Below are 72,089 nucleotides of genomic sequence, written 5' to 3' on the forward strand. Positions count from 1 at the left end.
TCCTCGAGGCAGGGACTCCTCTTCCTTAATGTTACTTTTATGTCTGAAGCACTTATTCCCATGACCTGTTATTTATATTATCTGTTAATTATTTGATTACCACATGTATTACTACTGTGAAGCGCTATGTACATTAATGGCGCTATAAAATAAAGACATACAATACAATACAAAAAAAACTAAATAGAAGATAATTAGAATGTTTATTCTAACCTGTTTATTCCTACCCACAGACACTGAACTGAAACTGGTTCTGTAGATATATAATTAGTGGGTAAATGATTTTTCTTGACTTTGTTTAAACTAGTTTGGGAAAATCATTTTTCAAGATACAGTAAGATTAAAAAGAAAATCAGTGTAAGTTATTTGTTTGCATTATGCATGAAGCTTGATTTTAGGAATTTAAAGTAATGTTATTTCATATTTTAACATCTTGCTGTGTGCTTGATATGTTCTTAAGATTACTTTTTTCTATTAATTTCTCTTTATGTATGTCCCTGCGTGTTTCATATTTCAATGACTTTTTCCATCAGTTTCTAAGTAGAAAAATAATAATAATTAACACCACAGATCTTTATCAGCTGGCCCTAGTCTCTGCTTCATTAGTAAAATGATTTCCTGTCAGCCTCTGACATTCTGAACCACGTGCTGTAAATAAAAAGTATTTCACTATTGTATAATTTCCCACAATATATGGGCATAACATCTGCCATTTTGTTGAGTGAGTAATTAACTTCTCTCCAATTAATTTCAAGTCCCCTAGCAGTGAAAACGTCCAGCTTAATTGAAGATAAATATTGTAGGTCTGGTGGAATTTCATTTGTGTATGTGTCTTCTAATGCTGAATACAGTGCAATAGGATACGTCCAGAAGCTCCTTAATAGTGAATAAGTACGGCAAAGTCTAGCTCTTTGGGAAGAATAACGCCTAATGGAGTCTGGGATAATGTAATTTAAAGAGCATAATACTTGAAGACAAGGTAAAAAAAAATGGTGAGGAACTTACTTACAAGATGCCCACAATTCGTCCTTGTAATACACTGGAGGTGCTGATGTGTGCAAAATCTGCTGTGCTGAAAGCATAAGGAGAAGAAAGACTGGAGTGCTAATAAGCATAAGAAGACTTTAGCTCCCTTTTAATTAAATCTGATTTCTCCTTACCTGAAATCGACTTTGACTACATAGGTCCCTAACCTTTATTAACGGTGTCTATTTTCCAAGGCTATAATACAAGTAAACAACACGGGAATACATCCTACTCCAGCTCTGATAGCTTCAAGACTATATTGTTAGATCTAGCTACTGAATGGCCTACCTACCAACTAACTCCAGGTCAACAGTGTGCTAATGAGTATGGCTCATGCTAATTTTTCTTCACATCTTACCCTAATATACCAATGTTGTTAACCGACCAGCAAATAGGACTACACAGCTAGGACTAGGCAAGTTTCAGAATAGTAAGCTGACAGATTCGCACTAGAGTGTCGGATGTACCACTGACATGTTTGGCAGTACTGTGTAAATGATTGCATCCTGGGGTTTGTCTGGAATGTTATTTCCGCTTCAACTGTACCTTTAATTAAGTTTTGTTTTGTTTGTTTTACTTTTCATATGGATGTGCAATAAAACGGGAAGATGTGGAATCAAAATATAGTTACAAGCCTATATTAAGGAAGCCGTTGTATAATTGTGAATTTCTACTTCCTAAATTAGGACTTTTAGTATTCATAGATAGCGATGATACCATTTAGTATTTTTATGTTGACTTTTTTAATGAAGATTTATCAGGCTGGCCAATTAAAAGGTAGACATCTATATTACGCTCTTATTCTCACAAGTAATTAGTCTCCTTTGCAGCTAGACTTTTTAAAAATGTTCCCAGTTAGGTTTTCAATTTTCTTTGTTATTTTTTTCCGGGTGGACCCAATGGAATAAAGAATGAAACTGACTATATCTTAGCTAACAAGAAACACATGATTGAAAACTGCACAGCCCTTAACTGTTGTGACACAAAGAGTCATCACTGATTGGTTCACTGCAAATTATATCTAAATGTATTGTTATCATTTATTTATAATGCACGAATATATTATGTAGGGCAGTACCATAGGGTTGGAGGACAAAAGCAATACCATATAAAACCTCAACACACATTGTTACAGTAGGGAAGGAGAGCCCCAACCTAAGAGCTTACAATCTATAAGGAAGGGTAAGTGGAAACATAAGGTACAGGTGGATATGAAGGTTGGTGTGTTTTGGAGAGAGGCTTGTTAATTGAAGGAGTTGGGGTTGGGAAGAAGTAAGTGGTATTGCGCAGAGGTAGAGCTGTGAGAGCAGGGTAAAGTATGTAGATGGAAATGCTTTAATATACATGTATATATATGCCATTTTTTACCGAAGACCAATAACAGAGCAGCTATAACATCAGCGAATGGCAGCACATGGCTGACACCCTTCGGCTGCCGCCTTTGCTGTGATTTGGGTGTTGTTTCTTAGAGGGTCTCGGGTTAAGTGAAAACAGTTGAGTAGCAAATAGACACCCACAGCAGAGATGCAGGGGGAAGTGCTGACGATATGCAGGTCTTTAAAGTTGTGTCTTTTCCTCATGATGATGACGACAGGTATCAAACTCTGTATCTCCGTGTTTCACATTTTATTTTACCTTCTAGTTGCATAAAAAATTCACCAGGTATAGCAGCGGTGCGCAAACTCCCCGTGCCTGCGCCCCCGTACCTGCTCCCTCCTCGGTCGCGCCCCCACTCGCGTCTAATGATGCGTCAAATGATGCTGCAGGGTCATGTGATGTCACGTCATGCGACCCGTGGTGTCATTTGATGTCACGTCTCCATGGCAATGGGTGTCATTTGACGCTGCTTTGTCATAGAGAAGCGTGGCCAGAGCCTGGTAAGTTTACAGAGGCCTCACACTCTCAGCGCGGGGCCTTTGTAAACGCCGCGCCCCCCCCCCCCAGAAAAGTCTCGGGGCCCCCCCTGGGGATGTGCCTCCCAGTTTGCACACGCTGAGGTATAGTATAAGCTGTCGTGTAAGAAACACTTTGTTACATTTGACACAAAAGCACACCTAAAGTAATGAACTTAGGACCAGACCTGGGATCAATGTCTGACTCAATTTAGTTTGATAGGGCTTCTCTCTTCTTTCTAAACTACTGTAATAACCTTATGTAGCCCCCTTGCCTTATGACAAAGGGAACTACGTGTGCTGATATACCTGTTCACTCACAGGAGGCCTAAGCCTCCACCACTGGGAGCCTGGGTGAACTCTTTCTCCTCTCGGTACAGCGCCTCCACCTATGAGTGATCCCAGCATGGCGGGATAACCCCTCACAGGAACCAATAACAGTAATAAGTGTCCCTATGTAGGGCCTTCCCTGCAGCACTCAACTGTGTGTAGGGATCAGGGCCTAACTGAGGCCTTGGGGGTGAGTCCTAACCTAGTCCAGGGAAGCACTACTGGATGCTCGAACCCTATTAGCTCAACTGCCCCAAATGGTCCCTTCCTCCCTAAGGATCCTGGGACTTGTAGTCCCGCAATATGCTGTGTGGAGCCACCTAAGATGGCCACCACATCTACTCTACGCATGTGCACATTGGCTGCCACTGCGCATGCGCGATCCCTAAAATGGCAGCGTCCGCACTCTGGTCCGCCGCGGGGCTCTGGTGGCTCCGATCGCCATGACAACCTCCCTCCCTGCACCCGAGGTAAGAGGGAGCTCGGCTACACTTACATGTGAAGGTTGGAAGGGAAGAAGACAAGGAAGTGAGGAAGGTTAGGTTCCTGATTTATTTTTTCAGAAGGAAAGGTACATCCAAACGAGAGGGGATAACGCAAAATTATGTTGTTAGCCCGAAAAGTAAAAAGAAGTGTCACCTATGTTATTAATATCTGATTTAAAAGAAAATCCTATTAACGTAACTGCAGTGGTCTTGCTCGTGTGTGATGAGGCTCCATATTTAGATGCATCTTCTGGCTGAATAGAAGCTAGATTTCATATACACATTGCTATGGTACGTTCACATTTTCTCATACAACTGTTACATGGGACATAATTCCATGTATCAATATAGCTGGGAATACTCTGATTGATGCAGTAAAGAAAATAACCATCACTTTGACATGCTCATTTAGTGGGGCAGTGTCCCATATTTGACTTTGTGACTTTATGCGTAGAGATGTGCAAAACGTTGTCAGGAGTTTGCAAAGCGCAAAAGAATTTGCCCACTTTTAATGTCAAAACATTTTGTGGCCTAGTTAGAGTTCATAATTGATTCGCTAAACATAAAAGCGGCAGCCTGCGCTGATTGATATGTTTTTTAACTTTAAAAGACAACATCTTGCCTTATCAAATGCTGCTTTTTATTTTTTTAATCTGATACTTGTGTAACCTTTTTATCACCCCCCCCACATAAGTGAGATTTGGGGGTACGCTCCTTTCTGGTTACTCTCAGGTGATTGTGCTGTAACCTGCTAGTAACAGGAGGGCTGAGGGCTCTGCGGTGGTGTGGGGAGAGCCAGGACAGGGAACAGGAGCGACAGACTACCTTGGTGTCTTCCTCTGCTACAGCGCCTCCAGCCAGCGCGGATCTCCTGTAGATCTTCAGTGGATGGACCCCCACTGACACTCCTTCATCTAGAGACAGGAACAAACACACAGCAATGTATTTTCTGTTGTTTTATTCACAGGCAGCTCCAATACAGAGAAACAGGATTCACATGTGTCTCATTCCTCCTCTGCCTACTTCTCTCCAAATTCTCTCTCTCTCAGCTCTGCCTAAACAGCCTGATATCCCTTCCCACCCAGCAATGGGGGGAAGGGAGAGATGTTTTTCTCTGCTCTCTTCTCTCTAACTCTCCATCAACTCAACTGAACTAACTATCTAACTCATAATTTAGGCGGATGTCCCAATTTGAATATCCTTGGGGAGTGTCTCTAACTCTGACTCATAGCAAGCCAGAGCCGGATACAGATTGGCCCACACACATCAGGGGGCGTTCCAACCAATATCCACCCCTTAGATTGACATCCTCAGAGTTGCTAGGCCTGCCCTTGAATACAGATACATTATTCAAGGCTGGACTACACACACACAGGCCTATGAAAGGAATTAACCTTTCCACTGCCTGCACTAACAGGACTGACAGAGGAAAGGCCCAGAAAAAAAGTAACTGCCGGAAGGCCACGTTACACCAGGTGAGAAAGAGAGTCCTACTTTACTAGCATCCCGAGTGCTTTCTACCCCAAACACATCTTTAGACAACACATGTAGAGATACCTGTGCACAAAATGGAGCACACCTGAGATACCTGTCAGATATGGTCATTTAGATATGCAACGTATATTTAAAATACTTAAAATAACATATCTCCCGGTATCCCACGTGTGCCCCTTTTGGTTCACAGGGATCTCTTCACGTGCTGTCTAGAACTTGGGGCTCTCTTTTTCTCTGTCTCTTTCTCAGCTCGCAAAATCTAAGACTAATTTTGCGACATTTTTAGACTTTTATGGTTTGGCCAAAAATCGCTAAAAATGTTACGGCTGCAATTTGGAGAGTTTCTCACATCTTTAATTGTGAGGACAAAGTTTATCTTATTCATTTATTTAAATGTTTTACCAGGAAGGAATACATTCAGAGTTACCCTTTGCTTTGAAGTATGTCCTGCGCATAGAGTCGATGACAAATACAGGGGTATACATTATTTATGTAGCTACAGGTACCCCATGGCTATTAAACTTCTCTGCCTAACACATAAGTCCTGGTACCAGCGCAGGCAGTATTAGGGTTAATCCTTACGGCAATAAACAGCTCCCTGGTAGTGACGGGTGGGGGGGGGGGGGGCAAGGCCTAGGCACTACCCATAACCAGGGCTAAAACCTGGAACCCTCCCAGAGTAACAAAAAGGGGTTGCAGCCTAAATGTAGTGTTCTCTCTGGGCTCTCCCCTTAGGGGGAAGAGTGTGTGTTCTATCCTCTCCCCTCAGGGGAGGAGATGTGTTCTAGTTTTGTACTGAGCCAGGGACCTGGTTTCAGGCCTTCCCTCCTGCAGAGGAGTGGAAGCACCTACCCCTTACTCCACCGGGGAGTAGGGGAGTTAAGGAGAGACTGCTGGGGCCTCAAGGTCCATGGGTTGGCTCCAGCAACCAGATTATGTATGCAGTATACAATAAAGAACATCAGTTATTTTACTCATGCCTGAGGATGCAGTCATTCAGAGGGAGGGAAGAGAGGTTTCCTGCAGGGACTGCACCTATCTATGATAGGCCCTTTTGGATGGAGGCGCTGCACCCAAGAGAAAGCAGATCCGAAAACCTGTCCTTTTTATCCCCACTACCAACGGCGGAAGCTCATAATCCTGTAAGCCTAACAGGTGAGCAGCACTACACCCGGCAACCAGAACCAAATCTCCCTTAGGGTGGGGGGGGGGGGGAGGGGGTGGAAGTGGTTACATATACACAGCAGCAATAAAATTAAATTTCAAGTGGTGCTTTCAACCTCTTCTGCATCAGCCAAAATACTACTGTACATAACACTGACTTCATAATATCCCTCCTGTTTACGCTGCTCTAATTAGCTGTTAAAATTGCTCATATAAATAATGTGAGTCACCAGCATGTCCTTTCCATGCCTTCCTATGATACCATTAGACTGTTAATCTCCCCTTCCTTCCCAGATTGATTAGATTTGTCATTCTGCTCCTCCATTCTGAAGAGCAATTTGGCCTTTCACCATCCATTCCCCTGTGGTCTGATTGCACCTGTCCCCCTCCCTATCCTACTGGTTCTAATGTCCCTCTCCACCCTTGTGCTTGGTAACTGATCGATGATCTGTCCTTTTTGCCTGTGCAGAAGATTTGCAGTGGGATGAACTTTGTGATCTGCAGTTCACCTTCTCTAGTGACTATAGATGAAATATGGGGCAAAAAAATAAATAATAGAAATACAATAAATGTAATTTGAGTAGACTGGAAAATAAATCAGAGAAACTGGCTGATGAAGAAAAACACGTATACTTTACAAAAAAAAAAAAAGATTTTATTCTCAGAATAAATGTAGAATAAAATCTGTTTTTGTTGTATTGTATGTATGTCTTTATTTATATAGCGCCATTAATGTACATAGCGCTTCACAGTAGTAATACATGTGGTAATCGAATAAATAACAGATAATATAAATTAAAGATCATGGGAATAAGTGCTTCAGACATAAAAGTAACATTAAGGAAGAGGAGTCCCTGCCCCGAGGAGCATACAGTCTAATTGGTAGGTAGGGAGAACGTACAGAGACAGTAGGAGGGAGTTCTGGTACTGTAAGTGCGTCTGCAGGGGGCCAAGCTTTATGTAACATGTGACCAGTAATACCCACAGTGCTATTCATGTGCTTATTTAAGCAAGTGTGTCTTAAGGTGGGTCTTAAAGGTGGGTCGAGAGGGTGCTGGTCGGATTCTGAGGGGAAGGGCATTCCAGTGGTGTGGAGCAGTCAGTGAAAAAGGTTTAAGGCGGGAGAGGGCTTTAGATACAAAGGGGGTAGAAAGAAGACATCCTTGAGCAGAACGCAAGAGTCGGGATGGTGCATAGCGAGAAATTAGGGCTGAGATGTAAGGAGGGGCAGAAGAATGTAAAGCTTTAAAAGTGAGGAGAAGAATGGAGTGTGAGATGCGGGATTTGATTGGAAGCCAAGAGAGGGATTTTAGGAGGGGAGTTGCTGAGACAGATCTAGGAAAGAATAGAGTGATTCTGGCAGCAGCATTTAGGATAGATTGTAGGGGAGACAAGTGAGAGGCAGGAAGGCCGGACAGCAGGAGGTTACAGTAATCAAGACGGGAGAGAATGAGGGCGTGAATGATCGTAGTACCAACAGTAATGTGGAAGGAGGTAGTAGGGCCAGGTTTGGGAGGAAGTATGAGGAGCTCTGTTTTAGCCATGTTGAGTTTAAGGCGATGGAGGGCCATCCAGGATGATATAGCAGGTGTAAGGTCGGGTGTTGAAAAGTATATTTGTGTGTCGTCAGCATAGAGGTGATATTTAAACCCAAAAGATGTTATTAGTTCACCTTGAGAGAGTGTGTACAGAGAAAAGAGAAGAGGACCCAGGACAGAGCCCTGGGGTACCCCCACAGAGAGATCAATAGAGGAGGAGGAGGTGTTAGCAGAAGAGACACTGAAAGTACGATGGGAGAGGTAGGATGAGATCCAGGATAGAGCTTTGTTCTGAATACCAAGAGTATGGAGAATGGGAAGGAGAAGAGGGTGATCCACAGTATCAAATGCTGCAGAGAGGTCGAGTAATATGAGCAGAGTGTAATGACCTCTGTCTTTGGCAGCATGGAGGTCGTCAGTTATTTTAGTGAGGGCTGATTCGGTGGAGTGAGCAGTGCGGAAGCCATATTGTAGAGGGTCTAGGAGAGAATAGGTGTTGAGAAAATGGAGCAAGCGAGAGAATACAAGACGTTCAAGGAGTTTAGAGGCAAAAGGCAGGAGGGAGACAGGTCGATAGTTAGAAAGACAGGTAGGGTCAAGCTTGCTGTTTTTGAGTAATGGTTTGAACGTTGCATGTTTGAAGGAGGATGGAAAGGTTCCAGAGCAGAGGGAGGAGTTAAAAATGTGTGTGAGCGTAGGGATTATAGTAGGAGCAAGAGGTTTTAGGAGATGGGAGGGAATGGGGTCAAGAGGGCAAGTGGTAGAGGGAGAAGAGGCGATCAACAGCGACACATCCTCCTCTGAGACAGTGGAAAAAGAGTCAAGGAAGGCAGGAGGAGAGTTAGGAAGAGGTGTAGGATGGGAAGAAGAAACAGAGCGGATGTTCTGACGTATGGATTCCACCTTTTCCTTAAAATAGTCAGCAAAGTCCTGAGCGGAGATGGAGGAAGGAGAGGCAGCTGAGGGTGGTTTGAGTACAGTATCAAAGACAGAGAACAGTCGGCATGGGTTAGACTTGTGCATGTTGATTAGTGCAGAAAAGTAGGCTTGTTTAGCTTGCGAGAGGGCAGAGTTGAAACAGGATACCATAAATTTGTAGTGAAGGAAGTCTGCGAGAGTGTGAGACTTCCTCCACAGGCGTTCAGAGGAACGAGTGGAGGAACGCAGCATGCGTGTGTGGGAATTTAGCCAGGGTCTAGGGTTAGAAGGGCGAGTGCGGCAGAGAGAAAGTGGGGCATGTAGATCAAGAGAGGAGGACAAGACAGAGTTGTAGTTCCTGACCAGGTTGTCGGGGTCTGTAGCAGAGCTGAGAGTGGAGAGGGAGGAGCGTAAAGTGGACTCAAAGTCAGGTAAGTGAATAGAGCACAGGTTTCTGCAGAACCGGGATGTAGATGGATGTGGAAAAGAGGAGAAGCGAGATAGAGAGAATGAGATGAGATGATGGTCAGAGAGAGGAAAAGGGGAAATGGAGAAATCGGAGAGAGAGAAGTTCTTAGTGAAAACCAAGTCTAAGTAGTGGCCATCCTTGTGGGTGCTGGCTGCAGTCCACTGTTGAAGGCCAAAAGAAGAGGTTAGAGAAAGAAAGCGGGAAGCCCAAGGGAGAGAGGGGTCATCAATGTGGCAATTGAAGTCCCCAAGGAGAAGAACAGGGGAGTCTGAGGAGAGTAAGAAAGAGAGCCAGGATTCAAAGTGAGAGAGAAAGGCAGAATGGGGATGAGTAGAGGTAGGTGGGCGATAGATGACCGCCACATGAACAGGGAGAGGAGAGAAAATCTGGACAGTGTGAGCCTCAAAGGAGGGAAAAGCAAGAGAGGGAGGAATAGGAAGGGTACGGTAACGACAGAGAGAGGAGAGCAGGAGCCCCACGCCTCCACCCCTGCCATCAGTGCGCGGAGTGTGGGAGTAGTAAAGGCCACCATAGGAGAGGGCAGCTTCCAGAGCAGAGTCAGACTTGTTGTAAAGTCTGATGTGCCTCCTCTCTTGTGAAGTGTATAGACGAGGGGTGGACAACTCCAGTCCTCAAGAGCTATCAACAGGTCAGATTTTCAGGATATCCCTGTTTCAGCACAGGAGGCTCAGTTGGTGATTGAGCCACCTGTGCTGAAGCAGGGATATCCTGAAAACCTGACCTGTTGGTCGCTCTCATAGAATGGAGTTGGCCACCCCTGGTATAGATATTGGCAGCTGCAGTTTCTGCCGGGACTGAGCGCCCCGCTTATTTTTCTATGTTTAGGTGTGCACCTCCTCAACGCTTCATTACTGTAAAAAGCAATACGTAGCAAGGCAACATAACAAGTGCTTGAAGGCATTAAAATGTCGCAGGAGGGAAGTAAGCCAGCATAATAATGATTGTGACGCAAAAGAGAGCCAGGACACACACACACACTATGAAAGAGCATACAGTGCTGAAAATGTGGATTTGTGTTTATTTAAATGCACAGCATTTTTATAGTCATTAGTCAAGTTTTAGTGCTCTTGACTGATGAGGCCTATTTCAGTTACCCACAGGGTTACATAGAGTCTTGGTAAAAGGAACCAGCAGGGGTTTTGCTATTAAGATAACATTATCAGCTTTAAAACATTTAAAGCAGTTGTTACATAGAAACGTTTGATCAATGGCCCCAAAAGTCACTAAAATGTATTGCTTCTGCAGAGAGTAGTTAATGTAATTTGTCACTTGTGTGTGTGTGGTTTTTTTTTAATGTTTTTTTAAAGAAATACTAATTAAGGTACTTGCAATCTAACTTATTTGGAAATGGTTATGGATTGTATTACTTTTTGTTTATGTATTGTGCAAAACACAAAAGGGAGTAATAACTTGCAAAATATGCGACTGACAATTTCTATAAAAGCAACAAAAAACCCCACAAACTAAATGTAACACTCCCGGCCCGGCTAAGGCTACGGCCCCAGGGGTCACGGCTGCACACGCTGGAGCATCTGGCGGCACTAGGGACCTAGCCTTATAACGAGATTACATCGTTGTACAGTGTTGGCTACTCAGCATGGGTTATCTTCAGTCAGGGTGCTGGATTCAGGAGGCTGGGCGATGATGTAGCAAGAATGGAAATTATGGGCGCCAGGAACTTTTATAGTACAAGATCAGTCTTTTATTCATGTCCCCAGGCACGGGGCCTTTCCACACTCATGCAACACCATTGTACCATTTTCTAGTAAGAGGAAGAAGTCCTTTTGGTACATGCTCTCCTAAGGAAGGGAAAAGACAGGGAGGCCCCCAATAACATGCACTCATACAGCAACAAAAAAAACCCAATGATATTAATCTGATCAATAATAGGTAGGCTAGATGGCAGGCACTACCTAGGGAATAATATCATGACTCCTGTGGTCGTACAACCTGGTGTACTGACTAGGTGGGCGGATGGTCAAGAAACTTCAGTAAAATAAAACATTGATCAGAAACCTACATAACACTGGATAAAGCTGTACTATACAGAGGAGAACATTTGAGAGCCAAAATTAACTAATTGTGAGGTCGCGTTTAGACTTTAATTTGATTTTATTAAGGATCTAGAAATCACATGACTGTGAAGATAATATATGTTAAATAAAGGTTGCATTTTATTATAAAAGAAAAAGGAGGCCCTCTTCAGAGCGCACATATAAGTGTCTTTTCTGTAATTTTTGCGTTGACATATTCCCTTTTATGGGTTGCGTTTTCTAGTATGCTCCCCATAGCAGCATTCTATTTCTATAATTCAAGCACTTGAATATCCCCACTCTAGGTCTGGCGCCCGCTGCTTCATGCAGTGGCCCAACTCTGTGAGCCCTTTCAATTTCAATGGTGGGCGCATCTCGATCTAGGCCCAACATGAGAGGGAGCTCTTTGGATATGAATTGGAAGGGTTTCTCTACTTTAATATCTTCAGGGACTCCAACCAGTCTCAAGTCGCTCCTTCTGGAGCAGGTTTCTTAATCGTCCTGCTTGTTAAGAGCTATTTGCTGTTTGTTTTTTTTATAGCTACCTCTGCTGCTTCAGTTGCATACTGGTGCCGGAGGAATTCAGGAATCTGTTCATTACCAGACCTCCTTCCCTTCAGGTAAGTAGTTCTTTCCATATATTTTTTTCTGCAGTAGACCACTGTTTGCCACTTTATTTGTAGGGGGTTCCACAGAGCTCACATGCAGTCTGTGTGCTATACCGGAAGGCTCATGTTTGTTATTAATACATTTATGATCATTTTATTTTAGGAATTGTCTGTCCCTTTCTGCATTCTAAGCCTATTTTGTATACATTTTTATAGATTGGGACCCAAAATTGCTTTTTCATATAGATTATTAGATAATTAATTAGATAATTATATTTAAAATATATATTTTTTTCATCTCAGACAGTACAACTACTTTTCTAAGTAACTTCGACAGCTTCTATCAAGATACATGACAAAACTAATTAGATAGTAAGCTCCTCGAAGCAGGGACTCCTCTTCCGAAATGTTACTTTTATGTCTGAAGAACTTATTCCCATGATCTGTTATTTGTATTATTTGGTATTTATATGATTGTCACGTGTAGTACTAATGTGAAGCGCTATGTACACTAATGGCGCTATATAAATAAAGACATACATACAGTACATACAAAACCCATGCAGCATTTAACATATGATAACTTTTTTCTGCTTGCACATTGACATGCAAATAGGTATGGGTTGATCATAACTTTCCTTAAAAACCCCAATTTTCATATACTGTACTTGTAATGTTCAATAAATCAGGTTAAGATCTGGAACCCGTAAAGTTTTTGCTTAGTGTCAACCTTTTCTTGCCAGGATTTGGGAAATTGCTCTGGTTTTTGAAGATTAAATGCATGAAATAAAAGCATGTTATAAATAAATGATAATAACACTCAAGGTATAGTGTAGGAGAAGTTTCAGGTGTGACTTTTTGCAGAAACTTAAAGCCTGGCTTGTGGGGAGTTTTTGCACATGTTGACGTTTTTATGCAACATGGAATTCTTTATTCACGCTTGGATTTGTCGTCCATTGAAACTGGAGTTATATGGGCCAGGGTGGTTTCTTCATATACAAATAATAAACACACAGATACCCAACAAGCTCTGAGAAACCCTACCATTACCGCATAATATATATATGTATATAAGTGTCAAAAGGAGTGCTAGTGGGCGTGGCTAAATGTATACAACAAAAAACAGACAAAGGTGCCCAAAGCTACTTTTAATGTGACAAAAATACACAGTGAAATACCTATATATTCTCTTTAAAAAAGGGTAATTTAGTTTAACCCTTTGGCCAAAGCGTCTTAAGCCTGCTGCCACATTCAAGGCATGATCATAGCAGGTCCGAACAATCCCTGGGTTAAAATTCTTATTAACCTGTATAATTACAGGAAGAATGATCACATTTGATCTGGTTTGGTTTTATATACAAATCAATACTGTAAAGGAATCAAATAATCATGGAGGGACATTACACGTTGACAAATCAAAGTCATTTTGAATGGTTTATTGCGTAAAAAAACCATTAGAATGCAATTTTTTTACTTAATTAATTTAGCGTAAAATACACACAAAAGAACGTGATTGAGCTAATATAAAAAATGTAGTCTTTCTATCAATGATGAAATATTGATCTGGTAGCATTCTTGCTCCTGCAACAAATTCCAGTTGTCTGCTGGTTAATGTTTGCTGTTGAGACTCATTAAAAAGCCGAGGGAATAACGGTGGTGTTATATTGTAGATGTGTTTATCTGTAATGTTGCATTCTTTAAATTGTCACAAAATAATTGACAGAAGTCTTTAATAAATGATTTTTGGTAATGCGATAAATACAATGGAAATCTTGCACCTCCACAAATTAGAATGATTGAATTTGACTGAATCTTTCCCCAACTGCGACAGAACTAAACGACAGCTCTGTCATTTTTAAATTATGTACAAGAAAATTGTTGTAAGCATTTACCTCCCCGGGGGGCTAATTTAGGAATTCATTCCTCTTCAATTTTATTCTGTAACTGATCTGGAATGTGTATCAGTTTTATTTAATCTTGCTATGTACTTCTGCTTTTTGAAATAAGGCTTTTGCTGAAGAGGAGAGAGAAAGGAAAGGGACATGAGAGAAACACCAATTTTAGGAGAGGGCCCATTGACTTGTCGATCTAAAAGTGCATGGAAGTGAGATGTTATACCATGTGATTTTTAGAATTAATAATGAATATAGATGAAGCTTCATTATTCTTGTCTGCCTGACAAGTAAATTTAATGATATATAATTATATTATATATTGTGTATAATAATATGTGTAGACATTTATGGAGTTGTGTTATTTTTTGTTATCTGGTGTGTATGTGGTTTTCTGGGTAATGTGTAAATGCAGTATAGCAATTTGATGTCAAGTTACTGAATAAAGTTTTGTATGTTTGGAACTTTTGGAAAAAAATACAGTGCTAAAGCTTCTAAACTAATTAGTGCTTATCAAAATAGTGACAAGTGAATAATACTTATATAAGCTAGGCTGCCTAGTAACCTACTGCCTAGTACAGACAGAAACAGAACATAAAACAAATAAACCAGGCGCCAAAAAGCAAACTGTGATCTTCTGACCATCAATAAATGTCCAATTGGAAAATCCTGTGATCCTTGATGAGACTGCACACACGGTCTTTCAAACCATGAAACAAAATACAAAGACAAGAAAACAGATCATAGCATAACACTGCTGGGTAAAGGCAATCTCACTATAACATAACAACATATAACTAGACTACATATAACACTACAATACCCAGTGCTAAACTAGAACAAGATGTATTAAAATATAAAGTGAATTATATCAAATAAAATTAGAACTGTGCGGACACCAAACACAGACAGCTGGTCTTCCGATGATTTAAATTAGAATCCTACTTACAGGAAGCAGGATTACAGTAAGCAGTCAGACACTACAGTCCTGGGTCTGAGAAGCAACGAGTGGGCACTGCGCCACGATCCTCACTTCGGCGTCGTTGATGTTAACATCCGAGTCTCACTCCTACTCCTGCCGCTCACGTAACCTTGAGAAAGGGCTGGAGAGCCTGAAACATGTAGGAGATTTTGTTTTTTATGTTAGTTTGTTTTTTGTTTTTAACAATGTAATTCAATAAACCTTTTTTATTTTTTGCTACCTCTGGTGAGTTGATCGGTGCTTTCTCTGGGTTCCTGCTGTTCCACCAATTTTTTCAACTCTACTGCCCCACGATTGGAGTGACGCACTTCCGAAGCGCAGGTTCCGGCAATTCGCTATGCCTCATGGGAGAACGCCGAGAGGAGACGGGCACCTCCATGTGAGTAGCTTGAAGTTTTTCCCGGACGGTCTGAGGCTTCGGTATCACCATAGCTTCAGCACGTGGGATCCTACAAGGCTTTATCATAAGGACACAGGTATTTACCTCAATATCTTTGGACATTAAGGGATGCAGAAGCTAGGACCGAGATATTTATGCTAATGAGTTACTAAGGGTTCGGTTCAAGGCTGGCTCTAGTTTCTCTAGCTACTCTCTTATTGGGTCCATCTTTCCCTGTTAGTTCAGTCCTTCATTGTACACAATAGGCGATGTTATTTGCCCAAGAACTTATAACCTGATTTGCTGCGGATTTAGAACCATCTTTTGGACTTCATATATGTCATATAGTTAGGGGTTTAAGACCTGCACATCCGGTGTTAAACCCCTGAGGAAGTAAAGTTCTTTTACGAAACGCGTAGGGTGGGGGCATTGAGTCACCAATGCTGGACTGTGTGGTATAGCATTACATAGAACAGGCACGACGAGCTATCAGCCCTGGAGGAGAGGAGTTCCTGTCGCTCCGTAAATGTAACGCGTGCAGGCGCGAGTCTGACATTCGAGAGGAAGAGGCCTGTTCACTAAGGGGGATCCGCGGTAAGCAACATGTCAGCGTGAGTCCCCCAGCTCATCAGCCTCTCTGACTACGATAGGTTACATGAGCGGCAGGAGTAGGAGTGAGACCCGGATGTTAACATCAACGACGCCGAAGTTAGGATCGTGGCAGAGTGCCCCCTCGTTGCTGCTCAGACCCAGGACTATAGTTTCTGACTGCTTACTGTAATCCTGCTTCCTGTAACTAGGATTCTAATTTTACATCATCGGAAGACCAGCTGTCTGTGTTTGGTGTCCGCACAGTTCTAATTTTATTTGATATAATTCATTAAATATTTTAATACATCTTGTTCTAGTTTACCACTGGGTATTGTAGTGTTATATGTAGTCTAGTTATATGTTGTTATGTTATAGTGAGATTGCCTTTACCCAGCAGTATTATGCTATGATCTGTTTTCTTGTCTTTGTATTTTGTTTCATGGTTTGAAAGATCGTGTGTGCAGCCTCATCAGGGATCACAGGATTTTCCAATTGGACATTTATTGATGGTCAGAAGATCACAGTTTGCTTTTTGACTTTTGGGCAATTGGTTTTGATGAATTACGCATACGTTTGTAAATTCCCTGCTTATATACTGTAACAAAAAACAAATTGTATTGTATTGTATGTCTTTATTTATATAGCGCCATTAATGTACATAGCGCTTCACAGTAGTAATACATGTGGTAATCGAATAAATAACAGATTATATAAATAACAGTGCAATGTAGGTTGGTGCAACGCACAGCAAAAAAGGTGATGGCAGGTCTGGCAAAAATATTTCTTTATTGTGAGGACATAAAAACAGAAGGCTGCAACCTTCTACGCGTTTCGTGCAGACAAATTGCACTTTATCAAGAAGTGACTTCTTGATAAAGTGCAATTTGTCTGCACGAAACGCGTAGAAGGTTGCAGCCTTCTGTTTTTATGTCCCCACAATAAAGAAATATTTTTGCCAGACCTGCCATCACCTTTTTTGCTGTGCGTTGCACCAACCTACATTGCATTGGATTTCTCCCTATTGGCAACAGCACGCAGACTGAGAGGACCACTGGTGACACATTCGTTAGTACTTACCTGGGGCCAGCCCAATGAGGTTAGGGGGGGTGTTTTTTGGCATCTACCCCTGCCTTCAGGGCAACTGGAGCCCCTTTCTAGGTTTGAATAGTATCATGTCCCAGAAGTGTTCCTCTCACATTATAACCTGATGGGTTTTCATGCTTGAGCACCACATCACCTTTTCTGTATATATAAATAACAGGTCATGGGGATAAGTGCTTTAGACATAAAAGTAACATTAAGGAAGAGGAGTCCCTGCCCCGAGGAGCTTACAATCTAATTGGTAGGTAGGGAGAATGTACAGAGACAGGACCAACACCTCAACGTAGTTTCTGGCAGGTGGAGCCCTAGTATTGCCACTAAACAATGGAGCTCCTGCCTAGATCTCCTCTAATCTTTAACCATCATGCTGCAAAACGTCTGATTAGGAGTTACATCAGTAACAGTGATGGGAGCCTGGGCTTGACACACCTAGCAGGTCAACTATTTTTTACATCTGACCTGCTCCCTGGAAGTCAGAGGTACCAGAAATGTTGTAAGGCCTAACCATGCATGGTGCTGCAACTGTGGTCATTTTACTGAGGCCTCAGTGCATGGAGGCAAATAGATCTCCAATTTAAGTTTAATCATACTTGTAAATATTTATATGTCTGGTGAATTTCTGACAGAAAAGAAAACAAATTGCGGAGACCACATGTCGAAATCAGTGGACTGCTTCGGAGTGCCTAGTGGAGGCTGCCGGGAAGCGGAATGTAAAGAGAGATCGGACTCACCTCCAAGCCAAGTCAGGTGACACCACGAGATTGACAATGAGATAAGGCTGGAGCGAAGGGAGATAGATGGACGAACAGTGCTCCTCTGCTTCTCAGTTGGGGTATGTACACCGGGCCGGTGTAGTGCAGATAATGAATTAAAGGGCCAGTATGCCAAAAAAAGAGGCCAGATCTCACTGCAGACCACTCAATAATTGGATGACTCAAAGATCGTATGTCCCTAGAAGCAGGATTAGGCCTCGTTCAGGGTGCTGGCTTTGGAGGGGTGGCGTGCTTACATGCGAGCGGCCGTCCAAAACAATGTATTGAAAGTGAATTGTGGTTGTAAGGGTAGCAGCTGCCCTGTCTCAGAAGTACGGAGTTGACGCTGGCTACAGTTTCAATAACAACCCAAGTTGTTTTTTGAAGCTGCAGCAGCGTCACTGCAGCCAATGAAATCATTCTTGAGAATGATTTCAAGACAGCAACTCCGATCCCTAAGCTGAGGTCTGTAGCCCCGCCTCCTCAACTCTTGAAAAAGTCTACTGGGGATGATGCGCACACATCGCCCAGCAGACTGCCGCTCGCACACGTGAACGCCCGCCCTCCAACTCCTGCCTCTGGCACCCTGAACGAGGCCTTAAATATACTACATGCATGAGGTAGAGGGTTTCTTACTCCCTGCATTACTCTTCCCAATGATAAAGACTGATTACCCAAGCCTAGATTTGCCAGGTGTCCCATATATACTGGATTGTCCCCTTTTTAGACCCCCTGTCCTATTTTCCTGGGAACTCATGACGGGACTGCTAAATGTCCCATTTAAGGAGTCTGAGGCTGCATGCACAAAATGGCGTGTGGCGGCGCCTGCACACAGGAACATAGGATTGCGGGATTGGAGGATGTCTGGATCGATGGACAATGGGAGCAGAGGACATGGATGGGGGGGGGGGAGAGACATGGATTGGGGTGGGGTGAGACATGGATTGGGGGGTGATAGACATGGTTGGGGGGCTGAGAGATACATAAGGGGAGTCTGGAGGGGTTGAGATTGGGGAGGCTGGAAGATGGAAGGGGGCATGGAGATAGATTGTGGTTGGGAGTTGGTGAGAGATGAATTGAGGGGTGGGAGAGGGTGAGAGATGATTGGAGTAGGGGTGTGAGAGATGAAGTGGGGGGGTTGTTACATGAATGGGGGGCTTGTGGAGCTGAGAGATGGATAAGGGGAGTGTGGGGGAGGGTTTGAGAGATGGATTGGGGAGGCTGGGAGATAGATTGGGGGTTGAGAGATGGTTTTGGAAGGAGGTATGAGACATGGAGGGAGAAGAGTGGATGATAAATAAATGAAGGGGTGAGAGAGGAAAGGGTAGAGGGGGGAGTTTGTATGGTACATGAGGGAGAGCGGGGATTTGCATCCCTCTAACCTATACTATGCCAACTATGGTAACGCTGGGGTGCGACGAAGCTCACAAGGCAAAGAGAGAGATTGTTGCTGGTCAGAGCGGTGTCACAAGTGACCCGGGGGTGGGGGGAGTAGCCGTGCCAATGGGAGCCGTTATCGCTGGGTCCGGGGAAGGTCTATTTATGTGTAGCCCTTGTACCCCCCTAAGTGAGATTGGGATCATCTGATTCTCTGGCTACTCCATTTAGGTGTTGTGCGGTACCTGTGTGGCAACAGAAGGGCCGAGTGCTCTGCGGTGTTGTGGGGAGAACAGGATAGGTTTACAGGTTACCTTAGTCGTGGGTGCAGCGCCTCCAGTCATCATGGGTCCTTTGGATGGAAGGAGAGTCCATACTGACACCTTGTTCTTGATTCTCAGACAGTGATCCCACTGGTGATGGTACAACTGTGTTTATTGGCAGGTACATATCTTACAGCATGGCATTGCTTTCTTTTTTGCATGGGGCTCCTCCTGAGGCCTCCTAGTGAGACCCAGGGTAGCTGGTACTCACTCCACAGGGGGAGGAAAGAGACACCCCTAGTTTTGTGAGTGTGCCAGTATTTATACCCTATGGGTGTGATTGTAACTCTGTCTCATAACAAAACAGATCTGGATGCTGATAGGCCATCACATCCAGTATGTGACCCAATCAGTACCCACCCCTCAGACTGACACTCTCTGGCTGCTGCTAGGCCCGCCCTTGGATACATCTAATGTATGTGGAGAATGTGGAGGGTGGTCCACTGTGTCAAATTCTGCAGAGAGGTCGAGTAATATGAGCAGAGTGTAATAACCTCTGTTTTTGGCAGCATGGAGATCATTAGTTATTTTATTGAGGGCTGTTTCATTCGAGTGAGCAGTGCAGAAGCCAGATTGAAGAGGGTCAAGGAGAGAATGGGTGTCGAGAAAGTGGAGCAGGTGAGAAAATACACGACGTTCACACCTAATGTGAAACGCGTAGGAGGGTCCACACTTTTTTTTTAATGCTGGTCAGAGCAGGAGTCTAACAGAAGGAGAGACACTCTGGGAAGGAGTGTGGAGATGACCATCTGACAGACACTGGGAAGGAGTGTGGAGTTGGATTGTGACCAGCTGGAGATACATGTCAGAGTGGCTGCTGTGTGTTCAGCACTCTAATATCCTGAAGCAGAGAAGCGGACAGGGGAAACCCATTTGAAGTGGGTCCCTGCACCTAGGAAAGGTAGATCTCATTCCCTAGGCACCCATACAGTGTGTGTATAATTTTGTATTTTGTATTCTTGTGTGTTTCTGAGGATTTATCCAAAATAAACCTCATTTTATTTCACTGCCTTGTTTTGCCCTGTGATTGATCCCTTAAATATAAATGGTGTTAAAAGACCTGGTATACCATGACAGCTCGTTTATCCAAATGCATTAAATATTGACTATATCATTGCAAATCTTCCACTGTAAACTGAAATGACTAGACCTCTCTCACTATCTTAGGCTAAGGCCCCGGTAACTCAGCTGCAACGCACGCCCGCGAGATTGACGGCGCGTGCAGCCGATTACCTGGTCTGCAGGGAGCTGCAGGAAGAGAGACCGGGGGGGGCGTGGCGGGGGAGTGACGGGGGCGCGGCCATGACATCACCCGGCACCTCATTGGCTGAACCGCCGGGGGGCGTGTCGTATCGCTCGACGCGAGTCCTGCTCTCAATTCTATTGAGAGCAGGAGCAGCTCTCGCCTCAGCGCTGCGGCCCCCCCTCACAGCGGGCCCGGCGCCATTGAGGGGAGGGCTCTCGTCCGTGCAGCGTCCACCACAGCGGTCAAGCCCTTACTGTGTGTCCTACGCTGAGGATTGACCTCCCTTCCACCATTCAATACACAAAACCCTTTGGTAAGAGATGTAGTTAGGGGTAGGAAAAGATTAAGATGTACATTTACACTAAGACAATCGCCACCCAGACGCTCCTTATCTTTGGAAATCCTGAGTTTCACTTGGGAGATATATTTAATCCTTTTTGATATTTCGCGTAATGATAATGACAATTTTTCTTAATCACAATTTGCAAATTATTCTCAATTTTGGGATTTTAAAATCAAACTTGAGCTCCCAAATAGTCAATTTTTTAAGTATCTACATCATTACATTAACTCTGTCATAAAGGGAAGATTATTCTGTGGATTTAACACTTAGAATGTTTGTATTGGGCGGTACTGCACACACACGGGTAGTACAAATGACACAGGGTCATAGCTTAAGGTTGGAGGAAAGGAAATTTCACCAGCAACAAAGGAAACAGTTATTTACAGTAAGGGCAGTTAAAATGTGTAATTCATTACCTATGGAGACTGTGATGGCAGATACAATAGATATCTTAAAAAAAAAAAATAGAATAGACATCTTTATAGAAAGGAATGGTATACAGGGATATACCAAATAAGTAAACATGGGAAGGATGTTGATTCAGGGAGTAATCTGATTGCAAATATTTCGAGTCATGAAGGAATTCATTTTCCACCTTATGAGATATCATTAGATGATACTTCACTGGGGTTTTTGTTTACCTTCCTCTGGATCAATATACAGGTAGTCCTCGCTATCCAACGTTTCACTTTACAATGAATGGCGTATCCAATGCTTTACAATTCAACCCCATGGGCCGTTTTTTGACACCGGAATGCGTTATCCGACGCCTGAATGCGTTATCCAACACTCACCACCGCTGATTAACATGGGACTCACTTTACAACAGTTTCACTATCCAACGCTACTTCCAGAACGGATTCCGTTGGATAATCGAGGACCGCCTGTACTGTAAATACAAATCTAGAATAAAATATATGTCGTCTAAATTTAGCACAGGTTGAACTTGATGTATGTATGGTTTTTTTTCAACCTCATCTACTATGTAACTATGTAACTATGTAAACTGATCACTGATCCTCTTATGGAATTGAATGTCAGAAAAAGTCAAAATAGTATTCTACAAAAGTGGTTGGTGGATTTTGAAGACATAACAGACATAAAGTTTAACCTCAAAGGATATAATCGTACTAAAATGTTCTGTCGACTGATCTTAGAGAACTTCAATTTAAAATACTGCACAGATCTTATATATCCCTGTACCTACTTTCTTAATACAAACAAACAAAATCATACTCCTTGATAAAGGACCCGTTGGTCCGAAACGCGTAGGAGGTCCCTGTCTGTGTCCCCCAAGGGGGTGAATTTGTCTCCTACTATACTGCAATAAAGGAAAAGTTTTTTTATTCCACACCTGACTCCCTGGCTGTGCGCCATTCGTTTTTTCTTCTGGATATATCTGGATTCTGGATCCTTCTTGGCTTGCACGCCGGCAGAAAAACCCTGGAGATGACGTGAGTGGGGCTTATTGGTTTAGACTGTTATAGTTAAGTCTGACTGTTGTCACTGTGATACTTACAAGTCTTCATTTACCTACCCACTCCCACTGGTATCTCCAGGGGCTACATTATTTATATCATTGTATGTAGTTGCTGCGGGTTTGAGCACCCTAACTCTGTATCTATCTAACTCTGATACTCAACTTTGTACATTTACAGTAGGCATAGTTCGTTGGTTTTTATAATGAATACTTGTGGCCAAAAAGTACCAAATAAAGTCCCCCCATGTGTCTTGAAGTGAATAAAAGGCGACACTGCTGAAAAGTTTTTTCCTTGACAGGATTAATGTACTTCTATCAGTTGTCACTTAGCTATTTTTATGGAGTTTGAAATGTTAAACTATTTTAACGGGAGGACTTTTCTAACATCTACCCCAGGGGAATCCGGTTATAATACATTTAGAAATCAGCAGATGCATTAAAATTGTCTTCCCTTGTATTAAAATGTGATTGCAATTATATTGAGAAATCAGAGAATGCAACTATACTATGCAAAATACTAAATACACTAAAATACTGCCTTTCAACCATTTTCTTAACTCCAGGGTTCTGATTGGGAAAGAAGTGCTTACGACATGCATTGTTATAACAAGTGAGCAAAGAAATGTCTGTCATTGGAGATTTGTTTCTTTCTTTTTAGAAATGCTAGTATGTTCTCCATTATCCGAATCCAACAAGTAGAAAAACGGAGAATAAACTATAACCTAGTGTAACAAAGTTCCCCCCCTCCCAATCGCAGATAGGGACCATGTGTGGGACTCTACATGTGTTACCGTGTCTGGTGCAAAACCTGTTAGGCTCACAGGAGGCCTGAGCCTCCACTGATGGGAACCTGGGGTGTATCCTGGAACGATGCTCGTAGCGCCTCCACCTGTGCAGGATTCTAGTGTGTAGAATAACCCCTGACACAGGACCCACATACAGTAACCAATCCACAAGGTTATAGGTAAAAACAGTTTACTATATGTATCACAATCATCAGTAGCGTCACCCGGTAACACTAGGTCTCACAGGGCCATAACCCCACACCATACACCCCAACACAGTGTACCAAGAGTCCCACACCCACCCAAGTGTGAGACAGCGATGCCCACTAATTTGAGTTGTTGGTTGGTGCACATGTTATGAGGAAGGTACCTGCCGGGTGTGTCCACACCCGGGCGCGCAGGGGCTGTACTTGGGGATCCACGGATCCAGAAGGGTGATCCATGATGCCTCTGCCTCTATGGTTGGTGGCTCCCTCGTGGAGCGATCCACCTTTAGAACCTCTTACTTCTGATGCTGGGTGATCAAGTCTGACGTGCGGGCAGGTTGAGCGCGCTCGAAAGTTAATTTTTTTGGTTTACTCAAGCCCCAAGCGTGGGTGAGCGTGCGTGCTTGCGCACGAGCGCGTGTGCGCCACTTGAGTGGGGACTTACATATATAGATATATGTAAGTAAAAGCGTCAAGCTCCGCCCGCTCAGCACTAGCGCGGACGCAGCCTAAGGTGTGTCTGTCCTGAAAATGAAGAGTGTCCTTAAAGGCAGGAGAATTGCTTTGGTATTGTACATTATACGGTAGGTAAAGAGCAGGGCAAGTTATAATTGGAATTTACCAAGTTGTTTATGCCGCATGTAAAAGGACAAGATATACAATTGCTGGTTTCTGCGACTGTATTGTATATCTTTTGTCATTGGATTTTTTTTATATCATTATATTAGATAGAAATAGGTCCAGGGCTCTATGTCCAATTAGTTTTACTGCAAAACGTTATTTCAGCCAAGAGCTGTCAATGCATACTGCCTCCAGGGTTATATTCTGCCTAGCTAAATTGGATTAGGTTAGACATGTGTGGCGAGGCCTTTTAACATGCATCTGTTTACTGTCATTGTGAACGTGTATTATATTTTGGTACATTAATACTACTTAAACGCAACTCGTGTCAGTCTCTCAATATCCAATTCACTGTAAATGACACCTCTGTTATCTCATAGTAAATGTTGGAAAACATTTGAAAATCTATGGCATATAAACACAAACAACTAGAGTTTACTTCTAATTGCGCATAACTTTACTGCAAATATTGCTGATAATGTAAGTGTTAGGGGACAAAAGGGATTGTATTGATTCTGAGAGGAAATTATTAGATCAGTAATTTTCAACCGTGGTCCCATGGGTACCCCCCAAAGCCGGGATAACGTGGGTACCTTTCAAGGCTGGGGTCCCAAGGGCACCACTCAAGGGTTCTGTGGCTGCCCAGGGATTGAGCTGGGACAACTGTCCCAACTGTACAATGCTCGGCAGCAAAGGCTCCCCAGCAGCAGTGGTGGCGGTTACCTGGCGTGAACACTGCAATCATTCGCCTTCCTCCTCCGGTCGGCGATGAATGTAGAGTCCAAATTCCGCTCGACCAGAAGGGGCGAGCTGTGGACCAGCCTCACTCTCTCCGGCTGTTTCTTCACTGTCTCTCTTCTGCGCTCTGTAAGGCTGAGGACCGCTGTCTGTCTGTCCCCGCTGCCTCCTTCCGACGAGGCTCACTACGCGCTGTGACACGTCAGCCACCAGGGGTTGCAAGAGGATTGCGATCCCGAGCAGTGACGCGTCACGTGGTGCGCTGGTGAGCCTATCAGTGCCGGGGGCAGGAGTGTCAGAGCTTCCCCCACCTCCAAAAGGTAGGGGGGAAGTGTGTATATGTGTTGTGTGTTGTGTGTGTTGTATATGTGTGGGGGGGACGGACGGACCGGGGGGGGCAGGGGGGGAGTCGGACGGACTGACCGGGGGGACAGATGGATGGATGGACAGACCGGGGGGGGGGGCGAATGGACCGACGGGGGTGGGGGAGCAGCACAGAGAGCGAGCAGCAGAGGGCATGTGTGGGGGCTCGCTGCACCCTCTTGCAGCCCGCGATACCCCCACTGCAGCCCTCCGCTCAAACCACGCCCCCCCCCCTCAAACCACGCCCCTCTCCAACTCCCGCTCCCTACGGACCGCAGGTAGCAGTCAATTGCCTCTCAACGCGCTGCCTGCATGCAGTGTGGGCGCGCTGACTGAGGCAGCGGGGCCTCGGCCTAATGCCGCCTGGGCTCCTGTCCAGTATCTCCCATATTCCAGATGTCTATCTCCAATAAGACTGCCTCGGTCTTTCAAGGTTCCTAGGTCTGACAGATATGTGTGTGTATATTGTTCGAAAGAGGGGGAGGGGAGTGTAAGAGAGTGGGGGAGGATGTGTGTGTGAGAGAGAGGGGAAGGGGAGTGTAAGAGAGAGGGGGAGGGTGTGTGTGAGAGAGAGGAAGGGGTGTGTGAGAGAGAAGTGCAAGGCTGCGTTTATAGTGCATGTGACGGCGCAAACAACAAACTGCCCCTTATCAGGTCGACATAGTGCGCGTGACAGTATGAGCGAGGAATAGCGACCGCGCGCCAGAATTTTGAACCAACAAATTATTTTGGTTTTTTTTCACGCGACGGCCGCACTACGTGAGTGGTTTAGCCAATGAGAGTGAACCAGCCTGGTGACGTCGCGGCCATGCCTCCCAATCGTCTCCCCATCGCCTCCCATCTATATACACGGATCGCTCGGGCGACAGGCGCGCGCGACTCCCTGCGCACTGTCGCGAGCCTGCACTTTATACGCACACCAAGAGAGTGAGAGAGGGATGGGGAGTGTGAGAGAGAGGGCGGAGTGTAAGAGAGAGGGGGAGGGGAGTGTAAGAGAGTGAGAGAGGGATGGGGAGTGTGAGAGAGAGGGCGGGGTGTAAGAGGGAGGGGAGTGTAAGAGAGAGGGGAAGGGGTGTATGAGTGTGTGAGATAGAGGGAGAAGTGAAAGAGGGATGGGAGTATAAGGGAGTATAAGAGAGAGGGAGTGTAGGAGGGGAAGACAGACAGGGGAGAGTGTAAGAGGGGAAGACGGATGGGGGAGAGCATAAGAGAGGAAGATGGATGGAGGGGAAGAGAGAGACAGATGGGGGGGGGTGGGGGGGGGGGTGGCGGGGCAGGGGGGGGGGCAGAGAAAAGGATGGAGGGGAGGGAGGGTTAGGGTTCTCCAGAAGTTCACAATATAATTCTAGGGTTCCTTAACAAAAAAAAGTTGAAAACTACTGTATTAGATGAACAATTGTAGGCAGATTCTGGCATATCATAGTTTTCGCCCAAGATTTACTAAGCATTCCAAACTGTATGGCGCATTTGCTTCATTAAGCACTGCTAAGTTTTCCTTCATTAAGCACTGCTTAGTTTTCATTCATTAAGCACTGCTTAGTTTTCATTCATTTAGCACTGCTTAGTAAATATGACTCTTACTCACTCTGGGGATTAATCTACAAAGTGTGATAGTGACACCTCTGTAAAGTTAGTGTATAAATCTCCCTCCAGGCTAAACAAAATTGCTGCTAAATCTTAGGCACGTTCTATAGTGCCGGGCACGTGCTACGCCGTGCGCGCGTATCTTTAGTTGGCTGACGTCAGTCAGCCTTTGAATAGAAGGGCGCGCGCACGGCAGGGAGAGGGGAGCCAACAGACAGCGGCGAAGATGAGGAACTTCATCTTTTCGCGCCACTGCCTGCGCTCAAATGTATGTATATGTGTGTATGTATGTATGCATGTATGCGTGGATGTGTGTGTTTGTATGGATGTGTGTTTGTATGGATGTGTGTTTGTATGGATGTGTGTTTGTATGGATGTGTGTTTGTATGGATGTGTGTTTGTATGGATGTGTGTTTGTATGAATGTGTGTTTGTATGGATGTGTGTTTGTATGAATGTGTGTTTGTATGGATGTGTGTTTGTATGGATGTGTGTTTGTATGGATGTGTGTTTGTATGGATGTGTGTTTGTATGGATGTGTGTTTGTATGGATGTGTGTTTGTATGGATGTGTGTTTGTATGGATGTGTGTTTGTATGGATGTGTGTTTGTATGGATGTGTGTGTGTCAATAATTGCAGAAGTAAAATAAAAAAATATTTATTAAAGTTTTTTTTTCTTTAAAAAAATCTTATCTAGTGCTTCCTTTCACTCACACAACCCATGCACACACATATACTCACACATGCACACACATATACTCACACATGCACACACATACACGCATATATACATTACATGCAGCTCCCGGCACTATATACAGGAAAATCATGCGGCACGTGCACGCGCGTTCGCATAGGCACGCGCGGCCGCATGCTGTATATAACAGCCCTTAGGCAAACCGGAAGCTGCAGCATCACCAGTTGTGGCGTCCTGTTGGGTGGCCATTTAAATCCTCTTTAAAACCAGTAGGTAATGCATCTTATCAACTGAAGTGTCCCTGCGGATCGGCTCCGAAGACCCCACATTCCCATCCTATAAAATAAAATAAAAAGTGGGCTTAGTATGGGGTGATAGCTGCATTATATACAGTGCATGTTAGAAGCAGAAAGAAGTACAATAGTTTACCAAGTCTTTGAAAGGGGTCAGTATGTTCTACTACAGGGGTGGGCAATTCATTCGTCATTGACCGAGCCACTGATTAAGCCACCTGTGCTGAAGCAGGGATATGCTGAAAACCTAGCCTGTTGATGACCCTTGAGACTGGAGTTGGCCACCCCTGTTCTACTACATATTTGTGGGGGGGAAAAAACGTATGTTGGACCAATAAAAACAGGGTAATCTTACAAAAACGATAATGCCCTATTCAAGTGAGCACCAATAAGCCTTCCTTTGTAATAATGAGTCATTTAGAAGAGAAAGCTATTGTTCACATAGCCTCTATTCATTAATGTCTGTTCTTTCTCCCTTTGGATGGCAGTCTTATTAATGCATTCAGAATTATTAGTACACAATTATACAACATGATTAAAGAACAGATTTAACATAATTAAATAAACGGAATCCATTATTAAAGCAATTCTTTGGTATCGAAGAAGAACTCTATAGTTCCTTTCATCCGAAAACAAGATAAAAAGATTTGAAATATAATGCATACCACGCAAACGTGTGTCTTTTTTGATCTTTTAATGACCCTGAATGCAACAGTTCATGTTTAGAGAGTGCTGGAGAAATTAAGTACAGTATATAACTCCCCTTTAATATCACTTTCATCTACAGCATTTACATTTTGAGTAACAGAGGAAGGAAATAGTGAATCACTGCTTCAAGCAGAGTTTATTTAATTATATTCTATATTTTATTATTTTACTGCATATTTTATTAAATTCAATATAAATATTATAGTCCAAAATAAATATGTATGGTGTTGTTTTCAGTATTAGATTGTAAGCTCTTAGGGGCAGGAACTCCTTTTCCTCTAAGTGTCACTTTTATGTCTGAAGCACTTCTTCCCATTATGTGTTATTTGTATTATTTGTTATTTATATGATTGTCACGTGTATTACTGCTGTGAAGCGCTATATACATTAATGGCACTATATATATATGAAGATATACATACATACGTAAAAGTAAATGTCAGATTTAGATCATTCTTATTGAGGCTTTAGCAAAAGAAATAAGTACACTTTCATCCTCTTCCCAAAATTAAAAAATATCTTCCATGTACTGCATCTCTTCCATGTGATAATCTGTGGAGGCAGAACCCCAGCCCACCAAATATAAAATTCCCCTCACCAACCCATGTATACTGCAGGTTGGCAAAAGAAGGGGCAATTTGTGTGTCCATGTAATTAAAAAGTAAATTCAAAAGGAAAATAGTTGTGTTGTAAAATAAATAAAATGCTATCTAAAATAAAAGTATTTTGAATACGGATACATTGTCCATATTCCCAAAAATATTGGATAGCTTTTAAACCACTATTATAAGGGATTCTCGTATTTAAGGACTGAACATAAAATGTTTTATTATGTGCTAACTTACTCAAATTTACTTTGCCTGTGTTTAGCTTGAAACATTCATAAAAGTTTGAAAAGTCACAAAAAAATGTGAAATTCAGAACTAAATTGTCAAAAGTTGCCAGCGGCAAAGGCATGAAACTCTATATTTCAGTTTCTTACACATGTGTAGAGATGGGCGAACTTTTCGCAATAAGTTCAACTCCGCAACAAAATCACGTTTGCAAGTTTTAATCTTCACGGACGAGTCTGAGTCCCAAAAAACCTTGCCACCCTTTTATTGTTGTACGTGCAAATTTTTGTTCTGTGAACTTTAACAAGTTTAACATTTGCAGACAAATGCGAAAAGCCCTGGTGCAATTTTATTTGTACATTTACTTTGTGGGAACTACAGTATCAAAACAAAAACATTTTTTTTTTATTCGCAGAAGGATTTGAAAAGGTTAATTTTAATCTCTTGAGCAAAAACGGTTAATACCACTTGGTTCTTTATCTTCAGATTTTACATTTAGTATAAAATGGGTACTCACCAATTGAAGATTAAATCTTTCACAACTTTTACTAGGTACAATCAGCAGATATCTTTCAAACTTGTTTGATTGTGTACACACTGGTAGCAGAGCACGCCCTCCACATTCTAACATGGCTTCTCAATCATACAATTATGGAAGCTGAGCTAGCTCAATAATAACGTTAACACCAACTACGGAAGCTGAAGTAACTCAAAATTGTTAATGTGATGTGAACCAGGATTCTTGTTTAGATAAGTAATTAAAAAAAAATATTCTCCTGTGGTATTTCAAGATTATTTTTCAAGTAATTAAAGCATTAACTTCCTGGAAGAGGTGTCCACGAGTAACTTCAGGCACATTCCTGTCACCCTTGTATGTATATATGTGTATATATCTTTAGTTATATAGCGCCATCCATGTATATAGCACTTTATAGCAGTAACATTGTGTTACGTAATATAAATAAATGCTTTATACATAAACGTAACATAAGGAAAAGGAGTTCCTGTCCTGAAGAGCTTACAATCTAAGTGGTAAGTAAGGATAATCTACAGAGAAAGTAGGAGGGTGTTATGGTAAGTGTGTCTGCAGGAAGTCATGGGGAATGCATATGTGATGCATATGAGATCAGCCAACGGAGCTACCAAATGCTTAATTAACGAGATGTGTTTCAAGATGGGCCTTAAAGGTGGAGAGAGATGGTACTAGAGAGATATTGAGGGGAAGGGCATTGTAGAGGTGTAGGTCAGTATGTGAGAGAAGTTTCAGTGAGAGAAAGCTTTAGATAGGAAAGGGGTAGCTAGAAGACATCCTTGAGCAGAACAAAGAGTTGGGATGTGTATAGCGAGAAATTAGGGTTGAGATGTAAGGAGGGGCAGGGAGTGTATTGCCTTAAAAGAGAGGAGATGTTGAAAGTAATATTTCAGCAGGAGAGACGATGAGACAGATTTAAGAGAGTAAAGTGATTCTAGCAGCAGCATTTAGTATTGATTGTAGGGGAGATAGGTGAGATGCAGGAAGGCCGGACAGTTAAAGGTTGTAATACTTGAGATGGGAGAGAATGAGGGCCTGTGTTAGAGTTCTATCAGTCGAGCAACAGACGAAAGGAGGTATCTCTGCAATGTTACAGAGGGAAAATAGACATGTTTAAGCTATATTGTGAATGTGAGAGGAGAATGTGATGAAGGAGTCAAATGCAACACATAGGCAGCATGCTAGGTGTATGATAGATCTGCCAACAGTAATAAAGGTGCCAAATATGGTGAATATAGAAAGTGCTAACACCCTAAACAGTGCTTCCTAATGAAATAATGAAATTGTGACTTAGGGGTCTATGCACTAAGCAGCGAAAAAAAGCATTCGCCAGTTTTTGGCGTGTTAAATTCGTTGTATGCTGTAAGGGCCGAATCCCTGGCGAATGAATGCGCCACCACCATTTGATAAAATGGCGAGTAACCGGTGGCGAGACGGCTGCCTGGCGAGAAGCTGCCGAGAAGCCGTTCCCTGCTGAGATATGTCTGCAGCAGAGAGAGATCCGCAGCTCCCTCTGCGCAAACATTGGCACATTAAAAATTATTTAATAAACCATTTTTATTCATAGTGTACATGTGCAGGGGGTCTCCGGAGCTGAACCGCATTGGTTTCAGGTCCGGGGACCCCCTGCTTCCTGAGATACAGGCCCCTTTATGAGGTGCCGGTATCCCTCTGCATTTAAATGTCCCGATCACGTGACCGCGGAATGTAAACAAAGCAGAGGGATACCGGCACCCCCTAAAGGGGCCTGTATCTCGGGAAGCAGGGGGTCCCCGGACCTAAAACCAAAGCGGTTCAGCTCCGGAGACCCTCTGCACATCTACACTATGAATAAAACACACATATCAATACACAATCATTCCTTACTTTTGTGGCTATCTGCTATGGTAACGAAGCAGCATGAATATATTTTTAATAATACTGTACAGTGAGCAACGGGTCCCCTGAGCTGAACCGCATTGCTTTGTGGACCAGGGACCCCCTGCTTCCCGAGTTACAGGCCCCGGTATGTGTGATCGGGTGGGCCGTGTCGCCGCCATGTTTATAGCGTCCCATACGCTACGTGCCCGCTATAAAGATGGCGTCGACACTGTAACCGATGCCCCAAACCGGGGCCTGTAACTCGGGAAGCAGGGGGTCTCTGAGCCAGAAATCAATGCGGTTCAGCTCAGGGGACCCCCTGCTCCCGCACAATATTATTAAAATACATTAATGCTGCTTCATTACCATAGCGGATAGCCGCTAAGGCAATGAAGGGGTTAACGCATAATAGCATGTTTATTGGGGACAATTGCCCCCAATAAACATTGCAATACACAACATACAATACAGTAATGGGCAAAATTACTATTATCCACAAATGGATAATAGTGCAATTGTCCATTTAAAATACATAAAGAACAATAAATACATTAAATACATATAGCACTCACCCTTGTCCGGCTGCCACGATGAAGGCCATCCTCATCTTCATCTTGCTCATGCCCCATCCGTTTCTGCAAAACAGAAACAAGAATAAAAACATCCAATGTAATGTCCCCTAACCCCTTAATCACCATAGCGGTTATTAACTGCTACAGTCATTAAGGGGTTAACCCACCCTCACCCACCACTCGGGATGCCTACATACCCTCCACCAATAACCCCCCACTCCGTGATACCTAACCACCCTCACCCACTACCCACAAGGGAGGCCTACCCACATACCCTTGGGGCCAATACCCCCTCCCTACCCCAACACATACAGTACAATAATGTGCCAAATAACATTTATCCAGATAGGGATAATACTTATTTGGCCATTATTAAACACATTAACTAGCATAGTAAATTAAAGAAACTTCTACTGACCTCATCAATAAGAAGGCCCCGTCGCCAGCATAATCCTTGTAGTCCGTTGCCAAAATAATACATAGCCAATACATTGCAATTACATTCACATATCAATGAACCCCTTAATCACCTTATCGGATACTAACCGCAAAGGTAATTAAGGGGTTAAGCCACCCTGGCACGATACCCACCCTTCACACATTCCTTTGTACAGTGGCTTCATCATGCAAAAAAAAATTTACAAACAAAATACAATATATATATATATATATATATATATATATATATATATATATATATATATGTATGTATATATATACACATGATGAACCAATATACAAATAAATGTGTCAGGGTTAACAAAACATGCTTAAATAAAAGGGCCGTGGAAACCATGACGAAAATGTGACGTCAAAGGCCTTTAAAAGCCTATGTCGTCTCATTTTGAAGCCCGACGCCGAGGAGGACGGACCTCCTAAAGAAGAAGAAGACACGGGCGTGGCAGCAGACGGTAAGAAGACCCCGGAAGAGAGCCGCAGCTGAAAAAAAGAAGAATACAGATGAAGATGGATTACAACTACAAGACCTGTGGATTGTTTTGTGTTATTATTTTAATGTTTATCATTTTCTGGTTTGTTATTTTATGGGTTCCTGTTCGTGGATTGGTTCGCAAGTAAACTGTTCAACGGGAGTCGGTGAGTGGGTAAAGTAATGGTAAGTGAAGAAAAGAAATGTATTTTATGTAACTTGTTTTTTTCTTGCTTTTTACATGTGTTGTTTTTTTTTGGGTACATCATTTCTTGCCACTGTATGTATTTATGTATGTATATCTAGAGAGATATATACATACAGGGTTAGAAATGATTGTGTTTGAAAAGCTTGCTTTGCACTAATTTAAATTATTTTGGATATGCTGCTATGCATAGATGTGTGTTAAATGTATTTTATAATTAGCTAGATGTAATTTCTGGGCTTGTATGCTGTACTTTAGGTCATGGTGAGGCTTGCTTTTGTATATTTTTATTTTTGGTGTCCTTCTATTTTGTATGATGGTAACTTGTTCTCTTTAACGGTTGCTATAGTTAATTGTGTAATTTGTATGGATGCTATTTTAATTGTTTTGGGATGTAATTAATGTATGCAAATTGATTGATGGTGACTTTATTGGATTACAAAGTATACTTTTTTTGATGTAATGCTATTTTCTTTGGAATATTGTATGGTTAACATTGATTTGCAGCGTCTACATGTTGCTTAGATTTAATGCATCATGTATAGAATGTAAATGCAATGTTTTGAGTGACATTTGAGGCTTTGAATTGGCATTTGATGCTTTAGATTGGATGATTACATTTGATTTGTTTAGGAAATAGCATTGTATTTCATTGTGGATGTAATAGAGAAGTGGTATTTTTATTTAAGCATGTTTTTGTTAACCCTGACACATTTATTTGTATATTGGTTCATCATGTATATATATATATATATATATATATATATATATATATATATATATATATACAATATATATATTGTATTTTGTTTGTAATTTTTTTTGCATGATGAAGCCACTGTACAAAGGAATGTGTGAAGGGTGGGTATCGTGCCAGGGTGGCTTAACCCCTTAATTACCTTTGCGGTTAGTATCCGATAAGGTGATTAAGGGGTTCATTGATATGTGAATGTAATTGCAATGTATTGGCTATGTATTATTTTGGCAACGAACTACAAGGATTATGCTGGCGACGGGGCCTTCTTATTGATGAGGTCAGTAGACGTTTCTTTATTTTACTATGCTAGTTAATGTGTTTAATAATGGCCAAATAATCTATTATCCCTATCTGGATAACAGTTATTTGGCACATTATTGTACTATATGTGTTGGGGTGGGGGAGGGGGTATTGGCTCCAAGGGTATGTGGGTAGGCCTCCCTTGTGGGTAGTGGGGGAGGGTGGTTAGGCATCACAGGGTGGGGCATTATTGGGGGAGGGTATGTAGGCGTCCTGATTGGTGGGTGAGGGTGGGTTAACCCCTTAATGACATGTAGCGGTTAATAACCGCTATGGTGATTAAGGGGTTAGGGGACATTACATTGGATGTTTTTATTCTTGTTTCTGTTTTGCAGAAGTGGATGGGGCATGGGCAGGATGAAGATGAGGATGGCCTTCATCGTGGCAGCCGGACAAGGGTGAGTGCTATATGTATTTAATGTATTTATTGTTCTTTATGTATTTTAAATGGGCACATTCACTATTATACATTTGTGTATGTTAGGGGGGTATAGGGGTTGTTGGGGTAATATATATATATATATATATATATATATATATATATATATTTATTTATTTCGTGTGGGGCTGTTGTGTGTGTTTTATTGTTATTTTTATTGTGGGTAGCGGGGGTGGGTGAAGTGGGTATTAGACCCAACGGTGGTTTGTTTACGGCTTGCGGGTGGGTAGCGGGAGAGCTGAACCCCTTCATGACCTTAGCGGTATTAACTGCTACGGTCGTGAAGTGGTTAAGCGCACCCGCAACCCCCCGCAAGCCCTAAACAAACAAAAGGGCAAAATACCCCCTTCACCCACCCCCGCTTGCCACAATAAACCTGGCACGGCGGCTTAACCCCTTCAATGCCTTAGCGGTTAGCCGCTAAGGTAATGAAGTGGCCTTTAAATGCATTTTTCCTGCCTCGGATGCATGCCGGGGGGCTCCGGTGCTGGTATTAATGGTATCAGTTCAGGAGACCCCCGGCATCAATCCCAGCCAGGAAAAAGGCCAGTATTTTTTCTAAGTGCCGATCCGCCGCTCATCAGCAGCCTCTCACCATCAACTTGCCAACTTTTTGTGGCGTGCCTGATTTGGCATAAAAACGCCATTCCAGTGTGCCGAATAGCGGCGCAAAGCTACTCGTCACTACTAATAGAATACAGCGTGGCGGAAAATATGTCTATTTGAGGCGAAATGTGCCTTCTCGCTTCGCCAATGGCGTAAAAAAAAAACCGCCATACACATTGGCGTTTTTTTTATTCTCGCCACGTTTTCGCCCCTTACTGAATAGGGGTAGGCATTTTTGGCGTGAAACGGGCGAGAAGTGCCTTTCCGCCGCTTACTGCATGACCCCCTTATAGTGATAATAGTGCAAAATATATAAATAGCAAGTGCAAGATCAATATTAAAGTGTCACCCCCCTGCTTCTACCCTCCGGTGGGGTTGTCTTCACTCTTCCCCAAAATGTCGAACTGTTTTCTCACGATCCAGGGTGAGTATGGGGGATAAAAACACACAAAAAAGAAAATCTAAGTGCAGATGTACAAAATAAAAGGGAATAATCCCTGGTGAATCTTGGCTCCTAAGTACAGCCTACTCACAGGAAGGTAATGGTTTTCAAGCAAAAATGACAGTGGGTGGACTCTGGGCATCAGTATTGCAGAACAGCTTTTTCACTTGGAGAATACGACCTCAGCAAGAAGAAAGAGTACGCACATAGCACAGATCAGATGGTACAAACAATTTATAAAACTCTTAAAAATGCACACTTACAGTGTTGCCAAATAAAAACAGCATGTAAGCTATAAATAGCTTATGTGTGACCACTGGGAGATAAATGCCGCCTCTCACCGCACCGGCTCTGACGGGAACTTCGACTGGACCTCACGTGAGTATGTTGGAGACGCCGCTCCATCGCCGGTCCCCGGATGTTGATGTCACTTCCGGCTCGGCTGTTGCGGTGTGTACAGGGGCTTCTTTCTCCACAGTCACATCACGAATGGGCGGTACAACTCTATGCGTTTCGCCAATCGGTGATTCGGCTTCCTGAGCAGTGTACCCCCCCCTTCCCCATTCAATGCTTATATGCTACGATCTAATTACAGTCAATTAACTAAAATACATAATCAGTGCTATGTGCTGTACTAACACTTGGACTTGGGTATAACGGAAGATTGAATACCATAACATAGGATAACAAATATTGTATGCATATATAATTAAGCAATAATAATAGCTGAACGGATAGAATGAAAAACCATCTTAGTCTCCTCACATATAGGATATCAACTTAGGATGCAGATTAAACACTTAGAGCTTGTGATCTAATAATATACTACCAATGAACACACTAATCTACAGTGAGTCTAGCAACGATCCTACTAAATTGCATACATCTGATTGGGATCTCTACTTAAATAGTGACTTATACAGGGACCATAAAAAACGACGAACTGATTTAAAGATGACAGGCTACAAACTGGTTTAAACAGTGACTTAGGTGCAGCAGAATGGCAACGTGGAAATAAAAGCCTCCAAATAACTTGGCTCTAATGAATTGACTACTTACAAGATGTAAGAGTCAAATAGGCAGGGTTGACTCAAACAGTCAATGGCAGATGGGTGGTGCAGTTTTCATCAGAGTGGATCAGGTTTCATCAGAGTGGATCAGGTCCTCAGGATGAAGTGCCCCAATATTGAGACAAAGAAACTGGCATAGCACAGTTCGAAGTCGAAGTCGACGGTAACACGTGACGAAACGCGTAGAGTGGGAGCCTCATCCAGAGCGGAGCATACAGCAGAGAAGTTGTAGGAAGATCCAGCCCTTACCGAGCGGCGAAACTGGAAGTGACGTCAGACGCCAGTGGGAACAGTGTAACAGCTGACCTGAGGCGGAGGAGTGGGGAACGCTGCGAGACGGTGAGCCTAGCTGGCTAAAGTCTTCCTACACTAATGCAGTGTGACATGCCTGTTTTTAATTGTTAGAATGTGAGTACATTATTTTATTGTTATAAAATCTTTATACCTTGAGTGATCTGTGCTATGCCAGTTTCTTTCTCTCAATATTGGGGCACTTCATCCTGAGGACCTGATCCACTCTGATGAAACCTGATCCATCTGATGAAAACTGCACCACCCATCTGCCATTGACTGTTTGAGTCAACCCTGCCTATTTGACTCTTACATCTTGTAAGTAGTCAATTCATTAGAGCCAAGTCATTTGGAGGCTTTTATTTCCACGTTGCCATTCTGCTGCACTTAAATCTTTTTTTGTTTCTCCCCCATGCTCCCCTTGGATTTTGTGTGTTTTGCTGTTACTATGGGGGAAGAGTGAAGACTACCCCTTCCAGTGGGTTCCAGAGCAGGGGGTGAAACTGTATTTACTTATTACTATCACTTTCTCACTTATTTAAGTTTTCAATTAGTCACTTATTAACAGTGTCCACTTTTTATTTGTTTGCGCCTGTGTTCAGTTTACCACTATACAATTAAACAGTGACTTATACAGGGACCATAAAAAATGACAGGCTATGAACTGGTTTCAAGAAACATAATACCCCTCAGTAAAACAACAGTAAGGAAAGAGGGAGAAAAAGAAAAAGGTATTAATGACAATGTCATAACAGCAATGGATAAACAACCATTAGAGAAAGGGAGCAGTATTAATTTCTAAATTGAGACCTCTTGGAGACAGTGTCTTCATTTTGTGGGTCCAAAAGGTCTCTCTTTTCCTTAATTCTAAATTTCTGTCTCCCCCTCGCCAATGGAGTAAGACGTGTTCAATCCCAATAAAGGTCAAACCGGCAGTGTCCCCTTGGTGAAATTTTGCAAAGTGATTTGACACACTGTGTGTTTCCAGTTTCCTTTATATGCTACTCAAATGCTCCAGGATTCTTGTGTGGATTGGTCTTTCCATTTCCCCCACATATTGCATCCTACAGGGACACTCCAAAAGATACACTATGTGTCTGTTCTGCATGTTACACATGAATCCACCTGAAATTTTTCTCCTGTTATATTTGAGCAGAATTCTAAATTGCCAGCAGTCCTGAATTGACGAGCCCTACACGTTCTACATCCAAAAAAAACCTTTGCTCTGTAGCAACCAACCATTACCACCCGTTTTTTTAGTTCTAAGTGCACTGGGTGCCAATTTATTTTTTAAGTTTGGTGCTTTTCTAAAGATTACACTAGGCTTTTCCGGAATGTTGGATCCCAAAATAGGGTCATTTTTTAAAGATATCCCTATGCTTACTTATGATAGATTTTATATCCCCTGCTTCCCTGTTGTAACTGGTGAGAAATGCAAAATTAAATCTACCATCTCTATTTGCAATTTTAGGTTTAGATTTTAATAGATTCATTCTATTTTTACCCTCTACCTGTTGCATAGCTTTGTTTAAAGTACCCTTTTGATACTTTTTATCTACAAATCTCTGTTTAACCATATTGGCCTGTGATACAAAAGATTCATTCTCAGTACAGTTCCTCTTGATACGTGAGAATTGACCAGCTGGTACATTATTCATCCATTTCGACAAATGACAGCTTGATCTTAGTATATAATTATTTCGATCCGTATCCTTAAAGTACGTTTTTGTCTTGATCTTACCCTCTTCTATATAAATCGTCAAGTCCAGGAAATTGATATGCTCCTGGCTTAATGTATTTGTAAATCTTAGATTACTATCATTTACATTTAGTGTGTCCAAGAATCTTTGTAATGATTCTAATCCCCCTTTCCAAACCAGGAACACATCATCTATGAAATGGCGCCCCGAGTTACGCAAACTCTTTTATGGCAGTTTTGGAAGACCAAAACATCTGGTCTGATGAGGGACGGGGGGCGGACCTGGTCCTCTGGCGCCGTTTCATAGACGAGGTACACCACAGAGAGATCATCAGAAGAGGAGGAGTTTTAGCAAAAGAGACACTGAAAATACATGGAAGGGATAAGAGGTGATCCAGGCTACAGCTTTTGCTACAGCTACAGCTAAGCTAAAAATGAATTATAAAAGGCGGTATGACTGCAAGGTGCGCTATTGGGAACATCAGCCTGGATGTAAGGTTCTCCTGCGAAATCTGGGAGTACCAGGAAAACACAAGTTGGCCGACCAATGGAGAAATGCTCCCTTTGAAGTGGAATCACAGATGCCTGGCCTCCGCGTCTACCATATCAACGATTTAGAGGTATGAGTAAATGTATGGCATCAGAACCACCTGCTACCTATTCTGCAGGTGGATGCTGATAACGAGACTGATCAGTAATCCGTGAAACCACCTGGGATGCCGCAAGACCCCATTGGTATCAAAGATCCGACAGATGAAGAAAATCAGGATTTAGTGGAGGAATATTCTCCAATCCAACATGCAGAGTGGTGGGTAGCACCCGGAGAAGAGTCGGATAATAGTCCTGTCAATCATGAGTCATCCCCAGTGGCTTCAACAAGTCGGCCTCTTGATCCCAAAAGTTATAGTTTCACCCCTAAACATAGACTATGCAAATAGAGAATCACACTCTATGAGAGGGCCAGTGCCTCAAGCCACTGGAAGCCTCTCCGACCAAGAAGATGTTGAGGAAGAATCAGAAGTGATTATTCAAGAAGTTCGTCGGGGTCAGAGATTGAGGCGCCCTCTAATGAGGGTGACTTACGATTCATTGAGGCCCAGACCAGAAAACGTAATGGAACTTCGATCCTTTCTGGGATTTTGAGGATACTACCGTAGATTCGTGGATGGGTACTCCAACAAGGGCAAAGTTCTCAACAATCTATTGAAGATCTATCCGGAAGATTCTCAGCAAACAGCAGCAACCCCGCGAATACCTTTTGAGGATAAGTGGAATTTCGCCTGTGAGAAAGCTTTCACGGAGCTTAAGAAGAGTCTCACTGAAGCTCTGCTCTTGCCTATGCAGACCTGGAGCAATCATATGTCCTGCACGTGGACGCCAGCTTCAACGGGTTGGGAGCAGTATTACACCAGAAATACCCGACAGGCCTTTGGCCTGTAGCCTATATTAGCCGCAGCTTGGCGCCAAGTGAACAGAACTACCCAGTTCATAAATTGGAATTCCTAGCACTCAAGTGGGCGGTGGTAGATAAATTACACGATTATCTCTACACGGTCTCCATCGAGGTACAAACCGACGACAACCAATTGACATCCATCGTGATTCCGCCAAGTTGGATGCCACCGGCCACAGGTGGTTGGCTGCTCTGTCCAATTATCAGTTTACTCTGAAATACAAGCTGGGGCCCCTGAATATTGGAGCTGTTGCTCTTTCCCGAAGGCCCAGACTATGTTCAGCATCGGATTATGGTGAATGGGAAGAAATTCCTGGTCCTGAGATTCAGGCAATGGGCTCCACAGCGGCGATGGAGGACAAAATAGCCTTCTCTGAACTCAGAGTGGCAGACTCATTGGGATGCCAGTCGAAGGCCCTTCCTGCCGCCTACTGCCATCTAGAAGGCATGTCCATAACCCAATAGCTGGAAAGAGTTAGCAGTGCACCAAATACGAGACCTGGTGACTAAAGCAGTAGGCCGGGCCCTTCAAGAAATAACCCCTCCTTAGTGAAGCGTGATCCTGCCGACACGTTCGATATCTTCATGAGGGAATGGGACAAGTTCCACATAGACCATGACCTCCTCTATCGAGTCATTCCCTATCACATCCACCCTGATAGGAGATAATTAGTTCTGCCCAGAAGGTTGCAGTACCAGGTCATACAGTCGCTACATGATGACCAGGGACACCTGGGAGTAGACAAAACATTCGGATTTATAAGAGATCGGTTCTTCTGGCCTAAGATGTGGAATGTGGTAGAGAGCCATTGCCGAAGATGTCGGCGGTGCATACAATGAAAAACACTGCCTACACGTGCAGCCCCGATGGGCAATCTGAAGAGCTCTGGTCCCATGGACCTAGTCTGTATGGACTTTCTCTGTATTGAGCCAGACTCAAAGGGTATCGGAAATGTTCTCGTAATAATGGATCATTATACCTGGTACGCCCAAGCGTTCCCCACCAAGGACCAAAAAGCTCTTACCGTAGCCAAAATACTGTGGGACAAATACTTTATACTGCACCGACACACTTTATTCGAGCAAATACCCAGTATGTACCTGGCAGATACCTGGAATGCGCCGCTCCTCACCTCTGACAAGCCCCGTTGCGTTTGCCTTCCCAGCCTGGGTTCATGCCTGGCTGACGGGCGGCTGATCTGTTAAATGATAATGATTAGGATTTAATAGGCTGCAATGCTTCGCGTGTCTACCAGATGGCATAAATTCATGAATTGTAATGCAGTATATATATATATACTGTGCAGTATTGCAGCCAGCGGGAATAAAATGCTTCAATCCCTGCCTGAAAATACCTCAATGCACTCGGGCAGAAAACAGTCACAAACCTCAATACACCCGGGTATACCCGAATTCGTGGGACTAGCCGAGCTCGAATAAAGTGTGTCGCCAGTGTATATTATGGCCTACCAAATCAGATGCACTCCGATCAAGGGAGGGACTTCGAGAGCAAGCTGATCAAGGAGCTCCTAAATCTGCTTAATACCGAGAAGTCTCACACAACTCCCTACCCTCCTAAAGGAGATGCCCGCCCGGACCGGTTCTACCAAACCCTACAGGACGTGCTAGGCACCCTGAAAAGACACACACTGAGAAGGCTGGATGGAGCAAGCACGTGGAGCATATGGTGCATGCTTGTAATTGCACCAGACACAAGTCTACCGGTTATTCACCCTATTTTCTGATGTTCGGTTGGGATGCCAGACCACCAGTAGATATCCGTCTAAGGGTGTCCATCGACAGGGTACCCAACATGACCCATTACAAGTATTTACAGCGGCTGAAGGACAACCTCCACAGAGCATACCACTTGGTGGAAGAAGCCACTGCCAAACTAAACAAAAACAATAAGCGAAGGTACGATTGTAAAGTGCGGTATCGGGAGCTTCAGCCTGGAGACATGGTTATTCTCCGGAACCTGAGAATACCGGGGAATCACAAATTAGCTGATCGATGGAGAGAGGCTCCCTTTGAAGTGGAGTCACAGATGCCTGGGCTTCCCGTCTACCACATCAGGAATTCGGAGGGCAGGATAAAGGTCTGGCACCGTAATCATTTTCTACCAATTCCCCAAATAAAGGAAAGTGACACCGAGCCCTTGGCAGTAATACCTTCATGAGGACCGGAAGATTCCAGTAGAGCACCAGAGGTCTCAATGGAAGAGAATTCAGACCCAATGGAAGGTACTTCTTCAGTTACACAAGGAGATTGGTGGGCAGCACCAGAGGAAGAATCAAGAAATGGTTCTGTCAGTCAGGTACCATATACAGTGACTTCTGCAAGTCGACCTCTCAACCCAAGGAGTCTGAGTTTCATTCCCAATAGAGACAATATAAACCAAGATTTACACCTTATGAGAACCTCCACAGAGCATACCACTTGGTGGAAGAAGCCACTGCCAAACTAAACAAAAACAATAAGCGAAGGTACGATTGTAAAGTGCGGTATCGGGAGCTTCAGCCTGGAGACATGGTTATTCTCCGGAACCTGAGAATACCGGGGAATCACAAATTAGCTGATCGATGGAGAGAGGCTCCCTTTGAAGTGGAGTCACAGATGCCTGGGCTTCCCGTCTACCACATCAGGAATTCGGAGGGCAGGATAAAGGTCTGGCACCGTAATCATTTTCTACCAATTCCCCAAATAAAGGAAAGTGACACCGAGCCCTTGGCAGTAATACCTTCATGAGGACCGGAAGATTCCAGTAGAGCACCAGAGGTCTCAATGGAAGAGAATTCAGACCCAATGGAAGGTACTTCTTCAGTTACACAAGGAGATTGGTGGGCAGCACCAGAGGAAGAATCAAGAAATGGTTCTGTCAGTCAGGTACCATATACAGTGACTTCTGCAAGTCGACCTCTCAACCCAAGGAGTCTGAGTTTCATTCCCAATAGAGACAATATAAACCAAGATTTACACCTTATGAGAGGGCCAGGGCCTCAAGCCGATGGTAGTCTCTCCAACCAAGAAGACGGCGGAGAAGAGACTCGATGGAGTCAGAGAGTTAGACGGCCTCCAACGAGAATGGCATTTGATTCGCTAGGGGCACCTCACTGTGAGTCTCAGCCGCTGTCTCGGAGCCGGTTTGCCTCTATAATGACCGTGCTCACTGAAAATTTTAATGTTGTGTATATGCTTATTGTACAGAGTTAAGTTGTATGTATAATATGCATTTTTATTATATGTTTCTGTATATGTTGTTCTCAAGCTGGGATGGTGAATTCTCCACCAGGGGGTGGATGTAGAAGAGTCCCCCTCCTTTCTTCCGGTGAGGGGTAGCTGCCGGCCTCTAGGCTGATCAGCAGGCAGCTATCTTGGAGAGGGAGGGGCACGCATGCACAGTGTGGCCAGCGCGGCTGCCATCTTAGATTGGCTCTGCATAGACTGCAGCAGGACTACAAGTGCCAGAATCCTCGGGGGAAGGGAGATCACATGGGGTGAACCAGCGAATGGGCTGGAAGAAGCCAAACCGCCGGAGAGCCCATGAACCAGAGCTGACAGAGGCGGAAAGCCTCTTTCATGTAATTGAGTGTGTGAACATTTGTAGGTTCCAATCAGGAGTTTAATGATGTCTCACTGCTGACCCCTGCTCCCCCCTTCCTCCCTGATTTCCAATAAATGTTATGTTTTAACTTAATTTCATTTGCAATTTTGTAGTGCGCTCCATAGGGATACTTTTTCTGTGGTACTTCTTTGTACAATATTTTGGCTATAGGTACCAACGTGCACCAACATATCACAGGGGGTAGCGCTACCTCACATTTGGGTGGGGTCTCTGGAACAGACACCAGGGGTTATTGGTGCCACAATATATATATTGTGTACAGTAACAGTCAGTTATATACATTGTGTGGTGTTATTGCTTACTACTGTTGTATTGGTTCCTGTGAGGGGTTATCCTGCCAATGCTGGGATCCCTCATAGGTGGAGGCGCTGTATGCAAAGGGATAGAGCTCACCCCAGGCTCCAGAAGCGGATGCTTAGGTCTCGTGTGAGCATAAAGATACAGCAGAACGTCGCATGCGTATTTCCTTTAGGCATAGGGAAAGGGGGCTACAAGTGTTTTTTGAATTACCTCTGCGCTTGTTTTGTTTTTGTGATAACGCTTGTAAAAAATCTGTTCACAGGCGATTTTGGCATGTAATCACAGCTTTCTGAATAGCTACACATGCAAAGTCGCTTGTAAAGTGCACTTTACAAGCATTAAGTCACTTATCGAAGTTACTTGAATAGGCCCCATAGTGGTTTGATCATTCTAGATTCAACTGTAGTTTAAATTCTCGGCTCTTAATTACATTTTTGAAACACAGTTTTTTATTTCAGAAAGAAGCAGCTTTATTTTTTTCCAGCTGCAATAGGTTTTATCCCTGCATATAATGAAAGCATTAAATAATGACAACATTTATTTTGTCACCATAGTGCTCCTGAAAGCTCATAAATCTTACCTTTGTTGTAGTGTGTGTGTAAACAACTAAATCTTTAACTTGGCAAATATTAAATCTGTCCAGTAATTTATGTTATGTGTTTTTTTCTTGGCTCGTATGAAAAAATGGAGAGGAAAAAGAATTGTGTATTCATACTGTAGCCTTATTTAAACATTTTACTGTATATTGAATTAAAATGCCAATTAACAAAGATTGGAATGCCTGGTTATTTTACATTTCTTGTTACATATTCAGGCAAAAGCTTGGCAGGATGCTGGACTAAAAGGTTTTGACACTTGTGTGTTATTTTGGTAATCCATAGTCCAACACGCAAAGGCCCTTATTCTATAAACTGCGAGAGTGCCCTATAGGCAGGAGCTAAAGCCCAGGAAAAGCCAGGGGGCCCGTGTTATTGGGGGGCTCACTCCCCCAAATCCCCCCTGTCGGTGGCCCATCTGTCTCTCTTCAGATAGAGACAGGCTTGAGCGGGTAGGAGGAAAGTGGAGATCAGAGGCAGATTCTGGCTACAGTGTGCGGGGCTGTTCATAGTAGAACAGCTGTAGCCAGTAGGAGGGAGGAGGAGAGCAGGGCTGTCAGGCTGCTTAACCACTGCAGATTCTGGGCTGGGAGGAGGGATGATGAGATAGAGACTCAGGGAGAGGATGGGGAGGGAGAAAAAATTGCAGTCAGTATTAATGGGCCCTGACATTTTCTTTGCCCGGAGGCCCGCGAATGTCTAGCTACGCCACTGCCTATAGGTGATATTGCATTATGTATGTCAATGGGGCTTCCATGCGATAGCGCTGAAACGTTGCCCCCTGCAGTTTATGGAATAAAGACCATTATCTCTGCAGAAGTACAGTATCGCTTCCAACTGGCAGCTTTTATATGTATATAAATGTAGCCAGGTCTCTTTGGACTACTATTCCTTGCCTTAAGTTCCACTGTAAGTCCCTATAGGGGCAGTGTGAGCATGATTCATAAAGGGGAATCCGTTCTAATGTTCAGTGTGTGAAGTTACATTGTTCAGCAGGTATGAACAATAAAGTTCTAGTGGCCTCTCACTAAAGTAAGGGGGGCCTATGACAAGAATAGGCTGGCATACTAGCCACTCCCCAGGGAAGGGAGGGGGAGCAGTCTCCACAGTGAAGGGGAAGAGTGAGGAGCATAGTAAGATAACAATTATTATCTCTCTCTCTCTCTCTCTCTCTCTCTCTCTCTCTCTCTCTCTCTCTCTCTCTCTCTCTCTCTCTCTCTCTCTCTCTCTCTCTCTCTCTCTCTCTCTCTCTCTCTCTCTCTCTCTCTCTCTCTCTCTCTCTCTCTCTCTCCCTCTCTCTCTCTCTCTCTCTCTCTCTCTCCCTATTTTTCTGGGCCCTTCCAGTGTAAGTCCTGCTAGGTGCAGGCAGTAGATTGGTTAATTCCTTCAAAAAGGCCTTGTGTGCTTTTGCAGCCTCAGATACATTTGATGTAGCCAAGAGCAGGCCTAGCAACAGCCAGAAAGTGTCATCCTGAGGGGTGGATACTGATTGGGTCACATACTGGATGTGATGGTCTGTCACTATCCAGATCTATCTTGTTAGGGGGCAGAGTTACAATCACACCCAAGGGTATAAATACTGGCACTTTCCTAAAAGTAGGCGTGTCTCTTTCCTCCCCCTGTGGTGTGAGTACCAGCAACCCTGGGTCTCACTAGAAGGCACAGGAGGAGCACTATCACCTTGCAGAGGGAAAACTCTGCGATGCTGTAAGATCAGAACCTACAATAAACACCATTGTACCATCACCAGTGTGATTCACTGTCTAAGAACTAAGAAAGGTGTCAGTATGGACCATCCTTCCATCCAAAGGACCCATGCTGACTGGAGGCGCTGCAACCACGAATAAGGTACCCTGTAACCCTGTCCTGTTCTCCCCACAACAAGGCGGAGCACTCAGCCCTCTTGTTACCACACAGGTACGCCTGACCGCATAATATGGAGTAGCAGACCTAATCTCACTTAGGGTGGGGGTCCAAGGGCCATATTAACATCAGATCTGTCACAGTGTAAGTCAGTGCTCAGTGGTGGTCAAAGACTCTGCAAATAGAGCCATTTTACAACTATATAAACAGACTTGTATCATTTGAATTATTGTTTATACATAATTAAAGAACTAGTTACTTTCTTGTGTTAATGTGGATTTTCGTTTAAATTATTCATCACAACCAAACATTTCAATGTTACTATCGTTTAAAGTCCAGATAACAAAAGTTACAATTGAAGTAATGTTTTACATTCATTTTTTACATTTATTTTCTTGTAAAATATTGTTGCTGAGATCAAATTGTGCTCATACCCCATCGTGGTACTGTATTTCTTTTTTTTCTTTTTTCTTTTTACTTGGGTTCACAAGTATTAAACAAAAAAATTAAGAAACACAGAAAAACATACTTTTACACAATTATTTTTAGTATTGCTCATTATACTTTTAGTTTCAAAATTCAACACATCAACACAAATAATAATAAAAAGAAAAAACAGATAATAGCATTTTCAAAGATTAACATCAACGCTATCATCACACAGCCTCCTAACAGAATCTGGCATCAGATTCCCCATTCACTATCTCCCCCATCAACAATATACTATCACATTTCCTCAGGGGCGAAATTATCTGTGACCCATCGCAATCAGACTGAGGAGACCCCAAGATGTATGCTCAAATGTCTGTATGATTGAATCCCTATCTTGTTGTGACGTAGGGACTTATTCACTAAACTTCAATAAAAATCAGTGCATTGCTGAGCGACTTAGCATTGTTTTACTTCACACTAATACATGCGCGTCAAAAAGGTATTTACTAAGAAACAACATAATTTTTTTTAAAGTGCAGTCACAAAATGCAAAATGCAAAATGGCACCACAAGTCCTATTGCATTGAATCTGTTTGTTTAAACTGCAGCCTGGAAGAGCAGCACGGAGTTGCTGCATCTCCATGCACGGCTCTTACAGGCGAGCTTGCAGTTTAAATATTCATTTTAATACTAGTGTACAGGAGCAGGGGGTCCTGAACCGCATTGATTTCAGCCTCATGGACCCCCTGGTTCCGTTATGTGGTGCCGGTATCCCCGCCATTTTTAAATCCTCCGCGTCACCGCCAATGTGACCGGGGGATTTAAATAATGCAGGAGATATTGGCACCCCATAGAGGGGCCTGTATCTCGGGAAGTAGGGGGTCCCCGAGGCTGAAATCAATGCAGTTCAGCTCAGGAGACCCCCTGCTCCCGCACACAAGTATTTAAAAAAAAAAATCTATTCCCAATAGATCTGATTTATAACTTTCCATACTCTTGCAATAATGCATAACTTGTGTAGCATCCTGCTAGAATAATACCCCTATTCTGCATGTAAGCTATGGCAGTGTTAGGCCTCGTTCAGGGTGCCAGAGACAGGAGTTGGCGGGAGGGCGGGAGGGAGGGCGGCAGTTTGCTGGGCGATGTCTGTTCATCCCCAGCAGACGTTTTCAGGAGTTGAGGAGGGGGCGGGGCTACACACAGCAGCTTAGGGATCCAAGCTGCAGTCATGAAATCATTCTCAAGAATGATTTCATTGGCTGCCAAGGTCCCAGTGACGCTGCTGCAGCTTCAAAAAACGATTTTTTCGTTTAGTGAAACTGTAGCCAGCGTCAACTCTGGGCTTTGGAGACAGGGCAGCTGCTACCCTGACAACCAATATTCAATTTGAATACTTTGTGTCCCATGGCAGCTCGCACGTCAGCACGCCCTCCCTCCGAAGCCTGCACCCTGAACGAGGCCTTAGAGTTAAACAGCTAGCACATGGCCCTGCATGTGAGTTGGCTCCTGGTTAGGTTATAATGTTGCAACTTCCAGGCACATGCCTAGTCTAGTGAGTCCTTAGGCCGCGCTTATAGTGCCGGCGATGGCGACGCGACCGATGACGTCACCCGTCGCCGATGAAATTGCTAAAGTTAAATTTCAATTTTAGGCGACGTCGCTGGCTACAAGGCCAGTGACGTCAGAAAAGGGAGAAGGCAGAAGTTGACCGCAAGTGGAGACCGTCGCCGAAAAAAATCAAATATCAGTGACTACCAGATTTTTGGTAGCACATAAGACCACACTGCACAAAACACATGAATGGCCCTGGTGCTTGGTTTTCTGCCATCTACTGTACACCAAGAAAAGTACATAAAAGATTATCTCGGCTTTCCCGAAACATCAGACATTGCAGAACCAAATCTAGTAGAAAGGCTGTTTTATTGGATGAATATACAGTATGTAATAGATAGAATAATTTTTCTCAACAACTTGTGATTTTATACTCTCCCCTTGTTAAAGTCGTGACAAATTATATTGGGCCATATTTAATATAATAATAATTATATAAAAATGCTTCTTATATAGCACTGACCACCTAACTTTGGCGCCTGAAGCTCCTCCTCTTCTGTCATATGACTGTGAAGTCTGTGCCACTCTAAGGGTTAAATGGCCATATTGACTAAGACATGGTGTATGGAAGGTGTATAAAGGTGTATAAAGGAGTAGCATGGTTATTATAGTCCATTATCTTTTTTTTATGTGTATAGCCATGGCAGATCCAGCTGTTTTTCGGCTCACTGTCCCCTAAGTTCTCCTAGTGACAGTATCCTGTGGGGGTTTCCCCCCTCACGCAACCTCCCTGAATGGCAGGAGAGTTGGTGGCACTGTGTCTGTGTTGCAGCCTATCATGGTGCAGACCCTGTGCCCTCCCCTTTTGCATGAGGGAGGATGTCCTAAATTATAGGAGTCAGTTCTCCTCCGACCCTCCTGGCGAGAGGAGTGTGTGTGTTGGAGTTCCCTTCAGCCCCTCATGGGTGGAGGAGCCAAGATCTTTGCTTAGCACAAAGCCTCATCCCATTATCTGCTGGCCAGCACCATCCAAAGGCCTGAAACCCCTACTCTACTATATGCAACGCTATTATACCATCCTGCATTGGTTGCTATAAATAAAGATCCCGTTTATATACTTCTGGCTGAGTTTTAGTCTATTAGCCTGAAGTATAGGAGTAAGACTGTCATGGTAGGACTGCTTGCAGTTATACTGCATCCTGCTGTGATTGGAGATGCTGTCATCACATGGAAAGAACCTAAGGATCACCTAAAGCCTGTCCTGTTACCCCACAACATCGCGGACACTCAGCTCTCCTGGACCCTCAGTAGGGTTGCCAGGTGGCGTCTCCAAAAATACTGGACACAATGGTGAAAGGTGATATGTGTTCAACACACATACACACACTCCTGTCATCTCTCTTTGCTCCATGCTATTTCCTCCTCTCCTTGGCCCCACCCCCTGGCTCCTGACTCCTCCTCCTGATTGGCTGCTGTAGGGTAATGCAGACAATCAGGATGGAGGAAGCTGCCCAGCCCCCTAGCAACAGCCCTGCTCAGGGAAATCCCGCGGCCTCCCCAAGCCAGTCAGGTGACTATCTCCAGAGATACCTGGCAATCCTAACCCTCACAGGTATGACTGCACCACAGACATCAGTAGCAGCAACATGTTTCCAGAGAGGGGGGGAAACAGGGCTACATGTGAAAAATACAAATCACGCACACAAAATTGGTCCATATCAGCACTGTTGTGTGTGACACAACTACATTCCAAGCATTATCAATAGCATTAATGGTACTTTATTGTCAACATCTCAAACGGTATGTTTAACAAAGGAATTTGCATGTTATATATTCTAAAGGTAATTTTGAGAACAGCATCTGTAATAACAGCTAAGATGTTTCAAAGCATTGAAGCAATTTTTATAGTGTTTTAATATATGATCCTTGTGATTTATGTATTACTTTAGGAGCATCAGGATACAGATTGTGAAGTGATTACCCACTTTAGTTATGCAACACGCCTTTAACAGCATGTGTTCATTTACTAAATCTATTTGCATTGTTAAATGGTTGTATCTTAAATGGCTGTAGTTTACAGATCTATAAGCTAATATTTATTGCATTATTCAGAATATGTAGCGGGGGAATGTGCAGCAGGTGTTAGAGATATGTGGCAAGGGATTTTCCAAAGGAGAGAATACCTTCTGTGTGCTAAATGCTTCTCTAGATTGTAATATGTAAACAGAAAATGTACTGTACAGTATATTAATTACAGATGTGTAAAACTTCCTCACAAGTCTGCAAAACTGGCAAGTATTGGACTTTCACTATTCCCAACATTTTGCAAATCATCAGCTTTTGCATATATTTTTCCAGAGTGTCTTTCTGAAAAAATTGATTTCAATTTTGGATAAAAATACAACCAATTAGGAGAAGAGAGAGATTTAATATCACACTATTCTTGACTGTAGGCATTATACTAGATGTGGATGCACTGAAGTTTTATATCTTGACGAAGTCATACGGCGAAACACGTACTGTTTGGAGCCTGCATCTTATCACAGAGGTGAGAGAGGTGAACGGAGGTCCAGAGAGCAGTTCCTATGTGTGCATCCACACATCTCACGAGACGCGAGACTCGTGACATCATAACCAGGAAGTAAACGCCGGGAGAGTGAGCCGGCATTCCCCTGGAATACTGTCAGGATCGGGCCTAGGCCCCGCCCCCGTGATGCATCCCGCGATATCACGGGTGGCGTGCGTCATCTGCAAGGCACCGTACCGCTTGGAGGGGAGACACACCAAGTCCGAATTCCAGGTCCCGTCTCTGTGATGACACAGGCAGCGCGTGTCACGCGCCACCAATGCGTAGGCGTCGCGTGGCCACAGGCAAACAACGGGTTACTGCCTCATCAGCTGTTCCACACCTGTAGTGCATCCCTCTCCAGCCTATCAAAGGATATCTTACGTCTAACAACTGATTGCCCACACCCTCCTGCTCCTTCTCTATTAGCTGCTTCTGCTTTATATGCTCAGCCAGCCTCTGGCAAACTGGCTGAGCATAAATCCTGTTTCGGTATTGTGTGCTTACTTCAAAGCTTCCTACTGCCCTGCCTATTCTTTTTTGCTTCCTATTTTTGACCACAGCTTGAACCTGGACCTCTGCCTTCTCTGACTCCTTGACCACGGCTACGGATACGACGATTCTACTCTCTCTCCCCCTTGACCACGGCTCCAGATTACAACTGTGCTACATTCTCCATACATAGACCACGTATTACTACCACCCAGATCTCTCCTACCCTGACCCGGCTACTTGACCATTACTCTACACGCGGTCTCGCAGTTATAGGTCGGGGGCTACAAACATCCCCACCTCAGCCTCGAGGTCTCGTCCAATTTGTGGTGAGAGAGAGAGAGAGAGCTTTTACTAGAGTCTCAAGTGCTATATCTACCTCCCCGTACTCCCCTTTAGAAAACACATGGGGATGAATTATTATTTTTAACCATCAACTTTTTTTTATAGTGATTCCAATACAACAAGTATGTTGCTTTGTATTTTAATTGGGTAGATTTATCTTATATTTTTAATTGCTGTTAATTTAAAAAATATATAATTATGCTTCATTTTACAGATGCATCTGCCGGTTTTGAGCCAGCGTGTGAGGAAAATTTACAAGCATCTCGCAAACACTCTGCAGCATAGTCCGTAATGGCCCATCGGATTAACACAGCGGGGTCCCTGCATTTCAATGGGACTCGCAGCCCAGTAGGATTCACACAGCGTGAGTCCCATTCAAAAGCAAGAACCCCCACTGTGTTAATCCGATGGGCCATTACTGCGTGTATGGCCAATACTGAGGATTTTCCCCGACATGTTCGTGGAATTCCTCAGAATCTTGGCCAAAATCGACAGTTGCATCTGCACATGATTATCGTTGTCTAAAATGCTCCTATTTTTGTGTCATTTTGTGTTACTTAAAGTTATCATTTACTCACGTTAGGCACTTTTTCTGGTGGAGTCTTAATATATCAGGTATTTAAATGTGGTGAGTATGGTAACTTGACTAGAGTATATGGTGCAGTAGGATTGACATTTTCATGCATTAAAACACATTGGAGTGCTAGTTTTATAATACCCACTATCATCCAGCATTCTACCCTGTTGATAATATACTTTGGTGATGCTCTCAATAAATATCATTATTTAGTTTACATGGTAGTGTTACTTATGTACATGCTGGGGAATGCAGAATACTGTACCATTTTACAGTACAACTGTACCCTAATCATTGCCAGTAGAACTTTATACAATGATTGTTGTGCTAAATTAACTCAATTTATAAACAGATTATTGGACCAGCCATCAGGTTGTGTGCTCCATTCACCACTTTGGATGAAACTTTAGGACGTTGCTGTCTATGCTCAAATTCGTTTCGTCAACATTTTGAATTGAAATATGTAGGTTTATAAAGTTCTTTTGCCTTCTTTCTCCGATCACTAAAAAAAATAATATATACATTACTTGTGATGCTCATTTTCTGGATCTTACTTTACTCTTAGGTGAAGGAAATCTCTGGAAACAGTGGTAGGATGTTTAACAGATAACTACATAAATATGATTATCTTCCTCATAGATATAGAATCCATCAGACAAAACACATATAGTAATTATGGGGGAAACTATGAAGGAAGTTACAGTTTCCCAGGTTTGATGTCACTAGTTTGGTCCAGCATATCAAAAACAACTTGAAAAACACCTTAAGAAACTGTTTTGATAAATGTGACAAGTGTTAAAAATGTGTTTTCTTAACGCAGAGAGCTTTAAAATTACATGGGTTTTCCCTTTTCTTTTTGAAAAAATGTCTGTTTTTTTATAACGTGCATTTTTTTTGAGGAAAAGACATCAAATCTTTTTTTTTTGAACGGTTTATTATAATGCAAATAAAGAGGCACACAGCATGCAGACAAAGGGGTTATGTGCTGTTAAATTCTATCACAGAGATTGACTAGGTTTCAGTACAGTTTATTGCACAATGATCCTGAGTTAACCACCATTGGCTTGCAGCTAACGTTGTATCGTTGTGCTATAACCTACCTGTATGTAATGGTGTTTCCCTCACCCCTGGGAGATTCTACCATTACTGGCCGTGTGGTGCATGATACCTGCTGGTAACAGGAGGGCTGAGTTATCCGCCGATGGTAGTAGGGACACAAGACTAGGCTTCTGGGGTTCATACCCCAGATATCTCTTTAGCAGTGCAGCGCCTCCATCTGCCGTAGGCTCCAGGTCTCCTGGTGCAGACCTTATTACCTCTCCCCCCCAGTAAGGTCTGCACCAGGCAGGAGGTATATGCAAACAGGAATGGTTTATTACTTTTTTGTATAGTTAAAGGAATAAGGCAGGTTCTGCCCGATGCAGTCTCTCAGCTATTCACTCAAGGATGGTCCCTGGACCGTCACTACAGGCCAAGGGCACCTGCAGCCATCCTAGCTCTTCCCTACCTCAATAGCAGGGGCAGAGGTATGGTCCACACTCTTTCTCCTCCGAGGGGAAGAGGACTGGAGAAGGCCCAATCTCAGCCTTTCCATTGTGCGACCTGCCTTCCTCAGTGGGGAAGGACACTCCACTAATTTAGGGCGGTCCTGCCTTTAAGTACTGCCAGGAAGAGGGCACCAGGTCTGGCTCATGATTGGTCATTCCCAAGCCTGATGTCACTGCCTCCCGCTTTCACTCAAATGCTGCTCCTCGGAGGGGGAAAACCCCATATCAACTACTGGCAACCTGATTGTACCAGGGTTTACTGCCAGCCCAAGGGCAGAATTGTAGCCATCAGGTGACCTGGCTACACTCTCTCTCTGGTGGATTCCCAATGACCCCGCTTGGGTCCTAAATTTTCGGGTATCATACTCGAATGAAACCTGAACATAACAAGATAACAATTTCACATAATTAATATCACATTATTATGCATGATATACATTCTCTTGTGAAGAAATTACAGGACAGTTTATTTGAATACACATCCATGACATGACTGTCATACTGAAACATAGGTTCCTCCCAACATGGAGAACCCTTTAAATAGTGTTCGAGTCTGTTTTTCTGACTAAAGCCTCGGTACTATCGAGCATATCTCTCCTCTTAGGGTGGTCTGCGCAAGGCGTGATCCACTCTCTCTAACTCAAGAGCATAGCGATACTCCCTGTAACACACCGAGCACCCATACCCAGGTATTATCTTAGGCATGGACACACTTGGTCCCGGGGAACCATACCCAGATGACACACAGGAGAACATCCTGGGACTACCATTCCCTACCCCTTTGTTAAACCAATTTTCATCAGAACCCTCAGAATCCCAATTCTCCGGGGGGATTAACTGAATCCCAATTTTCCCTCATACTATCAGTGTCCCAGGGTCCAATCTCAGCCTTTCCATTGTGCGACCTGCCTTCCTCAGTGGGGAAGGACACTCCACAAATTTAGGGCGGTCCTGCCTTTAAGTACAGCCAGGAGGAAGGCACCAGGTCTGGCTCATGATTGGTCCGGTCCAGGTCTGATGTCACCACCTCCTCGCTGTCACTCAAATGCAGCTCCTCATATCAACTACTGGCAACCTAATTGTACCAGGGTTTACTGCCAGCCCAAGGGCAGAATATCAGCCATCAGGTGACCTGGCTACATGTACTTCGGAGCCTAGTCAGCCACATTATTGTTTTTTAATAAAACTCCCCAAACTATAATTACATGAATAATATGTAAGTAAAACAGACACTCAACACGCTAAAACCACATTTCTTTCTCGATGATTACTAGCTGTAAATATTATATATTTTTTAAATGGTCCTATTTCACACAATTGGGCCTAACGGTGTACTAATTCATGACCTGTGAATTTCTCTTAAGCACTTTGAGGCTTACACCTTCTAACACTTTCTATTTTGTTCAGACAAAAGGTACAGTACAATCAGCACAACTATGGTCACTACTCTGAAATTAATTAAAAGCCAGTGCTTTTGTTTTGATTGAGCTGAGTATTGTGACATGTTTTAGCTACCTGTTTTGATTTGTTTGCCAAGTGTAAGTGAATAAATCTGTCAATTACAGAGACACAAAAAGAACCACCTTGAAGAACTGAAGTCATACAAACATTATTAATTACTTTTAAGAACAAATCTGACGTGGCTTACTCAGCTGGCTGTGTGATTTATATACTCATTATTTTCAACCTGCCAATAGCCATCTGGTTTTATCTCAGTGACTTTTTAAATAAACAATAATAGGTTTACTAAAAACCCTAGCAAATCCAGATGTTTGTTTGAATCCTAGTCAACTGCAAATCTGTAACGGCCATTAAATCTCTGAATGTGAATCAGAATATAAAAATCAGGGCAGCAATAATGTAATAAAAAGGGATTTCGTGCTATTATTATACAGACGTCTTGCTAAACAGAAACTCAGAAGTTAGATAAATATTCTCTTCTCTACTCTATATACCTATTTCTTGATTCCTTCTTAACCTCTTCAGTGCCAGAGGGTCCTGCCACCTCCATTGTCAGGGACCCTCCGTCACTTACAGGGGCGATCTTTGGAGCGATCACGTGATGCCTTCCAAGTTCCGGACACTAGACTTGAAGTGAAGGGGACGGGACGAATCCCCCCTTCAGTGCTGTTTGCAATAGGCACAACCGTTCACAAACACCCTCTAAAAGATTAGCAAATAACCATGACGTACAGCGTATGTTATAAGGGACTCTGGGCTGTATGCTGTACGCTGTATTTCATTAGGGCACATAAGGGGTTTATCCGTTATGCTTTTTTTTGGTAACTTACATTTTTATTGAAGTTATTCAAGGGGAGGGGGGAACAGAAAAAAATAAGGAACAGGAGGGGGTGGAGCAGAAATTATAAGGGGGGGGGGGGGACCGTACATATTGCATACATCCAAGATATGGATTACATATGTTACATAACTGATCTCTCGTATTTGACTTTTACCCTAGGGCGCTCAGAAATGAGGTCTTGCACTGTGTGTCGTGTTTGTCCCTTGGTACCGTGTTGTGTGGTAGCTTCGAGTGGACCGGCCCCTCAATAGTCCTGGTCCTGCCTAGTTTTACCTCTTCCTCCTGGGACGAGTACTCATGTGTTGGCAGGATGGCCCCTTTCTATACCTAACGGACACTCTGTGACCCGCTTTCTGGAATGATTATAGCAGGATTGACTTAGTAGTGTCTATGCCTTATATCCGTTATGCATTTGATGATAATATTCCGACTATCATTGCTTGGTGTTCTATATTATTCTTTTAGGTTTAATTCCTTCCTACAGTACATATTCTACTTTTTGCTTCTTTCAACAGGCAAAATAAATTAATATATTTTTTAATGACAAACGTATAACTGAATAGACTTGATGCTTTTTCAGTTTGCAATCACAAAGAGACAATAAAACGATTTTTCATACTGCTCATCACTCAATTACATACATTCTTTTTAGGAAAGAATATCAAATGCAAATGTGACTATTACATTTTCCCGTTATTCCACAAGCAGCATTACCTAATGGGGTTTCCATTTCTATTTTATTAGTGAGTGGTTGGCATTCATATTAATAAAGCTGTGTCTTCATCTGTTAGATAGAAAGGCTACATATTGTCGCAAAGCTGGTGTGAACTGAACAGCTTACACAAATGCCAGATTTCTTTTATATAACAAATGAATGACATTAAAATGATAACTACACTTAATGTTTTTAGATGATCTATTTTCCATATATACTAATTGAAAAATAGGGTTTATATATTTCCAACAAGAAAACAAATACTTATTTTTAAAAAAATGTGTGAGCCTGTAAATTTACATTCCCCTCTGAATTACATGTACGGATGAAGCAAGATTTACAGTACTGTTACAAGGTGCGAAATTCCACCCGCGGGAACATTTTGTGCACCATGGACTGGCCAGGCAGCCAATTCTTTATATTTCCCAGAGAGGGAGAAATATGAAGACAACTTTGTATAAGACACTCTCTTTAAGGTCCTTCAACACCTCCCTCGCTTTGTTTATACTTTGTTAAATAAGAGCAACAACTTAATACCCCCTGATAGAAATTTCAAATCATTTCTAAGATGGCAGGCACACCTCTCGGACGCTCTACAGAGCCTGCCAGGACCCCCAAGATGCCTCCATGATTCGTGCATCTCATGATAATCGCCTCTCGGGTCACATTTTGTATTTCCAGCTAGTTTTTGGTTACCGAGAGTAAACACAAACAACTCTGGAACTCGGCATCATCTTACATAGAACCCCGGCCTCCATCTAAAAACATGGAAAACCTGGTGCTCCCGAGATGGACCAAGTAGGACTAGCGTACAGTCTAGGTACAGGACTGTTGGACAGCTCCAAGGAATGGGGCTGCAGGGAAAGAGAAATACAGCATGAACTGGGCAATAGGGAACAAGTCGACGGGGCCGGGACCCAGGCATTGGTCCCCTGTTTCATCTCCACACCTCCCGCCTAACGAGGCATCTCACTTCTGGGGAGAGAACAAAGCTCCTGCCTTGGAGATTATACTCTCTCAGCATATGGGTGCATCCCAACCTATAACTCTCCTTTGTCCCACCACACTACACCGGGCCCCACACAAAATCAAATTCTTTGATTCATTGTAGGCTAGCCTCGTTAAACGAATAACAGGCCCAGAACACAATGAAGCCACAGGATGCAAATAGTAAATACAAATACCAAATAAACTGTTTCAACAGATGACTAACTGGGGTGACAGGACCGATAGTCATGTTGACTGTACTTAAATGGCCATTTTGACCCTATACCTTGACGGTTTGGGGCAAACAGTGGGCTTAACCTTTAATGTATAATGTATTGTGCCAGACTGCCCCTACCATCACAGCGTTTCAACCAGCGCATGCACTGTCTACAACTACAGACATAACCCAAAACAAACAAAGAAACATGGCCAAAGCAGCTGCAGCAGCACTAGATGCTGAGAGACAGTGATTGACCATGTGTGCGTATTGTAATTGAGTGTGGATTAGAGGTGTGACACATGGGGAGGGGAGAAGAAGGCGTGACACAGGGGGTGTGGGGGGACTGGGGAAGAGGGGGTTGACATGGGGATGGGGAAGTGGTGACACATGGGAAGGGGGGAAGAGGGAGTGACACATGGGGAGGGAGGGATGACAAATGTTTTAGTGGGGACTCCCCAGGGGGGAGATGGGGCAGTTGGAGTGACGGGGGAAGTTGGAGTGTAAGGGGCTTTGGAGTGAAGGGGAGCAGTTGGAGTGACGGGACAGTCAGAGTGACAGGGAGACAAGGGTAGAAAAACAGAATCCCTCTGAATGCACTAGTGATGTAGTGATACTTCAAGTGATGTAATATGAATAACTATTAAAATACTTTAAAAAAGAAAAGAAAAATAAAGTATTGGGGAGTAGATCTATGGCCAATCAATAAGAAACATGAACGTATATATATAAACACACAATATCCCAGCAAGCTCAAGAACCCCAAACTCCAACACATCATTTATTAAGCATATATATTATGTCAGACATAACAAACAAATGCATGTGTATATATATATATATATATATATATATATATATATATATATATATATATATATATATATATAAATTGCACACTTGTATAAAAGTATAACAGATGTGTCCACACTCAGGTTGAGTTACGAATGGGTATATGTTGTACTAAAATACCCAATCATTTCAGCCAGTCAGCAAAGAGTGTTATAACACCAGATTAGTATGTTAAGGGCAGATGACTCTGGTACTTAGATTGGTGGTGCGTGCGCAGTGACGGTATTGCGCAAACTAGACGGCAGCTTTGAAAGTGCTATGCGATATGAGGCACTTTATGTGAAGGAAGGGACTTTCCTATACTTATGTCAGCTAGTTTAAGAGGCTATAAATTGATACGGTGAACCACGAGACACCGTGCCTCAAGGCATAACACATTGAACAAATAAGATTATTGGATTATTGGACTGATCTCTTACCTTAACCGACATCTTTTTCTTCTCTTCCCAGGTAAAACCCAAATGTGATTCTTCTGTCTCCTAATCACCCTTGATGTGTCTATTTGACTAAATTCAAATTGTACCACCTTAGCAGGACAACAGTCTGTTTAAAAGTACCATTTGTTTAAATGTGCCTCACATGTGCTAATTGAGCTGGTTGGGCTGAACTTAATTCAGTCCGATGACTTGTAAGAGCTATATAGTTAGAGACACACTGAGAGAGCAGCAATGCAGGGGCAAGCAACATACATTTAAAGTAGCATTTTTTATGTAGAATGCAGTGTGGAGTTGAACAGGGAGTTTAACAGGAGTGAAACAAGTGCACAACACCTACTGGCCCTGAATCCTGGATTTTGAACAACGATGGAAAGGAGGACATTATCTATCCCAGACTGCACATCTCAGCACTAAACTATTGCTGCCATGCTGCTGCTACTGTTTTTATTTGTTTTGACCTCACTTTTCAAAATACGTGCCTCTTTCTACCAGTCTCATTATGACTCTAACTATATTCATATATCTCCATCCCTCCTTTCTTCACCACTTCTCAGTTCACATGAACTCCTTTCTTACCTGCGCCCTCTGACACTACACAGCTATACCCTGTGCACTAAAACACACCCCTACAAATCCTCCTCACACATTCTCCTTCTTTCCATGCTTCTCATCCTTGCTTCTGGGGATATATCTCCCAATCCTGGTCACTACCTTATTTCTACATGCTCTCATCCTCACCTCCCACATGCAACTTCTATGCCTTCTGGTGCCAACCCCTCTAGCCTCATACCCATCCCCTGTCACCCTCCCTCCTCTCTCCCTTTCAAATGCTCACTCTCTCTCTCTAACAAGTTCCTCTCTGTGCATGACTTATTTTTCTCTCACTCTCTGCTCCTATTTTCTATAACTGAGACCTGGCTCACTCAGTCTGACTCTGCTCTGGAAGCTGCCCTCTCTTATGGTGGCCTTTCTATCTCCCACACTCTGCACCATTATGGCAGGGGTAGAGGCATAGGGCTCCTGCTCTCCTCTATCTGCCGCTACCGTACCCTTCCTATTCCTCCCTCTCTTGCTTTTCCCTCCTTTGAGGCTCACACTGTCCAGATTGTCTCTCCTCTCCCTGTCCATGTGATGGTCATTTATCGCCCACCTACCTCTACTCATCCCCCTTCTGCCTTTCTCTCTCACTTTGAATCCTGGCTCTCTTTCTTCCTCTCCTCAGACTCCCCTGTTCTTCTCCTTGGGGATTTCAATTGCCACATTGATGACCCCTCTCTCCCTTGGGCCTCCCGCTTTCTTTCTCTAACCTCTTCTTTTGGCCTTCAACAGTGGACTGCAGCCAGCACCCACAAGGATGGCCACTACTTAGACCTGGTTTTCACTAAAAACTTCTCTCTCTCTGATTTCTCCATTTCCCCTTTTCCTCTCTCTGACCATCACCTCATCTCATTTTCTCTCTCTCACTTCTCCCCTTTTCCACCTCCATCTACCCCTCGTCTCTGCAGAGACCTGTGCTCTATTAACCTACCAGCTTTTGAGTCCACTTTACGCTCCTCCCTCTCCTCTCTCAGCTCTGCTCTAGACCCTAACAACCTGGTCAGAAACTACAACTCTGCCCTATCCTCCTCTCTTAATCGCCTTGCCCCGCTTTCTCTCTGCCGTTCTCGCCCTTTGAACCCCAGACCGTTGCTAAATTTCCACACGTGCATGCTGCGTTCCTGCACTCGTTCCTCTGAACGCCTCTCGAGGAAATCTCACACTCTCGCAGACTTCCTTCACTACAAATTTATGCTATCCTGTTTCAACTCTGCCCTCTCTCAAACTAAACAAACCTACTTTTCTTCACTAATCAACACGCACAAGTCTAATCCATGCCGACTATTCTCTGTCTTTGACTCCCTCCTGAGACCACCCTCTGCTGCCTGTTCTTCTTCCTCCATCTCACCTCAGGACTTTCCCAACTATTTCAAGGAAAAGGTGGAATCTATACATTAGGCCATCCCCTCTGTTTCCTCCTCCCATCCTACACCTCTTCCCAACTCTCCTCCTGCATTCCTTGACTCTTTATCTGCTGTTATACCATTACTCAAAAATTGCAAACTTGACCCTACCAGTCTTTCTAATTATCGATCTGTCTCCCTCCTGCCTTTTACATCTAAACTCCTTGAATGTCTTGTATTCTCTCGCTTGCTCCACTTTCTCAACGCCCATTCTCTCCTAGACCCTCTACAATCTGGCTTCCGCACTGCTCACTCCACCGAAACAGCCCTCACTAAAATAACTAATGGCCTCCATGCTGCCAAAGACAGAGGTCATTACACTCTGCTCATATTACTTGACCTCTGCAACATTTGAAGAAAAAACGAATGGCGCACAGCCAGGGAGCCAGGTGTGGAGTAAAACGCTGTTCTTTATTGGTGCATGCAAAGAGACGAGTATACCCCCTTGGGGGACAAAGACAGGAACCTCCTACGCGTTTCGGACCTACGGGTCCTTTATCAAGGAGTACCCTATTTTTCTTACCCATCTGCAACATTTGATACTGTGGACTACCCTCTTCTCCTTCACATTCTCCATACTCTTGGCATTTGTAACAAAGCTCTATCCTGGATCTTCTTTTACCTCTCCCATTGTACATTCAGGGTCTCTTTTGCTAACACCTCCTCCTCTATCGATCTATCTGTGGGGGTACCCCAGGGCTCTGTCCTGGGACCCCTTCTCTTTTCTCTAAACACACTCTCTCTAGGTGACCTAATCACATCTCTTTGGTTCAAATATCACCTCTATGCTGATGACACACAAATTTACTTTTCTACCTCTGACCTTACACCTGCTGTACAGACTAATGTTTCTGAATGTCTCTCTGCTATATCATCCTGGATGGCCCTCCGCCGACTTAAACTTGGCAAAAACAGAGCTCCTCATACTTCCTCCCAAACCTTGCCGTATTTCCTCCTTCCACATTACTGTTGGAAGCACTATAATTTACCCAGTAGCCTAAGCACGCTGCCTAGGGGTCACACTAGGCTCCTCTCTCACATTCTCTTCTCAAATTCAAATGGTAGCAAAAAACTGTTGTTTTTTCCTCCGCAATATTACCAAAATACGCCCTTTCCTCTGTTTCCTTGTTCTGTCACTAAGTAACTATAGGATTATATGTGTTCCTAATCTTTAAGACCAATTTCTATTGTAATTGTTTTTAACTACCCTTACATTCCAAACTCATGAGCCTCATTCAAACTATTCAACTCAGTAGACATTAAATATACTAAGTTTTATACAAAATGGAAATGAATAAAAAAACAAGATGGACTCACATAAAACATTTTTACATCTGCCTGTTATCAGACTGATTTATGCTTTCTTACCTTTGCAGAGGCAGATTATTTCCCAATACTCCTTATTTAAACTAGTTACATGCTAGACATATAGACAATATAGAGTCTTTATTATTCAGGCATGAAATCCTTCTATCTTCCCGATACTGTCTGATAGCAAACACCCATGTTTAAGGGTTAAGGGTCGTTAAGACGTCTAGGGGTCACTGTATCCAACTGTTAAATCCATCAGGCCTCACGTCTCAATAATAACCTACAGGTACTCGTGTTACCTCCTCGCATAGGTCTTGGTAACTAATCTATTACCATATACCTTAAAGAGGATACTTTGTGTCCATATTCAAGAAAGTGTCAGGCCACAGGTTTCAACGTTTCACCTTTCTTAAAAGTCAGCCATGTGCTTGATCTGTATTCGTTCATACTGTATGTTCTCAGAACGTGCGGTCTGTCTTTCTTAGGCTGAGGCCCCGCTCCCTCAGTCAGCACGCCCGCACTGCATGCAGGCAGCGCACTGACAGGCAATTGACCGCTACCTGCGGTCTGTATGGAGCGGGAGCTGGAGCGGGGGGGGGGGGCGTGGTTTGAGGGGGGGGCGTGGTTCAAGCAGAGGGCTCTCCGTGCTGTCCCCCCTTCCCCGTCGGTCCATCTGTCACCCCATGTGTACTGAGCACTGGGGTGTGTGGGGGGAACAGCAGCCCAGCACTGGGTGAGCCGGTTTTCGAGGGAGAAGGGGGAGTGCAGGGAAGGGTTAATGGACTGGAGCAACGTTTAATACAGGTTTGTGGCAGGGGAAGAGTTAGTGGCGCAACCCCCCCCCCATATCCCATCCATCTGCTGCTGGCCGCAACCTCCCAAGCACTCGCAGCCTGAAATGGGCACCGGAGCTTCCCTCCTCCCCTTGCCCCTCATTGGCTCCCTGCCGCACCACGTGACGCGTCGCCGCTTGGGATCACGATCCTCGTGTATCCCCTGCTGGCTGACGCATTGCAGTGCGCAGCGAGCCTTGCAGGGAGGGAGGACTGGGGCCGGCTCTAGAGAAACTCATGTCCGGTGAGTGACGCGCACGCGGCCGCGCGTGCTGTTGGAAGCAGCGGGACCCTGGCCTTAGGGCTTGTCCCCACTGGCTACTGCAGCACCCACTGTGGCGGATGCTGCAGGGACGAGAGCCCTCCTCTCAATGGCGCCGGGCCCACTGCGAGGGGGGCCTCAGCGCTGTGGCGCGAGTTGCTCCTGCTCTCAATAGAATTGAGAGCAGGACTCGCTACGGAGTGCTAAGCCACGCCCCCCGGCGGTTCAAGTAACTTGCTTAGCCACTGGCTATGCTGGTTGTAACCTCGAGCTATAAACCTAACAGCCAATAAATTGAACCTGATGAGCCCTCTCCACCGGATCACTAAACACCCTAACCACTCTTAACAGTTTTAAGTAGGGAAATCCCACCTTTAATGGTGTTGGGTGAAAACTAGAGGCATGTAATAAACTATTTATGTCCGTCAGTTTGGTATTGAATGTACCAAAACATCTAGGAAAGAAAGCGTCCAGGTGTGATAGTTCAACGTATACATAATGGGACTAGCCAAAGTATTGAGAACCTGTAAAAAAGGTAACAATTCCAATTGTGAACCTGTCTACAGGAGAACAAAGTGCAAGGGAACTAGTCCCAAATATCAGGGCTCAGCAGCAGGATGGACACATGCATAAATTTCAAATGTAGTAATCACTTAAAGTAGGGGATAGAGCTCTAATTAAAGCTACGTGAGACTCATAAACATGTGTGTGTATGACTCCTTGATTCCTAGATGAATAGGACAATATATAAGTCTCTGTAAAATGATGACAGACCTATATATATGCCATAAGGGTCATGTCTATCATCTCACTGAAACAAAAAGTCCTAGAGTAACACAGATGTAGTACTCACTTTTGTAGCAGCTCACCCATATTAGATGCGTGCATCACGCCAGTGTTGAAGAGAAAAGACAGTCAGTGAGGTCCAAAATGGAGCACAGCTGTGATGAAAAATGGGGGCTACAACCAGCAGAAATGATTAAAGACTTTATTGAATGGTAAGTGAGGGGTACAGAACTACTCTGACGCGTTTCGGGAACAAATCCCTCTTTGACAAAGGGATTTGTTCCCGAAACGCGTCAGTGGAGTTCTGTACCCCTCACTTACCATTCAATAAAGTCTTTTAATCATTTCTGCTGGTTGTAGCCCCCATTTTTCATCACAGCTGTGCTCTGTTTTGGACCTCACGGACCGTCTTTCCCCTGTCTACAGGAGAAACAGGTCATCTACCTTTATAAATCTGCCATAATACAATAAATGTAATCTGAATGGGTGATCAGAGAGTATGTAACAGTCCTCATATTTACCCATAAACAGATTGGCAAATTATTTGTTATTTTCTGATGAGCATAAACTTGACTTGAAGAAAGTATGTCTCTTCTTTCAAACAGGGCTCCTTCAATGACAGGGAAGGTAAAGGATCAGATAACAAGTTTATCTGCCATAGCAGCACAGATGCAGTCACTGCACTGTACTGTATTATTCATCAAAGTGTTCTGTGTGTCAAACTCTGCAATAAAGTGAAAGATACAATGGACACAGTGATGAAAACCATACACTTCATCAGATCTACATCACGACTTCAACATTAGCTTTTTCTTAAGCTACCAACTGACATGTCTACAGATCATCATGTTTTACTAGTGCACAATAATATACAATTGCACAGTAAGGTAAAAGCACTGGATTGGTTCTGTGATCTTAAATAATAGTGTTTAAATACTGTAAGAATTCAGAAAAGTATCAAAATGTGGTCTGGGATACTAAATTCATGGCAAATATATTTTTTTGGAGTGATATATTTGAACATTTAAACACACTTAATTTGCTGCTAAAAGGAAGAAAGAAGAGCATTAGTGATCTTGTTGAAAAACTAAATGGATTTCTACATCAACTGTCTATCTTTTCTGTAGACTTAAACATGAATAAACGGCTTCACTTCCCAAGACTGCACAATTTTATCAGCTCAACATCGATCACTGTGACCAGTGTGATGGAAGGGGTTTTGAACAAGCTAAAAAATAGCTTTGCTGGGAGATTTCAGGATTTGTGGCTAATTAAAGATGTCATGCTGTGTATTCAAAATCTTTTTGCCATTTCAGCAGAAAGTGATTTTACATTCAATGCAAGGAAGTTATTACCTTCAATTGAAGAAGGTTCATTACAGGCGGAACATGTGGACATTCAGTATTTGCATTCTTTGAAGCAGGATTTCCAAAATGCAGGTGCTGACAAGTTTTGGACTGAACATTATTGGGTAGAGCAGTATTCAAATTCTAGGAATTTAGCAATCTTATTGCTCAATGTTTAGCTCTACCTACACTGGCGACACACTTTATTCGAGCTCGGCTAGTCCCACGAATTCGGGTATACCCGGGTGTATTGAGGTTTGTGACTGTTTTCTGCCCGAGTGCATTGAGGTATTTTCCAGGCAGGGATTGAAGTATTTTATTCCCGCTGGCTGCAATACTGCACAGTATATATATATATATACTGCATTACAATTCATGAATTTATGCCATCTGGTAGACACGCGAAGCATTGCAGCCTATTAAATCCTAATCATTATCATTTAACAGATCAGCCGCCCGTCAGCCAGGCATGAACCCAGGCTGGGAAGGCAAACGCAACGGGGCTTGTCAGAGGTGAGGAGCGGCGCATTCCAGGTATCTGCCAGGTACATACTGGGTATTTGCTCGAATAAAGTGTGTCGGTGCAGTATACATGTGAGTCCAGCTTTTCTCTCAGGAATGTGATTAAGAGCGACACTCGCACTAAAACATGAAAGCCTTCAACACTGCCTCCATTTTGCACTGACACAATATGAGCCAAACTTCCTTGGGGTTGCTCAGACAGGGAATTTCATTTTTTCTCCAGAACATAATTAGAAAGAGATAAATAATGTGTTAAGAATCCGTATCTTATGAAATATAGTTCAGAATCCCAATATAGCAAACATACAATAATGTGACATTTACATATTTTTTATGGTGATCCGGCCTAATGTGGTCTTCTTAGGTGCCCTCCTCTTTTTTCGTTCAGTAGAGGATGGAATTTGAGGGACTACCTACAGTAATTAAAGCTAACAGAGTAATTGGTGATTCACAGTGTGGATTCAAATATTTTTTGCTTTATGCATAAAGCAAATACCAAAACCCCATACTAGCTATAATAAAATCATCCCATAGAAGGTTCCTTCAGATAAACTGTAAAAAATGGATGTAACACCTACCTCATTTAACTGTTACCAGTCAGAAATTGATTAACACACACACATTCCCAGCTAGCTCAATCTCCTACACCCGCAACATCATGAATATATATTTAAGCTGAAAAGAGTGCTACTGTGCGTGGCAAATGTATACAACAAAAGACAGGAGGTGCCCAATGCTACATCAAATTGACAAAACATATATGGTAATAAGTATAAAGTTTAAATACTTCAATAGTAAGAGTAATTACTTGGTTATTTAGTTAAACCCTTTGGCCCTTTTGCTGAATTGACAAGGCTCACTGTAGTTGCTTCCCCTCATACATAGGTAAAAGGAAGGGTTCACAGTTTTATTGTTAGGACCTGCATTCATTTGGTTTACCTTGATGTGGTATGAAGGCTTACGACGCTTTGGCCAAAGGGTTCTTATTCTTTCTTCATCTGTAACACCATTGTAAACCAATAGGGGAGGAGATCTTCACTCTTCAGCTTCTTGCCGTCAAATGATACTGCACAGGCTTTTTGATTGCCTGGGATAATCATGTGACCAATGTATTTTTTTTAGGATGTGACATCATGTAAAGGGAGTGAAGCCAGCCAATCAGAATGGCTGTGATTCCTTTCCCTTTAACATGATGTCACAAAAACCAAGATGGCTAACATCACATGTTACTTCGGTCAATCAGATTGTGAGATGTATATCCCCAATCTGAGTGGTTGTAGTAAACCATGTGATAGTGTCAAGTTTTGTTAAGGATGTGATGTCACTCCCTTTAGATTTTTAATGATGGGAACTTTTGTGTTGTTTTCAATTGTTTATTTCTGTAACTTTTTTGTTGTTTGCTTTTTGATAATGGTGTTAATTTGGAGTTTTCTTTTATTAATTGATGTTTTCTGGGGTGTTTGGATTTTTAATTGGGGTTATTGCTTTGTTGATTTCTGGTATTTGTATGTGTTTACTTTTTTATTGTTGTTTATTTGGTGATTGTTTTGATTGAATTTGATATTGTTGGTGGTAGGTTTTTTTTTTTTTTTAGGTTGACCATTGACTGTGATAGTGTTAAATCATGCCCATTTTATACAGGCATGCTTTAACACTGTGCCAATCAATTGGTTTATTGGCATTTTAAATGTTTTTTTTTTTAAATGTAATGTGTTTTATTTTGGGCCTGGTTTTTTTTTTTTTGCTTCCCCATTTATTGCTACTGTGTTAAAGCATGCCCATATTATATATTATTATATGGGCATGTTTTAACACTGTGCCAATCAATGAGTAGCAGTGTGGTATCCACAGGTAGGATGGTTAGGCCTCTGGGTGGATAGCGGGGGAGGGTGGGTTAACCCCTTAATGACAATAGTGGTTACTAACCGCTAAGGTGATTAAGTGGTCAGGGACCATTAGATTGTATTTTTTATTGTATTGTTGATGCCCATGGAGGGCAAAGATGATGAAGAGGATAAGGACGGCCTTCATAATGGCAGAGGTAAGAACAAGTTTTATTTACTTTATCTGCAGATTTATGTGTTATTTTTAATGGGCAAATGCACTATTATCCATATCTGGATAATAGTAATTTTGCCCATTACTGTACTGTATGCATTGGGGTGTATTTATATTAGTGTATTGCACTTTTTTCCAGCACAGGATTGGTACCGCAGGCCAGTGTGGACCCCCGGACATCCATGGGGACCTTGTGGAGGCCCCCAGACACCCGCAGGGACCACCCAAGGACCCCTGCACACCCGTGGGCCCCCATGACACCCGTGAGGACCACCCAGAGGCCCCTGCCGGCCTCTGGAATCAATACTATGCTGGAAAAAATTATGCTTTTATGCATGTCTCATTCTCTTTCTCTTTATGCTTTTATGCATGTCTCAAACTCCTTTTCTTTTCAATCGGTGTGGATAGCACCTTCAATTTTGGATCCTGGCATTCTGTAAATATATCAAGGCTACAAATAGGATAATCTTTCTGCCTCCCTGATTGGAAACGAAACTATAGCAGTCCTAACATGTGTAAACTGTAACTGATTTAGAACTCCTCCGCTAATGTTATCAGGCATCTGTCCACTAATTGAATTTTGTACTCTGGTTCTGTACTTAGTAACTAATTAGGGACATATGCAGGATAATTTCCCTGCTTCATAAATCTGTAGCGCTGCTATATAATAGAGCTCTATAGTCATTCAAAGTAATGAAGTTGGCTACAACTGTCTGATTATTGTTCTGGCACACATCTGTCTCTGCAGATCATACAGCATGTGATCATGCCCTCTCTTGCACAGACTGGTACTGTCACAAATGCTCTATCTTGTCATTTTGGGGCACTTGACAACGGGTTTAAGTTATGTGCTGGGTTTACTCACCTGCTCGATTTGAAATACAGTAGATACAGCCAATTTTACACTGATACAGTAGGTGTTACACCTTAGGCATTACAGATGAGCTACAGATGCTTACAGCGTGATATCACTTCCTTTAATATAGAATTTCAAGAACGAAGGAAGTTCCTACGAATAGAACTCTGTATTAAGGTGGAACTTGTTTCTGTTTTTTCACATACAGGGCCTCATGCAGAGAGCAGCGCTATTTAAAATTGGAGAGGGGAATAAAATGTAGCTTTAATGGAGAGTTTTTTTCTCCATATGCAGAAAGGGCATAAAACTGCATTTAGAATCCTTTCTGCATATGGAGAGTTTCAACCGGCGATATGAGCGCTGGTGAAACATGTTTTAAAAAAAGCGCGTTTTTTTTTTTCCTTCTCCCTCTGGCCGCCGACCTCCAGCTTCCAGCCAAGTTTTTTTGGCGGAGGTAAATTGAGAATTTCTCTCCATGTTATTGGCGCGATCAGCCACTAGATGGCGATCGCGCCTTTCTGAATAGGGATATTTTTACATGAGGGGAGATTTAGGTTCTCGCCGGTAGCAAGGCGAGTTTAAAAAAAAAAAATGGCGCTTTTTTTAAAACTCGCCAGTACCTGCCGTTCTACAGGCATTTCTCTCCAAATAATGCCGCTATTCACCTTACCGCTGCTCTCTGCATGAGGCCCACAGTATGATGTTCGATACTTTTTCTATATTCAATTTATTAAAGGTTATTGTGACGGTAACTTTGTGACAGGCTATTAATAATACACACCAAGAATATAACTGGGTTGAACTGAACGAGGCTTAGATATGATAAAATATAATTTATTCCTTGAAAAAGGTGAACACACGAGATTATACAAATAACAGACAAAATATATAGGCACTTACTTAAAGGTTAGGACAAGAAAGCCATCAGGATACAGAATGGGCCATTTCTTCCATAATTCAGGTTCAGATGTGGACATCACGACAATACATGAAGACCATGAAGACAATTGAGTAAGGGGTGATCCTGGTTTAAATACCATTTCAAAACCCATCTCTTAACCCTAGGCGCCGAGCTGGCTAGAAAAATCATTTTGAAGCAGATTTTGGCTTCTCTTGTAAGTGTGAAGTACCACACTTAAAAACACTCAGCTCCTTTGTTCCTAACCCTAGTATAAACAATCAGGGCAGTTAACTTTTGATCACCGGGCTATGCTAAATCTTCAGGATGCTCTTCCTGCCCTATTAGCATAGCAGACGGAGTCTGTATTTTCAGAGCAGATCCAAAATCCCATATACACTTTAATATTTTCACATATTAATAAGTTCCGTTCTGGTGGGTCCAGTGGGTCAAAATCTGCCAGTTATTAATGCCTACAGTGACCGTACATATTGGCCAAATTTCCACTCTCTGCGACCTCCAGAACCGGAGATACAGAAAAGCACTTTAACACATTTTTAAAATACAGGATTCTTCCCTTTAAAAAATGAATCTCTGCTTTTCACTCTTTCCCCATTGAAATCAACGGGGTCCACCACCATAGCGTTGAATGGCGGGCTCCGCCGTTGCCGTCAATAGGGTTTCCCGCCATAGGCTTTCAATGGGGAAACCGCCGCCATTGAAGTCTATGGGAAAATCCAACAAACTTTACATTCGTCCATACTCCGTCTGGTTGGTCAGAGGGAGCTGGGAAGGGTCATGCATTAAAGCCGGAACCTTGGCTACATGCCACCCAAATCCCATCCCCCTGGTCATTCCAGAACTGGAGATATGGACTTACATTTGTCATCATTTCACACTTAGGGCTCTATGCAGTAAGCGCCAAAAAAGTCCTCTCGCCAAGTATGCCTTATCGGCATGATTTTGCCGATTTTCCCTCGCCGTATGCAATAAGTGCCAAATCCATTCCGAATCAAGCCGAAAACATTTGTTCCCACTCTGCCGATGATTTGCCGATCACACACAGGTGTATCGGCGTGCATGGCGGGGTGGTGTTAGGTTCGCCAATGAAACTTCTTGCTGAATCTGCCGAAGCAAGCATGTTTTAGATTAAGCGGCCCATTTAAAGGCAGCGTGTATTTTTATTCATTCTCTGTGTTGTTAGGAGAGAGAGAGAGAGACACACAGAGCTGGGCAATTTACATATTTCATATTGACTGAGAGAGTTGTATTGTTGTATTATAACATCTTTGTCTTGTTTTCACTTTGTAAGTATTCAGTGCGAATGTCTTTAAATTTCTTTTCTGTTCTTTGTGAGTGCTATAGGTATGGCCGAAAGGCGTGGGAAG

Source organism: Ascaphus truei, chromosome 4, assembly GCF_040206685.1.
Source record: "Ascaphus truei isolate aAscTru1 chromosome 4, aAscTru1.hap1, whole genome shotgun sequence".
Lineage (NCBI taxonomy): Eukaryota > Metazoa > Chordata > Amphibia > Anura > Ascaphidae > Ascaphus > Ascaphus truei.